We start from the raw sequence: 72,089 nt of genomic DNA on the forward strand, positions 1-72,089 counted from the left end.
GGGTGATTTAAAGTACATGGGAGGATGTGTGTAGGTTACATGCAAATACACCACATGCCACTTTACGTAAGGGATTTGGGAGGTCCTGGAAGCAATCCCCTGTAGATCCTGAGGGGCGACCATATTCTGCAGTTGTAAATCACTTAGAGTGATGCTCCCTGCCATCAGACAGAGGCAGAAAGTCCGCGCACAGAAACCTGCTAGTCAGTCAGGGTAGAATTAAGATTTCTAATCTTCCCCGTCCTCTCTCATTTTCAGTGATTTGAACATTTTATTCCCTCTGCCCAGGGCACTCTCCACTGGCCATTCCTGCCCCCTCCTTTTTCAACGTGAAAGTCCCTGCTCAAAGTTTCGGTGTGAACTTAGAGCCAACTTCCTCTCAAGGACTGTCACAGAACCGTCCTGCGGCGGCCTCTATGTGCTCTATCAGACGGCCCGCCAGGACTGAAGACTGTTCCGCCAGCTGCTGGGACGACTGCGGCCGACCTCCTCAGGAAGAGCACTTGCAGGAGGTCACACCTCTTGTCCCAGCGCTGAAGGGCCACCTAAGGTTCAGCGCTCCCTGTGCCTTTGGCTGAGGCCATTGTTGTGAAAACACCCAGCTTCCCCTCTGCCTATTCCTGCTTCCTTCCCTTCCCTGCAGATGTTGACTCCACAATACATTTCCAGCCAGTCTCCATCTCCCAGGACCTGACCTCAGCGCGTGTCGCTCCCGGGTCTGGCGTCAGGACCCCTCCCGCGCATGTCCGCAGCTCCCTGTCATTGACCCCCGGTGCACTCAAACTTTAACTGCCACTTGACTCCTCTGCCTCCCCTCTCAAAACTATAAGCTTCTTTTTTTTTTAATTGAAGAATAGTCAGTTTACCATGTGTCAATTTCTAGTGTACAGTATAATGTCCCAGTTGCGCATATATATACATAGATTCCTTTTCATATTCTTTTTCATTATAGGTCACTACAAGATATTGAATATAGTTCCCTGTGCTAGACAATAGGACCTTGTTGTTTGTCTATTTTATATACAGTAATTAGTATCTGCAAATCCCAAACTCCCCATTTATCCCTTCCCACCCTCTTCCCGCCCTGGTAACCAGAAGTTTGTTTTCTATGTCTGTGAATCTAGAACTATAAGCTTCTTGAGAGCAGGAGTCATATATCTCCTTCACCTTTGTATCTCCAATACCAAGAACACATTAAATGCTCAAGAAATACCTGTTGAAAGAATGTATCGAGTAATGAAATTAATGCAGAGAGGTATAATATATATGCTTAAGGAGATAGACTAGTTAGGGCAATGTTTGTTGCTATAACAATTAAACCCCAAATTATCATGCTAGACCAGGTGTTGGCAAACTTTTTTGATAAAGGACCAGATTGTAAATATTTTAGTCATTGCTGCAACCACTCTACTGTTACAGCACAAAGTCAGTATAGACAGCATGTTGAAAAAGAATGTGTATAATACACGTATAACTGAGTCGAGGTGCTGTGCACCAGAAACTGACACAACATTGTAAATCAACTCTACTTCAATGAAATTTTTTTTTTCAATCAGCCATAGACAGTAAACAAGTGGGCACAGCTGTGTGTGCCAGTAAAACTTTATTTACAAAAATAGGTGGAGGGCCAGATTTGCATCCCCCACCACCGCAATAACTGACCAATTCTTACTCCTGTAATAGGGTATACGGGTGGCACTGGTTAGAGGCATCTTCCCTCCTCCTTGTGGAATTTGGAGGTTTATGTTGCGCTTGTTCTGCAGCCCCACCATTCCCCACAATGCCAGAGCCCTCGCTTTTTATTTGTTGGCGAGGAGGAAAAAAGACCCAGCTGTTCCTAACATCCTTGACCTGGTGATTAAATGCGTAACTTCCACTCAGACCTCACTGCAAGAACCAATCGTGCAGGCACGGCCGAATATGAAGGGGCTGAGAGATGCAACGTCGAGCCAAGCAACATCCCCTCTGGCGATCACTCCAGATGAGCTGGGGGAAGCATGAGTGTGTGGTGGACAGCTCATTGTCTCTGCTACAGGAGGGGAACCTCTCAATTTTAATGACAGTCCTAAGTAGATGTTTCTCTTCTCTTCTGTCTTTGTCCTTAAAACATGTACAGTTTCCATGATCTGTATTATTCATACATTCAGTATTCTTTCCTCAGTGATGAGCCAGCAAGACACAACCCACACCGCTCTCAGGGCATTAGGTCTGTCTAAATAAATCCAATCGTCATGTAAATGTGAAACCACCGCAGTAATAAAGGCAGGGATAACCATCTTTAGTTTGGGGAGTCCCAAAAGGCTCAGCAAAGTCATATTTGAAGTGATATCTAGAAAGAATCAACTTACAGAGGCAGGAAGGGAAAAGGGCATCTGAGGCAAAGGTAACAGTGTGCTCCTTTAGCCTAAGAGCAACGAAGAGCTTCTGTGTTTCAAGCAAGAGGGTGTCATGTTGAAGCACGTATTTCAGAACGATCAGTTTGGCTCCACTGCTGAGAACAGCGAGGATACTGCATAGGGACCAGTTTGGGGGGACATTGTCAGAATCTCTGCTAGAGATGATGAGATAATAGGGAGGCTGTAGAGATGGAAAAAAGTGGATTAAAGCAAGAGATCTGTGGAAGGTTAAGCCAAAAGTTCATGATGACGCACTCTGTATGAAAGCACAAGGAAGGGAGCAGTAAGGGAAACTGACTACACTAAGAACAAGGACGTTTGGGAGAGAAGCCGGTTTAGGCAAAAGAGAACCAGGCTTGGGGGAGAAGATCTGGGGTTCAGTTTTGAACATGTTAAGTTAGAAGTGCCTTTGAGATATTCAGGTGAAGATGCCAGAAAAGTGGCCACTGGCTTTAGTGATAAAGGTATCACTGGCAACTTCGAGGAAAGCCGGCTCATTGAAGCCATGAGGTTTGTTTGAGGGGTGAGTAGGTGGTGACCAAGTATAAAGGACACCTCAAAGAAACAGGTGAAAAAGAATGTGATGGAGGGAGTTTAACAGGGAAGATTTTGAACCTGGAGAGATGTGAATACAATTCAGTGCTGACAGAAAGATCCTGTTACAGAGGGAGGCACTGGATATACACAGAAAAGAAGGGACCGTCAATAATGTAAGTTTCCCAAGAGGATGGAAGGGGACTGGATGCAGAGCAAGGATGGGGAGATTTGTGTGAGCTGGAAGACAAGCTATTGGACTAGAGGGAAGGAAGGAAGAAAGAATAGGTGTAGGCAGAGGACATTCTCGCGTTCAGACACCAGGAAGACAGAGGAGCTGCCGTCTGGTAGCTTCCATTTTGTCTGTGATATAAAAGTCAAGGTCATTTGTTGGAACAAAAAGGGCAGCATGAGATGGGGCCAGGGGAGGAAGGATGATCAGAGGGTCTGAGAGTGGAGAACATCTGAAATAGTCATTCTGAAGAGCAGGGGAACACACTGACCCAGGAAACACACTGCGATGGTAGAGCTCTGAGAGCCCAGTGGAGGTTCGTGATGTTAATTTGTAGCGTTATCAGTCTGATCCATTATTTTCCTTTCTATGGCAACACTGGAGAACAAGACCTCAAACAAACTGATCAGCAAAGACAAAATCAGAACATCAAATTGCTAGATTTCTCGTCCACATATTTTTACTCATGCCCTATTAAGGTAGAATAATACACTTTGAGCTGTTACAAACATTAATGATTTTAATTCTCACAACGACCTTATACAGTAAATATTCTATCCATCTTACAAAGAGAAGACAGGAGATGAGGTTCGGTAATTATTTGCCTCAACTCAGAGCCAGAGCCCACACTTTCCCCACCATGCTTGTTTCAAAACAAAGTAAAACTGTGTGTGGACTTAATCGTACCTGCAATCCCAAAAAAGCATCAAACCAGCAGCACCCAGAAGCTATCTTAGCTTTCACCTTAATGGCGTGCTAGCAGGCAGGTTCTGCTTAAGACTAAAGAATTAATCAAACTTCACTGTATCCCTTGACAGTATCTAGTTTTCAACAGTCTTGTACATGAAGCGAATTCTGTCCAGTCATTTCCCGAATGCTAACCTGACTCTCTCCAACAGGCAAAACTTTCCATTCACTTTCACAGAGTAACACAGAATTCACTGTGTGATATTTTAATAAGCCAAAACTTCACAAGGACGATGAATGATCATCTTCCCACTCCTGCCTCTGCCTCCTTCCCTCCTCTCCAAATAAAGGTGAACTAGAGCCCTTCTCTGAGGTTTTAAGAAAAACAGATGAGACCATGTTGATAAAGATCAAAAATCATTATCACTTTGAACTCCCATTTTTACCATCCAAGAGTGATGATGGCCTCTGTCAGGCTCAGAAATGATGGAGGAGGGTCTCCGGGTGGATACTGATAATGCAACATGTTTGCGAACACCTTCTTAATTAAGCAAAGGAATCTCAGATGCTCTCTAACACTGTCTGAGGGATTTCCCCATCAACATATTTTGATGTTTAGACACCTCCAGAGCGGAACACAACTGCTGCTTTCCTAAAGTGAAAAGAAAACATAAAATGGAGACGATTTGCCCTAAGTGATGGTGTTAAAAATACGATCTAAAACATGAAGAGTTGATCGATCGAACTATTCTCTGCAGAAATCCATCCATCGTGCCCTTTCCCTACGTTTTTCTCTAGAAAACTTACCCATGGGTTCCAGTTGTTGGAATCAAGATCTCATGATGCTGTGTTCTTGGTACCAGGTTCATCTCACCAAGCAGCTCTGATGAACACCCAGCCCCACAGCATCATAGCAATTCTCAGACTTCAAAGGGACTTCGACCTCGACTTTCTAGCCCAACACCCATAGTTCAGAGATGAGAAAGCAGAGACCCAGGAAAATGGAGTAAGTTGTCCAAAGCCACACAGCTAGTTAGCAGCAGACGTGGAATAGAACCCAGACCAGAAACTGTCGTGTGCTCTCGAGAAGACGTATGTTCCAAACAGAGGGTGGCAGGTGAACAGGAAAGGGTCCAATAGTAATTTATGACTCTGAAAATGACTCTAAGGAAATTAAAGAGAAAACTTACAAGTGGAAAACACCAGTAAAAGTTAAGTGTCTCTTCCTGACACAATACCCATCAGAGGCAGGGACGTAGAAATGATGAATGTTGATGTGATTGTGGCAATGCAGGTGTTTAGGTTAAGGCACATATTCCATTTTTAATCGGTGGAAAGTGGTCTGAGAGGGGAAAACAAAATACCTCTGTTTACTCTCACAAATGGAACTCATACATTTGTCTCTTCAAAGGAAGAGGAGAGGGCAGTGTTTTTCTTTTTAAATAAATTTTTTAAGCCAGGAGAGGAACACACCACTCTTTCATGGGATGATCAAGTTGAGAGCCATTCACCCTTAAAAACGAACGCATTGTGAAAAAAATTTTGCAGATGAAACCTACAAAGGCTTCATCTCCAGAATATATAAGCAGCTCATACGACTTAATAAGAAACAACCAAACAGCCCAATCCAAAAATGGGCAGAAGACCTAAACAAGCAATTCTCCAAGGAAGACATACAAATGATCAATGGGCACATGAAAAAATGCTCCATATCACTAATTAGCAGAGAAATGCAAATCAAAACTACAATGAGGTATCACCTCACACCGGTCAGAATGGCCATAATTCAAAAATCCACAAATGACAAATGCTGGAGAGGCTGTGGAGAAAGGGGAACCCTCCTGCACTGCTGGTGGGAATGCAGTTTGGTGCAGCCATTGTGGAAAACAGTATGGAGATTCCTCAAAAGACTAGGAATAGACTTACCATATGACCCAGGAATCCCGCTCCTGGGTTTATACCCAGAAGGAACCCTACTTCAGGATGACACCTGCACCCCAATGTTCATAGCAGCACTATTTACAGTAGCCAAGACATGGAAGAAGCCTAAATGTCCATCAACGGATGACTGGATAAAGAAAATGTGGCATATTTATACAATGGAACACTACTCAGCCATAAAAACCGACGACATAACGCCTTTTGCAACAACATGGATGTTCCTGGAGAACGTCATTCTAAGTGAAGTAAGCCAGAAAGAGAAAGAAAAATACCATATGAGATCGCTCATATGTGGAATCTAAAACAAAAACAATAACAAAAACAAAAACAAAAAACCAAAGCATAAATACAAAACAGAAATAGACTCATAGACATAGAATACAAACTTGTGGTTGCTAAGGGGGTGGGGGTGGGAAGAGATAGACTGGGATTTCAAAATGTAGAATAGATAAACAAGATTATACTGTATAGCACAGGGAAATATACACAAGATCTTATGGTAGCTCACAGAGAAAAAATATGACAATGAATATATATATGTTCATGTATAACTGAAAAATTGTGCTCTACACTGGAATTTGACACAACATTGTAAAATGATTATAAATCAATAAAAAGTGTTAAAAAAAAAAAAAGAACCCATTGTGAATGATTTTTCACAGATATCGATATAATCTCAGGTGACATCCCTTACACACCCATAGAAGTCCTACTGAAACCCCTGCTGAACGGCACTGAAGGCATTACGAAGTTAGAAAGTTTGATTTCCGGTTCATTTTTCCTTCCTGAGCGCCCATGCCACGATCATTGTCTCTTCATTCTCTGCTCTCTAATTTGGGGAGTTTTCATGTGTTCATGATGAAATAGTACTTTCCCTTTCCATTAAGAGAAAGCCCTCATAAAATGATGTAAAAGGAGTTTGACTTCTAGTCTGAGCCCTGAAACTATGGACCTCCCTGCAAATGGACCCACCAGCTCTGCCCAAGGGTCATTCTAAATCCACTGAACGTGAACACACTTTTTTTCAGAATAACAATCAAGATGTGAAATTACTTGTACCCAGAAGTGGGGTTGCTGGGCCAGATGGTAGTTCTATTTTTAATTTCTTGAGGAATCTCCATAGCGTTCTCCACGAGCAATCTAAAGTAATCAAACCCTCCAAAGCAGAGAGGAGAAGGGTGGTTGCCAGGGCCTGGGGGAGGGGACATGGGGAAATGGGATTCATTGGGTACCAAATCTAAGTTATTCGAGATAAAAATGTGCCAGAGACCTGCTGTACAGCATGGTGCTTAAAATGAATAATACTGTACACTTACAGTGTTATTAAGAGTGTGGATTTCATGTTATGTGTTCTTTCACCACCAAAAAAAAAAAATTAATCACTTGCACTGGCGGTAAGTGCAGGAAATAAAACGATGAAACCTGCTTCAAGGTACTTGTGGGGCTTTCGTGCTTGAGAACGTGGCTCAGGTGAGTTTGAAGAACCCAGAAATAAACCCAAAGTCACCCCGACTCAAGGAGGGCTTTGCTTAGTCCTGTTTATTTTATGTCAAAGGCCACAGCTCTTGATGCTCTGAAGTGCCCCCGAGGGTTCTCTGAGAGGTGTGCCTCCCTGCCGTGAGGTCACGGGTGGAACTCCTCCTCCACGTGCGCGCTCACTGAAGGTCAGCCCTGGTGGCACTCAGTAGAAATCAGAGAATGCAGACACAGCCAGTGAGACCAAAGTTAGATTCTCCCCATGTGCCCCTCAAGTTCAGTCTGGAGGCTGCGTGACGCCCCTGGGGCACTGACACCTGCGAGGAGTGGTCCACGTACTCCCGGATTCCCTCTCCAGATGAGAGGTTGGTGACTTCACATGGGCATTTCTCATACACGGCCAGGTATGAACAGTTCAGTGGCTAAAAAGATGTTCAGATAGCTCACGAATGTGATCTTCATCAATAAAACAGTCAGAAGTCTGTATTTTTTCTCCATGAGACTCAATAAAGCTCCTTTTATTTTGGAATGGGGACAATAGTCAATACTACCAAGCATTTTAACTTTTTTTTCTGAAATGGTCCTGGGGGTTTGGGGTGTGGAAGGAAATAATCAGAAGGAAGGAGGGGGCAAAAAAGAAAGGAACGGAGGAAAAGTTCTTCACAATTCATCTGTATAGACGTGAATAAATATGTTCCCAGGAAGCGATGGCTCCCTAAACTTTGGCAGGAGAGGGTCTTCACAAGAGAATCCACCCCATCATTTTCCTACCACATTCTTCCTATACAGTTGTTTAACGCTGGAAATCACGAACAAGCTCGCATTTGCTCTGTTTTCTAAAACTCTCCAGTTCTGTATCAGAAAGAAGACCAAAGGAATAGAGTCGAACATTACCTGAGAATGCTCTATTTTGTTAACGTTTCACAGTCTGGGTTACTACCGCACAATGAGGAATCTTCCAGCATGTCCAGTGGGGGGCATTCTTAAAAATTATTTGAATGGGAATAAGAAAAAGTGCTGGGAATTATGTCATTAGCCAGCACGGGGCTGGCAAGCCTTACCAGGCATATGTCTGCCAGCCTCCGTCCTGGTCAGGAACACTTGCCTTCATCCAGGAAGGGCCAGGTTATCTCCCTTGGAATTACCTGACCCCCTGGTACCACCAGGAGATATGCTTCCAGCCTGGGGATGGCTTCGCTGGATGTCACAAGCAGGGATAACAGCACTGACTTCAAAGGACAGTGCTGAGGCTCAAGGAAGGTCTAAGAAACTGCTCTGTAAACATTAACGATGCAACTGAGAGCTGGTTTAGCTGTTGTGTGGAAGAAACACAGGACAGATTCCTAATTAAGAAGTGATGATCTTCCAGACAGATTCTTCTTCTCGAGGTACATGTGGTGGTGTCACCTGACATGAAGAGTTTTGGAGGCAACTTCAAGAAGTAGGATCTGGTGGGTAATAAGCTGGATGAGGCCAGGGACAAACGCCTGGTTTTCTGAGCTGGGTAAACAAGGCTGGGACCATTGGCTGAGAGTACAGTGAGTGACCAGGGAACACTGACCACCGGAAGGAGGGAAGATGCCCACAGCATCCTAGTGAGCTCAGCTCTGTCCTTTCCTGGCTGGTGTGGCCACCCTGAGTCTTAGCGACTATTTTTCATCAACTGAAGGAGTTTGGACAAAAGGATGGCTAAGCCCCTCTCAAGGTTCAAAGAGCAAGGCATTTTAACTATTGTTAGAAATCTCTATGCATAAATTTCTAATCCATACACCCTCGAGCTTTGCTGTCTCCTTTCCTATTAAAAAAAAAACAAAACAAAACAGGGAGGGAGGTTAAAGTTCCCCCCACCCCTCCACCCGCACGGTGCCAAGGTGGAAACAGACGCTCTCTTATGGAAACTGCCAGAGCGGTTCCTTTCCCCCGGGGACGCTCCCGGGCCTGATGGAGGCGATCGCAGGGGTGGGGGCCGGGGAGGGGTCCCCACTGCCCATCGGGGAAGGGGCGCAGGACTCCGGGGCCAGGCCTGCGCTGCTTCTGCACGCCCCGCCCCGGGTGCGGCGCCCACTCCCCTCAGGGGCCGCAGAGCGCGGGGCCGCGGAAGGACGGGGCAGGAGCTGCAGCGGCGCCCGGAGCCTGCGGCTTCCAGCAAACTCCAAGGGGGCTGCAGCGGGCGGCGGCTCCGGACTGCAGAGCTCAGCATGTTTCTGCAACTGTTTTGACGATGCTTTTGAGTGTTCCCATCACTACCGAGATGCTGCCGCTCTCCTCATGACCACAATCTATTAGCTCCAGTAGCTTTTGAGCGACTCAGCCTCGCCGCAGCTTCCTGCTTACCCTGCGCGCGCTGGGGCGCTGCCAGCCCCCCGCGGGGACCACGCGGGTTACGGGGGCGATGCCGCCGCGACCCCACCTCCACCTCCACCACCAAGTGGCCTTACTCTAGAGAGGTTTTCCTTTTCATAAAGAGATCACCATAAACTCTGGTCAACAGCTTCTAACAGTGCACCATACGCTCTCCTTGCAGACCTCCTTAAGAAAAGACAGCTTCTGAACTTTTAATGCTAATAAGGGCATTAAAATCCAGTTACCTGGATTCCGAAAGGCTAGGACCCCTGGTGAACTCAGCAAAGGGCTGACTACATCCTTTGCTGCAATTCGATCTTTTTTATAAGGCACGACTCTGCCCTTCTACTGGTTTTGTTTTGTTTGTGGTTCTTTGGTGAAGAATTGCAATTCGGAGAGAGTGTGTGTGTGTGTGTGTGTGTGTGTGTGTGTGTGTGTGTGTGTGTGTGATAGAGAGAGCGAGAGAGGGAGGGAGGGAGGGAGAGTCTTGTACACAAGCCTGGGGGGGGGGATCTTCTGAAAGATAAATGTTTTTAAATAGTGCTTTGATATTAATTGGGATGAATCTGAAAGAGAAAGCTCTTGAATGTAAGAAGAGAGGCCAATCAGTTCTCTTTGTCTCTGCATCTCGCATGGCTAGATAGAGATGCCTTTCTGGACCAGGCAGGGGGAGAAGGCCGGCTGGCTGCTTTCTTCACCTGTTCAAGGGGGATTCAAGAAACGGGGACAACCCAAGTCATCGCTTTTGTGTGTGTCAGTTGAAACTACAAAGGCAACCAAAAGGAGGTCTTATCCGTTTCTTGTCAGCTTCAGTTGGGAACAGCAGGTAGAAGCTGCATTTTGGTTTTACTTTTTCACCACCGGGAGCTATAAATAGATGAACACATGTGGCTTTGTGCTCAGGTACCTACACTGGCCTTGAACCTCGCCATCCAGGCGTTTCTAACTCCCACATGAGCAGTCACAGCTCACGGCCCCCACACGTACATTTTCCACAACACGTGTGCCATGAGAAGAGATGGCGCGTGTGTGTGTGTGTTTTGTTGTTATTTTTGCTTGAGCTTTGAGTTCTAGATGCATTCCACCCACACTGTCAACTCTGGAAGCAAGGCCTACTCTTCAACACCTTGAAGAGATGCTCAGAGTTTGCCAAAGGAAGGAAGGAAGGAAGAAAACATCACTCTTTGTTGCGTTTATGTGTGTCTAAAAATACACCAACTCCTGTGTCTAAAAACTATTCATGAATAGTCTGCACACTGATTTTATAGGATGTATGGTGTTTAGGAAAATGTTAGCAAGACTGCACTTTCTACAAACTGCCTTGATTGCCCACCACCCCCCATTTGGTAAAGAACAGTGTTTTCACTTTTAGTAGATGGCAGCCGGGTTATTAAGAGTCAGAGAAGTTGGTTTCCATTTCTAGCTAAGTCATTAATCCACTGTGGGCAGGAGAGGGACTCCTGAAAGCTTGGTCTCTCCAACAGCAGGATGCAAATATCACCCCAGTCTAGTTCTCGGGGTGCTGAGCATTGAGTCACTATGATTCATGCGGGGTCCTTGGGGTTTTTTGCACATTAGAAGGAAGACAGGTTTCTAGTCCATCTTTTCCTCCAATTTGTCCAAAGGTGGACAAAATAAATGAGACACACACACACACACACACAAACACACCCCCACATATATACTTTTTTCCTTATCCTCCTTCCTGGTTCCACCAAACCTGTCTACAAGTAAAAAAGCAACTGCTCTGGCAGTCCGGTAATTCTATACCCTCCTCCCTGCCCCTAGTAGGTCTCCCTTTTGAGGAACATTTATACGCTCACAACTGAAATACACAGGCCCAACCCAGGCTATCTTCTATGAATGGGATTCTGGAACCATCAGGGCCAGCTGACATTTGGGTCATTTATGTTGAACTTATTGCCAGTTTGTGTGTTTTACATCTTCCTTATCAGTGGCTGCAGTTGGTCAAAACCTGGCACTAATGTGGTCAGGATGGTCCACGGGTTTGACTCCCTAGAGCCAGCTTGGGTCTCTCAAGTCCATGACCACATGTCACGACCCACGGCGATTGTCTTGAAGTCGTGAGCGTTGTTGCCAAGGAAATACACAGAGAGAAGGATCAGGGGCCAGAAACCATCCCCTCATCAGGTTGCTTTCTGGATAAATGAGACACTGTCAGTGAAGTTCTTGAGGCAAAGTAAGTGCTCAGAAAGTGGTACCCTTTACTGTCCCAACTTCTTCAGTTCTTCCAACCCTCACTAGCTTGGCTGGAGGCAGTCAGACTCCCAAAGAAAATGACACTTCATCTTTTCCTTTGCATGAATATTGATCAAATATATCCTTAAAGCTATGGTCAAATGAAGCTCACATTTAGAGGCAAAAGCCCCCCCCAAACATTGCTCTACTTTCCCTGGGTTCAAAGACAATTACTGAACCAGCAGACTCTTACACAGAATCCTATAGAAGGCGGTGAGCTAGAAATAACTCCTCTGACGTCTTGATGTTTTTTTTGAGCAATCAAATTTGGGAACTTTACCTGACAACTGCCCTAGAAACTTGAAGATGTTGAAAAATTAGCAATTATTTCACAATCACTCCTTTTTTCTCTCTTGCCTGGTGTGACCTGTCATTTGACATCCCCTTGACACATCCCCTTTGCAGACTTCTTGACAATTAATTAACTAACCTTCACAAAACTCCTCCAAGGGAGATGGATGAAAAGCACTGCGGCTTTATCTCCACTTTTCAGGAAACTAAAAACAGAAAGGTTATGACTTACCCCAAAGTCACACAGCGAGCTCACAGAAGGGCTGGGATTGGTACCAACAAATTCTGCCTCGAGCCAAACCACTGTAACTCTCATCCTAAGAGGATATTCCTGAGTCACCACAAAATCCAGTCCAGTTGCCCAGACCAAGTTCAGTCCTCGGATACTTCCTAGAGGGGGTGGCCTTGGGCAAGTTTGGCCAGAAAAAAATAGAATTGAATTCAACTTAATAGGCAGAGAAAAAGGATAAAAAATATCATCAATAAAGAATCTTTCTTGCTCAAGAAATGGTTAGGGTTACGGTTCGGGTTAGGGTTAGCCAAGCTGTCAAGCTGTCAACACAACCTGGCGTTGCAGGGACAATGAACACAGAAATAAACCCGACTAGGAAAATATTAGGTTCCTGGTACTGTCCACGGAAAACAAAGACTTCTATAAACAAGGCCAGGCTGTCTGGGGCGTCATTCAAGACGAGTTTACAGTCAGTTTCGAAGTTCCAGGTCTTGCAGTATTTTTGGCTGCAGTTTACTGCCACCAAGTCATGGCGTTTCTTCGTGTGATGATGTGTGACTTCCTGTCCTTTTGTATGTTGAGTTCCATTCTCGGTCTCTTTCCACGTCATTCCCAAATTGCGCGATTGCCCTCCTTCTGTGAGGCCAGAGTACAGAACCGCTCAAAATGCCTTCCACTATGATAGAGTCACCGCAGGAAGTCATGGCTCTGAGGACACAATACAGGAACAGATTCTTGCTTAATGCCATCTAGAAAGATACCTGTTCTGTAAAAGATTATTTTGTTCAACTATGTGTGGTTTAGGAGGATGCATGGTGACAAGAAGTTGATGTCACCTGTGGACCTGAGACTAATTTTCTATTAATAAATAAATAAATAAATAAATAAATAAATAAATAAACAAACAAACAAACAAACAAACAAACAAACAAACACACACATCAAAAACAATTGCTCCAGGATGACACCACGTTGTTATCCCACCTGGCATTTGAAACCACGCTTTGGGTAAGCCTTTTAAAATGTGTAGGTGAGTTCTTAATTTTTTTCAATGTCCTTTATCCCTTGCACAGGCCCCTGAAGTCACATTGCAAGGTGCCTCCAGTGCCAGAAGAGAGGGCATGATTTTTTTTTTTAATGGAGGTACTGAGGATTGAACTTAGGACCTCATGCATGCTAAGTGTGTGCTCTGCCACTGAGCTCTCCCTTCCCTGCTAGCATGATTTTGCTTTTAATGCAAGGACCGCTTGGATGCAGCAGTAAACAAAGAAATCTAATGCACAAACAGGAAGAAGAAGACTTTGAGTCAATCTACACACCGGAGAGCAGACTCATTCCAAGGACTGGCTCCAGCCACGAATCTCACACTGCTCTGTGTAGTTCCATCAAAGGAAGGGAGAAGCATCTTAAAATTAGAATCTTAAGTGCTAAGAAGGTGGAGTTATCACACCAGGTCCCATCAAAAATACACTTTTAAGCACAATTTTTTTCCTAGGTTACCATTTATTGTTGAATTTTTGAGTTTTTAAAAGTCTGAGTCAAGATGTCAAAACAGCTGCAACTTCTCAAACCAAACCCAATAAACTGAATACTCGTGGTTCTATTTTTCTCCATCTAAGAGCTTCTTGGTAAAAGAATGCAGATTTATGATGAAAAAAACCAGGCCAGAGTAGGCAGCAGCCCCCAGAATGGTGCCTACCTGGGCTTTGAAAACTTTGTTCTCCCTGTTCGAAGGGCAACTACCTTCACTGCTTTCATGACCAACTGGGATGAAACCAAGAAGAATAAAGGTGGCCACAAGAGACTGCCTTTAGAAAGACTGGAAGTTAGTGGGGATAGACTGGGGTCTCTTGGCTTGTAAACAGGCTTGTGGTGGCCAACGTGAGATGTTGATATGGGCAGATAATAAATTATATATCGTTTTTTATTTATAATGATAAGTCATCATCACCCTTTATAATAAATCATTATAATCATAAACTTTATAACTTTTATAGGATGACAGTGCTTTTTATATGGCACAGCATCGAAGGGACACCCTTTGGTGATACTGCCCTTAATCATTTCCTGCCTGGCTTATTTATGATGCAACCTTCTGATGAAGCAAGTAGTTACATTTCCTATTATTTTTTCTGGCCACCGTTATGCTTTCATGTAACACTGTTACAACCTCTGATTGTAATTCTGTGCCGCTCACCCCAACTGCTGGCCAACCTACTTTCCCCGCATCTATGCAAACAGCTTTCAAGGTGGGAAGATTCCGTTGTAAATTCACTTGTTTGATTGCTTTTTTAAATGACACGGAAGAACAAAGCTGCTTTTCATAGAAGAGGTATTGTCTGTTGTGCGTTTTTTTTTTCTTAATCACAATACCCACCCCCCTTTTCAGCTCCACACCCCAGGTCCCCTCCTGAATATGGAAAAATGGGGGACATCTGAGCGGTGTCTGTTTCGTCTTCTCTCTCCCTCCTCTCTCCTCACTAAGGCATTGGGTTCTCATCTAGCAGTTTCTGATTCTCGGTTTTCAAGACAGGCACCAATAGAAAAGGAGCTTATGCACTCTAGGCTAGATTCTTATCCTCCATGGGTTTCCTCTAAGGGTGGGGCAGGGTGCGTGGCGCAGGGGACAAAGTGAAACACAAAGGAGACAGGAAGATGCACACGGGAAGGGAGGCACAGGTGAATCACGGAGCCATGGTTCCACCTGAAGGCATATTTAAGACCAGGTAGCAATGGCAATTAAGTCAGACTTAGAAGAAAGTAGGGTACACACCCTTTGTCACACCTGGGAGGGAGGACAGCACGCTCGCTCCAGAGGTCGCCTGTGTTCGCTTTTGGCAATCAATCCATTTGATAACTGTCTACACTTTGGAATGATTCAGGGACCCCTTGAAGCTACAGTTTCACAGGACAGATTCCAGCCTCCCACTGTTCCGCATACCCAAACAGACCATGGAAAATTGCTCCTCGGCCCCTTGGTAGCTGTGCCCCACCTCTTCCCTGACTGGCCTGAAAACCTACTGCCTCCTGCTCTTAAACCCCAATCAACAAAACCCTGTGGGAGTCTCCTCTCCCCTGAAGCAGATCCAAGTGGGTGAAGCAAGCCGCCTCTTCCTAGTCTAGAACAGCGAGTGTCAGGTGAAAACCAAGAAGTGGGTCAGGGAGAGACAACCCCATTCCCCGGGGAAACCTTAAACATTCAAAGGATATTTTCTGAAGCAGATGGAAACTCTACCCCTGTCACGTTTGTTTCCAGCTGGAGATAGATCACTGTTTTTGTGAGATTATAAAAAGGTCAGTTTTGTTTTTTTTTTTAGTAGACACTTCAACATTTCCTTTCCTGATGACATCAAAAAGGGGTTATAATTTCATGGAAGAACCATACCCAGCCACACGTATATGGCCATTTGTTAATATCTACATGGCTACCGCTTTGCAAGGCGTGCGCTATTGGAAGTTTTTCCAATTTAAGTTTGCAAGTGTTCAAAATGTCACCAAGCACATTTCAGGGTTTTTCACAGATAGTGTATGAATTTTTTTGACCCATCTTACTGATTTTTAATTAATTTGATGGTTCCTCCAAAAGCCATAAAATATAGTCGAAGTTATGCATTCACCTCAACTGTGCAAAAGTTTAGGGTTGCTTTGGAGCATGGAACACCCACGATTTCCAAGGAGGGCGTGAAGTTAGTGGCTACATTTTAGGACACCCCTCTTGTGGGGGATGGAGAGACCTCTTAGTTTCTTTCATTCTAGGATATCTTACAATTTTTATAAACATTCAGAAATTGAAGAACTCCAATTCAAGCCGGAAACGCGGAGTGGATGTGACAAGTAAGGTATTTTTGAGGGCATATACAAAAGAAAGGTAACTTGAGTGAAAGATTCGAGAGTCTTACTCATTTTGAAAATAATACATTGTCTTTCCTCAGAAGAGCTCAGTTTGACTTTTGCCTAAGAGGGCACTGACTCACTCATTTTTCCCATTCAAAGCAGCAACCTCAAAGCAGTGAAAAAAAAGCAGAATTCTTTCATAAAGAGAGAAATGATGGGAGAAAGTGAGCAAATCAAATAGATTTCTTTCAGCAGGTGAAACAGTAGTGCCAATTGAGTTTTCCGGGGTCTACCATCAAATTAATGGTGTTTCTTTTAGTGTCTATAAATCAGTACCCTATGCGTGTACACACACACATCCATAACACACGTGCCAACTGCTTGCCATCTGTTACCCTCACATCGGCACTTCATGTACGTACGTCGTTCAAAATATTGGTATAAATGGTCTCCGTGGAGCTCTTGAACATTTAAAAAATTCAATTGCTTAAGATTCAATTAGGATGCCAAGTCTGCAAATGACATCAGTGAATTTTTAAAAAACTCGTTACAAAATAATCTGCAGGGCATTCTTCTTAGTTTTGATTCGTGGTGAATGAAATACTATACAGTTTACCCAAGAAAGCCTCAATGGATTGTAAGAAAAGAATTCATCATTCATTTCCAGGAAGAGCTGGTACAAGGTAGACAGCTAAGGATAGCTTCCTGTATATTTTCCTACCTCTTAGGAGGTTAACATTGTTAAACTGCGCAGGGATTCAAGGCAAGTTCTGTACATGTTTTATGTGTGCATATATGGCGTATCTTAATGTGTGAATATTATGATCAGCTGGTACATTATTCAGCAAACATTATTCACTCCAAAACTAGGTGCTTAAGTGAATATAAAGGCAGTATTAGCATACAATGCCTATTTCCAGATGGTTAATTTAATTACGGGTCAAAGAAATATCAGGTCTTGTTTATATTCCTCCTATTAGCTCACCCCGTAAAGCAATAAAACCCCTGTTGAAACACGGAAACCAAATTAGTCCCTCTGTTGGTTATGCACTGTGGATGGGAGGAAAGCGAGATGAAAAGTAAAACCTAGAAAAATCAGGATTGGAGTTATTCTTTGAACACCCTTGAATTTGGCTTTGTCGATTAGAATACAACCTGAGATCAATTACACTGGAAAATAACAAATTGCCACCAACGGCTGAAAGATCTTCACACACGGTCTTGTTCTGGTCTGTCATCAAGTTCCAGGAGCAGACGCCTTCCAAGGCAATATGTTACTTTCTTAAGATCAGTTAGCCTTTATCTGCCTGTCTGTGTGCTTTTAGGTGACAGGACTTCTACTCTGCTTTATCGCCAAGCTCTGGTTTTATTGTTCTTAGTGACCAAATGCCAAAATGTAAATTTATCCCTTTTGGAATTTGTGCCAAGACCCAAACAGAACTTTTACAAGCTCAAAAATATTTTTTTTCTTTTTAACTAATCAAGCAGAGAAACAATAGCTTGTCACCATTCTTCCATCCCTGGGTCCCTTTCCTATGCAGGGTTTTCTCAAACGTTCCCGACTAGATGTCTCCCTGGCAGAGGCTATAAATCATACCTGTATCCTTCGCAGCCAGACAGACTCATTGACTGCATGGATGCTTTATGGCTTTACCATTCGAGCAGGACCTGCAAAATAGTCCTTCACAAACTTATCACCAGGAACGGCTGGCCACACAAACTCATGCACCACCCAAGTGGGAATCTGTCTGTTTTTCTTTCTCTGGGGCATTTCGAGTTATTAGGCAATACAGTCGACTTCCTTCCTTCCACCCAAGAGGTATTGTGAGCAAACAATGAAAATCCAGCTCTCCATTCATGTTTGAATTCTGCCATTGTGTGTCCTGCTGGAGATTTGTCTGCCTGGCACCACCAAAGTGCAAGATCTAATGTGTTTCTGGACACCGTTCAGCTCTGGTTACCTGATGACACAGAAACGCTGTGGGTAGAGATGGAATCCATTTGTAAGTCTATTGAAGGACAGTTTGCTCTGCGAATTGTAGCAACTCCTCTTTATGTAGCGAAGCTAATCTCTCTCTATTCACATCCTTAATTGTTCACCCAGAAAACATTTTGCCTCTCAATACACTCAGGTTTTGCATCCATCTCTGTGACCTCAGCGTTTTCTAAGCACAGCCCGTGCAGCTAATGTGTGACGTCCTTCACTGCAGCAAATCCATCAGGGAAAAATATATATATATTATGTATTGTATTTATTGTAACTTTTAGACATATGGAAAGGAGTTCAATAAATTGATTTAATGCTTACTCAAAATTTAAGAATCCATTAGGAAGTTCAGTTTTACTATGTCAGTGCGATACATTTCATACCGTAATCATACCCTTTCCAAATCCCATTTAAAGTAAACCATTTATTTTTTCTGCTTTTCCCACAAGTGCCTTAATGTAGAATTTGGATACCTTTCAGGAGAGACCTGTGAGGTAATGCATTGGAGAGACATAACAATATTTATAAAGTTTGGAAAATCTTTTGCTCAGATGAACAGGGGAAATAATCTCCAGCTTTGGCAGGATGGATAATAATATTGACACTGAATTTGGTTGTTTCCTATGACTTTAATAACAGATGTGGGGAGAGAGTTCCCCTTCTGCTTATTCTTCAGTGGTTTCTAAAGCAAGACTGGAATTTGAAGGGTTCAGGGCACATTATTACAGTGCTAAAAAAAAAAAAAGTCACATTGTTATCATTTTCCCAATATTGCTTTTTTCCCTTTGGTACCACAGAATGCCTTTTAATTAAATAGACAAATGGGAAATGCCTAAGGTTTGTTGTTGTTTTACAAATAACTTTTACACTCATGGGAAAAAGAGCTTGATTAGACGTTCATAGTCACATTCTCTGCTCATCTATTGAAAAGTTGAAGGCAGAAGCCAGAAGTCTCCTGGTGTCACACACGGACGGGCATCCAACCTCCAATGAGAGAGAAGGGACTTTTGGGCTGTCTGACTCACTCAGTCCCAGGGCTGCTGTCACTGAAGGTGGAAACTGCAATACGAACACCTGTCCATGAGGAACTAGACTTGAGATAACCAGCTCGCTTCACACAGACCATTGTCCAGCCATCAGATGGTAATTACTTTTAGTCTCCATCAGCCTTGCCTGGATTCCAGCCAATGCGTTGTGGGTGGAAGGGCCTGTATCACATTTCCATTCATCTGAGCCATCCAGTCTCTTTCTTGCTTGTTTTCAATTACATGGACATGGTGGCTTTGGCACATAGTAAGTAAATAGCAACGTCTTCAAAAAGAAAGGTTTGAAAGCCAATATCTGAAAGATACTCTTGAGGTTTCAATGAGCACAGTGAAACTGGCACAGAAATTCTGGCATTCTGACCCAGCGTCATAAAGTACAATGAGTTAAGTTGATTGTGTTTGAATTTGTAGAATATTTCACGAAAGCCAAATGCAGGAGCTGAAAGTCTAGAGGGCAGGGGAAAGGTTACTTGCTGGGCATCCCACAAAGTAAATAATTCGTAAATTAACTAAAATATTGATGAGCTCAGGAAAGGGGCTGTTGGAAGTGTTGTCAGAAGCTTTACTTTCATTTTATTTTTTAAACAACTTCCTAGAAAGAAGAAAATCCCTGGACGATCTTGATGTTCTAAAACCTTCCAGAACGAATTCCAAGAAGATTGCTCATGGCATCCTTCTCTCATGTTTCTCCTCTTTAGCATTCGTGCCCCTTGCCCCTCCCAGTCCACACTCTGAGGTGCCCCACATCAGGACCAATGTTTTGCATCCTCTTGTTATACAGTAGAAAAAATCAAAACTAAAATAAAGTAATGTAAATTGGTACAGCCACTATGGAGACCAGCATAGAGGTTTCTTAAAAAACTAAAAATAGTTACCATATGATCTAGCAATCCTACTCCTAGGCATATAGCCAGGGGAAATTCTAATTTGAAAAGATACATGTACCCCAATGTTCACAACAGCACTATTTACAATAGTTAAGACATTAAAACAATTTATTCATCCAACAGATGATGGATAAAGATGTGGTATCTATATATAATGGAGTATTACTTGGCCATAAAAAAGAATGAAATAATGCCATCTGCAGCAACATAGGTGGACCTAGAGATTGTCATACTAAGTGAAGTAAGACAGACAGAGAAAGACAAATATTATATGATATCCCTTATATGTGAAATCTAAAAAATGATACAAAGGAACTTACTTACAAAACAGAAACAGACTCACAGACATAGAAAACTAACTGATGGTTACCCAAGGGGAAAGGAGGGCAGGGAGAATTAAATTAGGATTTTGGGATTGGCAGATACACAGTACTGTATATAAAGTAGATAAACAACAGGGTTCTGCTGGATGGCACAAGGAACTATATTCGGTATCTTGTAATAAGCTATAATGAACAGGCAGGGTGCTGGGAAGTAACAGAAGCAACTGATTGGCCGAGTTGAGAAGCAGCCATAGATGATGAAGTGGCTATTTAGAGCCCAGGCATCGTGCATAAGACAAACACAGCAGTGTCTCTGTGTTCTTTGGTCAACCACAAACCAAGGGCAGGTTCTCACATGGGCACAGGGTGAAAACAACAGCAGGGAACTACACAGGGCTTTTCAGTGTCATCTGCATAAAAGCCTCACACCCACTGAGTGATAACTTCAAAATGAGCAGGATGCTCCATAGAGACACTGTATGAATGAGTAAAAATTCTAATTTAATCAACTTGAGACTGACTTCAAGGACATTTTTCACTTAACAAATAAAGGTCTTATTTTGATCCAGAAGGATCCTTGGACACTCATTGTGTATAAAAACACAAGAGTGATTTGAGAAGCTATTGTTTACAAACTTCTACTTGCATGTTTGTACATAAACAGCTTTCATGATATATGGCAACTAAATGAATGTAAATTGATCAGTCTGTTAGGGTGAAACCATAAAAGGGTTAGTACTTATGAATGTACTTGCTAGGAATCAATTAAATGGTTGATCTTTATGAGAATATAACTTATTTTCCTGCCTAGGCAGTTAATCAATCAACAAATATTTATTGAATTCACTGGAAGCAAAATGCTATGTCATTGAGGATACAATGGTGTGCAAGGGATAATTATAACCCACATGGAGCCTTTGATCTGAAATGTAAAAATGTCACCCAAGAAGTGACAAATTATCATTTGAGCCAAAGGCAGTAAATGCTAAGTACTAGCATATACTAGTATACTAGTTAGCCAAAGTGCTGTAGAAATTCAAAGTATATGTCTTTCACTTCCTTGGTTAAATTTATTCCTGGGTATTTGATTCTTTTTGATGCAATTATACCTGTTATTGTTTTCTTGCTTTCTCTTTCTAGTCATTTATTAGTAGTGTATAGAAAAGCAATAGATGTCTGTATATTAATCTTGTATCCTGCAGTTTTACTGAATTTGTCTTATTAGTTTTAATAGTTTTTTGGTGGAGACTTTAGGATTTTCTTTATGCAGTATCATATCATCTGCAAATAGTGACAGTTTTACTTTTTTATTTCCAATTTGGATGCCTTTAATTTCCTTTTCAGGTCTGATTGTTGTGGCTAGGACCTCCAATACTATGTTAAATAGAAATAAGAATGAGCATCTTTGTCTTGTTCCTAATCTCAAAGGAAAAGCTTTCAGCTTTTCACCATTGAGTATGTTGGCTTTAAGTTTGTCATAAGCGGCGTTTATTACATTGGGATATGTTCCCTTTATACCAACTTTTTGACAGTTTTTGTCATGAATGAATGTTGAACTTTGTCAAATGCTTTTTCTGCACCTTGAGCTGATCATGTGATTTTGACCCTTTGTTTTGTTAATGTGGTGTAGCACATTGATTTATTTATAGATATTGAACCATCCTTGCATCTCTGGGATAAATTCCATTTGATTGTGGAATGATCCTTTTTCTGGTTTGTTGAATTAAGTTTGCTAATATTTCCATGGATTCTAAATAATAGCAATAAAAAAATCCCTACAAGATGTTTCATGACCCTGATGACATGTTTTTTAAATGCATATGAAAATGCTGAAAAGGTAAACATGTTAAATCATCCTTTCAGTTCTGCATTTCCCTTTTCTATCCCATCCATTGTTTTTCCTTTCACTTTAAAATTTTTCCTAGATGCCATAAAAATAACAAAGGTTCTGCTTGTTACCCAACTAGTACCCTAAGTTCAAATGTGGGGGACTCAAAAGAAAAATAAAGTCCAAAAGATTGGCTGTCTGATGTATAATTTCCAACTGAGTGGCATTCCAGGGGAGGGCTCCCACACGTACTTTCCATGGCACCTGGGGTGTGATTTAGAGGCTGTGATGGCCACTGCCCTCCAAAAAGCCATTTCCACTTATCTGCCTGAGTCCTGAATCTTCACATTCTGGAGATGTGAAGGCAGAGCCAGCCTGATTCAAGTGCTGTCATAGGCATTATGGTAGAAGTACTCCCGTCCTGAAGATAGAAGGATGCAAAAAGGGAAAGTCTAATAAAACTAAATGGGTCCACAGCCCTCACTGTGGACCTTCACACAGTCTGTGCCTGCCACCCATACGAAAAGAGAGAGAACTGGGCTGACTACTGCATGCTTTAATAGTTGTTTCTGACAACTGTGAGATGAGCCATCTCTGAACAAACCCAAACCTTACAGGAGACATGACTTTTCCCTTGGCTATTCATATCACAACCCCTTGTAATGCCTAGACAGGGCACTTCTAATTATTTTGTTTCTGGTTTGTTAATTTGAGGCTTTCAGTCAATTAGTAATACCACCACCTTCACTCCACAGGACAACAGGGTCAAGAGAGTTGACCCCAAGCCCTGTCTATTCTCACCTCTCCCCACGTGGGCACTTGTACATGAACCCAAGTCAGCTAGGAAGAACCTGGGAGAAAACATTGTTCAAAAAAAAGGATACATGCGGAGAGGCATTTGGGTGATGTCTTCCTGGCGATTTGTGGCTGGGTGTGGGGACTTCTCCTTTGCTGTCCTCAGATGCCTTTAACCTCTGCTTGGCAATGCAAGAGGCAATAGGAGGGGCTCTGGATTTCTGGTAAAGGGAAAAGGCTGAACTGACAATTACTGGAAGAGGTGATAGATATTTGGGAAAATTCTAATTCAGTTCAGTATTATTTTGAATCTGCAAATCCTTCATCGATCGCCAAACTGGACAACGCCTAAACCATCACAAAAACCAAGGCTTTGTTCCAACCCTATGAAACCAGCATCATAAGGGTGTAGGATTTAAACCATGCACTATTCATATAGCTCTTTGAAGAAGTCACACAGCACAATTTGAAAGAGTCCATAACAGTCATTCAAACATTTCCCTAGTGACAATAAAAGGATTTCAAAGTTAAGTAAACTGCCTATTCCATAATTATGTTTAGGAAACAGAGCTTCTTTTTCCCTTCATTTACAACTATAAAGATGAATTCAGCATTTCTGACTACCGACTGTACTCATATTATTAGTTGTTCAAAAATGAAAACATTTTCTTAAAAGAATGTGATATGGTCATGGCTGTGGCCTGAAATGAAAGCTGTTTCACAACACTCCCTTTAATTTTACACATACAGACACCAAAAGTTTCTCTGTGCATCCTAATCACTAATGGTTTTATCATCTTCACTGGCTAATTTATGCAGCAAATTGTCAAACTCTACTTTAGTTTCGGCAAAGTAACTCATTTTAATGTTACTAAGGGGAAAATTAAATATATATTACTTGAAACAAATAAACAGAAAAAGTGTTTGAACCATAGGTCCCAATTTCTCTCAGTCTACACTGGCTCACCATTGATATTCTCTGGCAAAAGAAAGCAATAGGGAATATGTCTTCACAAAATGATATAGTATTTATGAAGTGGATTTATTGTCAAGGTCCTTGAATGAATCACTTTTTTCCCTCCCAAAATGTCAGTCACCTCTTGGGTAGGTAGTTGGCAAACACGTTTTCAAGATGTAAGGAAATCGCCTGTTTTTCTTGTCAAAGGAGTAGTACTGAGTTGCCATGCTGTGTAACTGGGGAGGTGGTTGGGTAACATGTAATGCTATGAAATTTCATAATACATCTAAGAAAAAGGCACGTTTGAATCTGGGGTCTGGGGAGACTCCAAACAAAGCCCCAACCAACCAAGGCTGGACATCTAAAACTAAAGCAGAGAAGGCTTTAAAGAACTGTTCAGAAAGTCTCCTAAATTGCATGAAACTCTATTTTTTTCAGCCTCAGAAGATTAAGTGTTGTGTCAGTTCCTATCTGAAAGTAGAATCTTTGCTTCCAAGAAGTCAGGTTATTTCAAGCCTGCTGCCACTGTCTTGTCGTTTGTCTAACCCTGAAAGCAAACTTTTCTCCAAGAATTATCTTGTAAAGACCCCTGTACTTTTGTTATTCTTTGCAGACTATTTCATTATTTTATTTTGGTCGTCACTCCACTGACGACCACAGTGTAGCCCCAACGGCACCATGAGGCATCTGCTAAACTCCTCATCTACCACTCGATTGATAATAAGAGTACAGTTTCTCCTTTGAATTCAGTTATTGGCTCAAGATGAAATTCAGATCTGTCCTTTGCTTAGTTTACAAAAAAATATCCTAAGTCTTTGTACGCAAAATAGAATAAAATTGACTGTAATTATTCAAGGATTGTATGTCGGTTCCTAGATTAACCTGACCCTTTGGGGTTGTTTTTTGTTTGTTTTTGTTTTTGTTTTTGTTTTGGTGTCATTTACTTTTTTTTAAACATCTCTTATTTTGATGATTTTATGAACCCTTTAGAAATGGACAAAAACTCTAACTTGGAAGTATTTGATTTCCACGCAGAATACCTAATCCAAGGGTCTCCTAAAAAAGCAATGCCTGTAATTCAGGCATTAATAGGATTACAGTAAATTGGCCAAATTCCACTGTGCTCCTCAGAGAAAATCTACCATATTGACAAGCTGACAAAACTCAACTCCATGCACACAAGAACCATGACCATCACATCCACCACTGTGGCCTTAATGCCTGACTTAGCTCAACACGTGGCACATAGCAGGGCCTAACATTACCCTAGGGACAAATTGTATCATTTCAGAGGCTCGGCTAAAAATGGGTTCCTATCAACAGGGGCTGGGGCTGCACAGGAAGTAGGAACACATCAATCAATTCAAAACGGAAGTTCTCCCCTGAAATTACTTGGTAAGAATAATTCCATCTTGGGACAAGCATGTGGCCGTGTGAATACATATCCTAAAAGAAGGGATATGATTGGAACAACTAACAGTGCATCACCCCGGCAGGACCAATAGCATTCTTTCCTTCATGTTTCGGCTGTGTGTGTGTGTGTGTGTGTGTGTGCACTTTCTCCCTGCAAGAGTTTAGAACTCTCTCATTGCCATCTCACCAGTGGATCAGGTTGTTTCTCACTTGAGATAATAACAAATGATGGTGTTACAGTATTTGATAAACAAACCATAATACAACCATGTAAATCCCAAGGACGGGACCAAACACCGTGATGTTCCTCCGACACTTAACTGGGATTTGCTCCACGGCTAAATATGAAGCACCTAAGCCAGCTAAGTGGTTTGCCGGGGCTGCTCTGCCCAGATGACATCATCACTTGGCTTTCCAAAAGCAGCTCTTGGCTCTGGCTGTTTTGGCTTCTTTCCATGTAAACATGGCTTGATTAATGCTGCAGAAGGGCTGTGAATCACGTATTCCACTCTCATGTGGGAAGTCAGAATGTCAGTTTTTCCCCATTTCAAGCACAGAGCATCGGGATGTTCAGTGCAGCATCCCTAGCAACAACATAGAAACTGCCTGGGTGCCCAGCTGCCGGCCTCCTGCCTCTCTCCACGTAACAGCAGCTGAGGCATCGCCCGCTGCAGGACCCGCACCTCCACCCCGGCTGCATCCATGGGTCTGACCATTACGGCGGGACCACAAGCACATCACAAGGCTGCCCTCTGATGCAGAGACAAGAAGAAAACCAGAGAAGCCCTTGCCACGCTTCCAAGAAAGGCAATGGGATCTCACCGATGCAGTCACAAATGTCTGGGGCTGATCCATGCCTCGGTGGGGACTTCGTAGTCCGGGCATACCTCTCACCACCGCTGCCTCCAGCTGGCAACCCCACTGAACGTATCCGATCATTCAGTCAAGGAGGCCAAGGAAAGCGGAAAGCAAAATCTCTCCCAGCAGAAAGACGAATGCCATAGATGTCAATCTTTATAGCCCTTTCACAGAAATGCTTTGACTGCTGCAAATCGTCAAGAAACAACCTAGAAGAATGAGGGCTGGTGGCTATCCGGAGCATCTCAGGACCATGCCGGCCTGGATTGCAACAGTTGGAATGCTTTATTCCACCAGCCCCCAGTGGTTAATTTGAGGGTGTGGTGGGTCAGTTACGCAGACGCGATCGTTGGGTAACCAGCACTCCTGTACGCGAGTTGCTTCTCTGGGGTGACAGCACCGCTTCTGAAGGCAGAGCACAACAGCATTAAAACACTGCAGCAAACTGGCGTGGCTTTACTAGAATTTCCTCCTCACTTCGCAAAATTAGGAAACTCTAAAGCAGCCAGAGCCTTTCTCCTTCAGTCCCCCTTCATTCCATCCAAAGAAATATTTGATCACTTCAAGCCTCCACCATGATTTATGAACTTTTTCCAGAATACCACGTTGTTTTCCATTTTGGTAAGCCCAGAAAGGAAGTGTGGTTTTCACCTTGACTCTGAAGGTCGATGAAACTAAAAGTCCTCACATCGGTCCAAGGGAGGAAGTGAATCGCAAGGTCCGTTCCAAGGTTAATGTCTTTTTGATGAGATCTACCAAAAGCCTGAGCTGGTATACACAATAATACAGGGTCACAAGCAAATGTCAGAAGTGAAATCTTCCCAATTCTTTGAAAGGGCTTCAAGATTTTATAGTTGTCAGCCACGTACCCTCCACAAAGAGTCTAGGAATAGTTCCTTCAGAGGAAGGATTTAATTGATCAGGTCAGACATCAACTTAGAGTTCACAGACTTCTAAATAATTCATAAAACAGACTTGGATAACTAAGTCACCAATCGAGCGAGATATAATTTGCTTAGAAGTTCATGGGTCAAGCCGAGATGGTCGTGATCACCACCATACCCACTTGAGAGGTGACTGGCGCCCTGGGGTCCAGGTATCTTCAGGAATCCACAGTTACACTCTTAGAATTATTTGTGGTCCTTTGATTTTTTTTTTTTTTTTTCAGGAGCACCCGCTGCCCCAGGCTCTGCCTTACAGGTAAAGAGGCTGTAAGATGCCCTCATCTTGCACAAGACCACAGAAGTACTAACACCCAGTTGCATAACATCTACTTTCATTGCCTCAGTGCAGCATAATTATGGTGATTTCATGGATGCAACCAAAGTATTTTCCCACACCGAATTCCAAAGTCAGAGTAAAAATGTAATAACTTTTTTTTAAGATTTGATATCAGTAAGTAGAATTTCTAAGGCTTAGAGGAGAAGTGTCAATGAGGATCCCTTGTCTCTTGTCTCCATGGGCAATTTTTTTTTTTTTGAACAAAGAAAGGTTTATTACAGGGTCGACTTGTGCTCAAAAGATCCGAATTCTCAACTGACAATTTTTAAGGAACTGCTAATGTAGAGAAACAAAATATTAAGCTAGAAATAATTGAGATGTGAATTCAATTAGAACATAAAAATATTAAGGTCATTCTAACCAGTTGTTATTTCAATGTAAATGCCAGCTGCCTGTTCCTAGGTTACCGTGACAATATTCATCAATTATGTTACAAAAGAATGAAGAGGCCCTCACTCCCGCTCAGTACTACAGTCTAGTCTTACCTGAAAGTCCCAAAAAGGACCCAAGGACAAGAGCATAATTTTAGTTTCCTCTAAAAGGTTCTTTCTTGGGGGAGGGTACAGCTCAGTGGTAGAGCGCATGTTTAGCCTGCATGAGGTCCTGGGTTCCATCCCCAGCACCTCCAATGGAAAAAAAAAATCCTAATAATAAATAAATAAATAGACCTAATGATCTTTCCAATGGAAAAAAAGTTTTTAAAAAAAGATACTTTCTTCGGGAAATAAAATGAAAGCAAATTAGAATATTTTCCACATTTGATTTGAAGCATTTTGTCTTTTGTTTATTCACTAAAGCCAGTATCCACAATCAACAGTGTCCCAAACTCCTGCTTTTGCCACCCTACCCATCTTAGTATGTTGCCAGATGGTCTAAAATGGCTGCCAAGCACCAGCCTTTACATCTGCATTTCATCCCCCACCAAAAAAAAAAAAAAAAAGAGGCGGGAGGAGCCGGGTCTCTGACACTTCCTATCAGAGCTCATTAGCTAGAACTCAGACATACAGCCACACTAAATTGCAAAGAAAGCTGGAAAACATAATCTTTACACTGCATGGCCATATACACAGGTGAAACTGGGCATTCTGATTCAGGGAAATAAAAAAAAATTGAAAAGCCAGCAGCAGCCTCTGCCACCAATATAAAATCCTTGAAGAGTTAATAGCGGAGAGTTTTTTCCCTTACAATATTAAAGGTATATTTATTTCAAAGGTAAGGTCAGGGAAAATTAGTCTATAAATCATATAAATATCTAAATGGTTAATAATGTACATATATAAGTGGTTAATAGTCACATATAGATAAATTAGTGTATACAATGGCATCACTGCACTGTATTCATACTTCTCCCATTATTCCAACTAAGGATTTAAATTCAAATACAATTCTTCCTTCTGTATTGTTTTATATTAAGAGCTGAGACTAATCAGAAGAGAATGCAACTGTAAAATAGAGTAAGAGAGAGTCATTAGGGAAGTGGATTATAGACTTGAGTCCACTCTGAGTCCTGGCCTTGGCCTTGCTCTGCAACTTTAGGCAAGTCACTCAACCTCTCTGATTTGATTTCATTGTCTATAAAATGGAAATCCGTGCTGGATTTGGGGGCACCATGTCCATGATTAAAAGGCTGGATAAAGTGTGCCCAAGAGAGGAATGAACCCAGGCTGCCGAACAGCAGGGGAGGGGACAAAGAGGGGCAACGGTGACAAGGTGAGGGATAGCCACAGAAGGTAAGTGAAGCTGAGGAGAGAAGTCTGTCAAATTGCCTCAGGCTCCAGCATGTGACCCGGATGAGATTTCTCAAATGTGCTGAAGTTTCTCTTTAAAAAAGAGAGGTTCAAATCAATTCCTTTTTTTAAATATCAAAGGTCATGAATTTTAATACATGTGCTCCGAGGAAAGTAACTTTCCATGTGGCCTAGAGAATAGCCCAGTGACTGCCATCGCCACACTTTCAACTCAAACTGAAAACAATCACAGGGTCAGAGGTCCCTCTACTTACTGGACTAGAGGCAAACGCCCAGGTTTGTGCCGCTTCTTAAATGTTAATGGCTCTTTTACGTCCCTGAGTGAAGGCTTCAAGGACAGGTGAATATCCAAGAATTTGGGAATGAGTTGAGGCAGAACCTGATTCTCAAATGCAGGTGAATTGAAGCCCGTCAGCCAATCAACCCCACGACGCTCCTGGCACGGCCATGGCGACCAGGTGAGAGTTCGTCCCCAAAGCAACAAAGAGGAAACAGGGTGTGTTGGTTTGTTTGTTTTTAAGATTTTCAAGACTTTCTCTGCTACCACTGTTCCTTGAGTCACGGCTCAGTCTCTCCAGTGTTATCACCTTCTTGACACTTTCTATACACAGATGACAGCCAAGGAGGGCAGAGTAAAAGCATCTCTTCGAAGACGGAAGAAAGCAGAGTCCATTTTAAAGGGAATCAGTGATCGACTGACCTCATCATTCCTTTCTAGCACTTTTGTTTATTCACTCATCAAACATTAATTAGGCACCTGTTCTGTGCTGGATGCTGAGCTAAGATCGGAGGTACAGAGAGGAATTAGACCCACTTCCTGCCCATAAGATGCTCATCTCTGGACAAGAGAGGTTTCATGTGGGCCAACAATGAGACAAACATGGGATTGACCCTAACTGTCCAGAGGAATGAATTGACCCTAACTGTCCAGAGTAGAAGGACAGTTCTCCTTGGTTGGAAGGGTGAGGAGCAGTAGTGAGATGGTTGGGATGGCTCCAAATGGTATCCTGAAGTTGGAGGGGTTGGAGTCCCACCTTCTCGTCTTACTTACAGGTTGTATAAGCTTGCTAAGCCTCATTTTCCTCTTCTCTAAAAAGGCAGAAGAAGATCATCTTCTTTATAGGTTTGCCCCGCTGTCTGAAGTAGGGCAAGAACTCAGTATTCATTGGCCCTGATTATTTTTATCATTGTCACTGATGATATTATTAATATTATTAACCAAGAATGATCCAGAAGGAAAGACTTGAAATGACAGGGCACCCCAAGGAAAGACTGCTGCTGTTGCTGAAGGGAGCAGCAGCCCTTTAACTATGACTATTTGACCACAGAGGATGAACCCAAAAAAAGCTTGAAGGTCTTGGGGCAGCCGAGGTGAAGCTTCCCGCATCAGCAGAAGCATGGCATGAAGGGAAAAGAGTGCATACTTTGAAGATGCTCCTTAGACAACGGTCTCCCAGTTTGTTTTGTCCTGGGGAAAAGAGGAGGTGGGGGTTGCCATGACATGCTCTGGTTCTGCATCCAAACCCCTAAGCCAGTTGAATCTCTGGATTTCTAAATATAACTCTGAGAAAACGAATCACACATTTTCGACACGGATGAATTACTGAGTTTCCGTATTAATCACATTGAGCTAGTTAACATTTGAGCATACATCTGGACCACAAACAGGATGAGAAGCCATGCCATAGAAAACAGTTTTACTCTGAAAATTGTGAGGGGGGAGTTTCTGCCCAATGGCAAGGAATAGGACAGGTCTCTGTTTATGGACAAGCCCCATCAATGACTTGACTTCTCAGTGACTGCTGTTCCTTCTTACAAGGAAGTCAGAGGCTGCTTCTGCAGCTGCCCGGATGGATTGGCTTCTTGTAATGTTGAAAGTATGAGTCAGTATTTTACCCACAACAGCCACATTTCAAAACTAGCACGCAGCTTTTAAGGAGCAGTGAAGGATTCCATAGTCCAAGACCCCAAACTTTCAAAACAAGACACCTTTGTACGTTTAAGGCTTCTTTTCTCAAGAACTTGAAATATGCATTGAAATATTTGAACATTTCAGAGGCTTTGGGAGTGTCTGATACTAGGTCTCTCCGCCACATCTTCCCTTTCTCCCCACCCACACTCACACCCCCACCAACCTACTCTGGCAAATTTCTACTCATCAGTATTCACAAAAAAACTGATTTTTGACAGGGGTGCTTGAAGTGGTGGGCTCCTGAATCATCAGCAGTGCCACAGGTGGCACGGGGAGCTTCAGAATGTGTGTGTGTGTTATTTGTGTAAGCACACACCTCGAGATGCTTGTACTAGGAGGTGACTCAGAGAGGCAAAGAAGGAAAACAGCCGGTGACCAGCTTGTTCTAAAAACATCTAAGTATTCTGTACACATAATTAGCCCACAAACCACCACCACCACCATTATCAGCAATTGCAGACAGCCTCCAATTTTGGTCCCGTCTCTAAGGATGCACATGGTCCTTTTCCTTTCCTCTTTCATTCATTATCCAGCCACTACCTGAGGTCAGGTGCTGGGCGAGTGGGTGGAGATTCTTGTTCATTCATGGTTCCTGCCCTCCAGGCGCTTATATCCCACTGGGGGAGACAGATACTGGCCGCATTACCACACATACCAGTATCACACTGCAATTGTAACTGGACAACACAGAGGAACAGGCTGCTATGGAAACTTAAAAAGAAGACTTTGTCTGAGAAAGGTCAGTGGTGCTTCCTCTGAGGATTTGATGCTTACCTGAAGGATGAGGAGTTCAATGTGGGAGAAGGGGAGGTGATTTCAAGCAGAGAGAAGACTACAGCAAGGTTCTGTGGCTGGAGCAAGGTGTGAGCATGAGGGTCAGAGAAAAAGGAGAGAGTGATAGGAGATGAAATTGGTGAGGTGGGTGCAGACCACACCCAGCCCAATGGTCACGTGATGCAATTTGTTCTTTATAGAAGAGCGATGGAAAACCATTCAAAGTCGTAGGCAAAAGGGTAGCCTGATCAGAGTTATGCTTGGAAAAGATTCTGGCTCCAGTACAGAAAAGGATAAGAAAGAGAAGATGCTTGCTGCTTCTTCATGTGTCCTTGATTCTTTTTTTTTTTATGCTACAGATTTTTATTGAGCACTTACTACGTGCCAGATATTGTACCAGGCCTGTGAACAAAGCACAAGCTCAACCGGAAGGAGTTTAACTTTAAAGAATGCTCCATTTACCTCAGTTTTACATCTGCAAAATTACTGGGACAGGAAAAGGAAGAGCTGGCTGGGTTTCTCAGGTCTAACATCCCTTTAGGAAGGCTAGGTTCATAGGCCTATGACTTCAAGAGGGAAAGTAAAGTTACGATTCCAGGAAAGAATCCTAAATGTGTCACTGATGGGCTGCGTTATCCTCCAAGAGATGGACCTTGACAACTGAAGTTGACGATAGTCCTCAAACCTCTGGGTTCTCCAAGGCATCACGCAGCATCCGAGGACCACTCTCCCTATGGATTCACAGTTGCCAAAACCAAATTATCATTTCCTTAGAGTATTAGCCTTCCATCCAATAGATTTAAAACATTCTCCAATGCTTCCCCAAAGTAGTATATACACCTCGCTTCAAAAGTTAAATATTACTACAAGCTCTAGAAAAATAAATAGCTCCCTGTGCCCCAACCCTTCAGAGGCTGAGTTCCTTTTCCTGGAGCCAATCAGTTAAAATTTTGCAATTCTTTTGCTGTTATTTCTAGTATTTACCTTCATGTTCATAAACAGTACCTCATTATAGCTTGGTTTTTCTCTTTTTGTCATTACCTGCTTTGCCTTTTTATTCTGAAAAGACTTTCCCTCCCAGGTTCATCCTACTTTCCCTCCCTTACCCTTCCAAGGCTTGGGAGTCACATTATAATTCTGGTGACATCAGAATTTAGCATTCACTTTATTCCTCTGCAAAATTTTTCAAAACAGTCATAGGATGCAGCACACTTGCATTTCCTTTCTTATTCCAGCTTTCCTTTTTTCCTAGAGTTAATGATTGCATTGTTTTTCAGTTGCACTGTTTCTCAGTTTTCTATGTGGGGGGAGGGAGGTCTGTGGTGAAAGACTGGATCTCATGCATGTAAATATGTTCACGGTCCAACAGTGTTGAGTCAGAACTGTTTCAGGAAAGGCAGTTTTGTGAGTCAGCTATGAAATCATCACTGACATAGACGTAGTCTTTGCCAACATTCTTTCCCACTGCCCCCTACCCAGTAAGAACCCCCTCATCTGTCCCACTCTCCGATTCACCATCTCTCAATCACTGCTCTGGTTTAGAATGTCTTTAAAGCAGATGTCCTAAGCATAGGTACCAAGGGGAAGAAATGTCCCACAGTGGCTGTACAAAAGCACATCTCTGAAGGGACGAACAGATGGCACCGAGGGTCCCTTGACTCCATGGTGAGGACGCTTGGCAACGACAAGCATGCTGACAAAATTGGAGTCAGTTTCGCTGCTCACTCCTTTGACAACAACAAAACCAAGATCTCCATTGTGTATCTCTTTGTGCCTTGGTTACAGGAATTTCAACAACTGCTTCCTTTGGAAAGTGGAAACTTTCTTCCCTAACTCACACCAATTGCTCGTTTAGCTTTCTTGGGAAACACAGAAATGTCAACCCCAGTTGCGGCTGACGGTAGGAGCCCCCTTTCCCTCACTTTAAAGCAGGAGTCACGGAGTCCTAACCCGTCAGAGCCCCACGTGCACCTCCAACTTCTATGCAAAGGGGAGCGGGAACCGGAGGCGCAGGTCTTGCCGGGACTGCGCGCCCGAGAGGGGCGGTGTCGGCCAGAACTCAGCTCACAGTTCTTTCTCTGAGTCTTTAGTTGTTGGAGTGGCCTTTTCCTCTCTACAAACAACTGAAATGGAGCAATATAACAACTTTTGGTAAAAATGAATGAATGCTATTCGGATGTGTGGTCAAGGAGCCAAGGCCGTGCTGGAACAACTTGGAGAGATGCGACTCTCCGGATGCAGCCAGGACTCTCCCGTCCGACATCTGCTGTCCTGCTGAGCCCTGCGTTAGCGCGTCGGCTGGAGAAGCGGGCTGTGGGCTGTAGGTGCTTCACATGGTGAGTCTCTACATCGGAGGGCTAGCCTCTCCTCCCAGCCTCTCCCCCGTCCTCCCTCCACAACACCCTGCAGGAAAACAAAACACACTCTTGGCTGTTTCATTTTCCTCTTTGAATTTCCCAAACCACGCCTCTCTGCTCTTCCTTCCCCCTCACCTATGCTGGCCCGCCCCTCTCTGTTTGAGGGTAGACCCCCGATGCTCTCCTCTCTCCTACCACACCAACACCGCTCCCGCAAAAGCAATTTCGGTTTCCGTAAAGAAGGGGCCAGGTCTTTTGTGGATGGGTTGTCGGAGCACACAGCACGCACCTGCTGAAGCTCCAGAAACAATTTAATTCCCAGTAAAGGAGAGTCTTGCAGCAGAACCAGTCCCCAAACAAGAAGAGGCATGTGGAACATTGCTGTTTCACAATTTCCTCTGGTCTGATACCAAATCTCATGGCTCCTCTAGACCCCGGGCCCAAGACCCCTTAAGGGATGTTGCCATGGCTACAATGTTTGAAAATACCAAATAAATGACGATTGGAGTATATGTCAAGCTCTGTCACCAAAACAAAAGTGTTTGTGTGTGCTTTGTCGTGTGTGGCTCCACTACTGGCCTCTTTCTGTCTATTTAAATGTGGATCGCATGTTTTGCAATGGGTTTACTTGAATATGATTTATTTAACTTTTGCAATGAAAAGAAACCATAACTCAAGAGAAGCCCAAAATGATGCCAGCCAGGATTACTCTCCTTAAACTGGTTTATTTCTTTTTAAAAATCACAAAAGCTCAAAGAACCCAGAGTCTCTGATAATGAACGTAATATACGATTGCCGTAAAAAGTTCACTCTCCCTTCAATTTCAATCTACCCCACTATAAATCAGTCAGCCGCTTAATCAAATATTCTCCCACTTTAATTGTTTTATCTTGCTTTTATGTTAAATCTCACTGAGTTTCTGCTGGCACCAGTCTTCACATTATAGAAGAAATGTCAGTGGTTGGCCCATAATTAGTCTAAAACTCAAATATTGGTTCTGAACATTAACCAGATTGGAGGAAGCCCTCACAATCTCCCTGGACCAGGGAGACAAATCCAAGTCAGAAAGTAAGCCGGGAGGAGTCGAGCCAGCCAGCCATCTGCTGTCAAAAGACGGAGGGTGGGCCCTGGCCTTCGAACTAACTGGAATTTTTTTTTTCATAAATGTCTTTCATTATTATCTCACAGGGCATTAAAACTCTATTTGGTTGTCTCTTAAACTCTCCAACCTGAAACTGTCCGTGTAAGAGCTACAGATGCTTGCCTGGACTAGCCCACGGCTCCCATGAGAAAATAGATCGGCACAATGTACTGTGTAAGGCCACAGCTGAACTTCAGTGTTTGTGATGAAGGACACTTCCCGGGCATTTATTGTACAAGACAAGCTCTGTCCCTGGCGGGTAATCTGGTTCTGTAAACAAGAAAGGAAAAAAAAAAAAAAAAGAATTCCGTGTTATTGATTGATAAACCCCTTTCTGACAAGGTGTGTAGGGACCGTCGGAGAGACATACTGTTGAATTCATGTTATTTGAATGTAATCTTTGACCTGCAAACAAATACCCAATATGAATTTCTTAAGTTAAAATTTGAAAATCTTTTTAAATAAATGGAGGGTGAATCTTTATCCAAACCAGACAGTCTGCTTTCCCCAATAAATATAAATATTTCCAAAGCAAAGACACCTCCTCTGGGGTTGGATGCACTTGTGAATTTCACAGATGAGCATTTGGGGCTTAATGAAGCCACAAACTGTTTATGAACTTCCTTGAAAATATCTGTACTTTAGTATTCTTTTATGTCTCTTGGGTTTTTTTACAAAGGACTTGAGTAAATTTTAATATTTTAACTATTCTCGCTTAAACTAGCTCAAAGCCAAAATATTTTTCATCTTAACCAAAAGCTAAACAATTTTTCTTAAAAACCTGAGAATGAAAAATAGCATAAACTACCCAAGAAATGATAACTTTATTTCAGGTGTAACTATAAGCATTAATTGGTGTCAAAAGATATTTCTTTTTGAAGGCTTTTTTACAAAGGCTTAAAAAAATCTATTGTTTAAATGATATCAGAGTTCTGAGATACCAAAAACATTTAGAAAGAACTTGAAGAATCATGAAAAACTCATTCACCAATAGACCTCATTGATGCAACTGTTTCTAAAGTATTGGGACACGTTTTTGGGGTGAGTATTTTTATTTTCAAACTTATCACATCAAACAGGTGCAGTGAAATAATACATATTAAAAATATAGATATAATTATCACAACAGAGTGAATCTAGGGGAAAAAAAGACATGAAAAACATCCCATTAAAAGAAAAAGCCTTTATACGAGACATTATTCACATTTCTGCAAATGGAATTTTCTGATTAACTGCCATATATTATATTATTTGAATAACTTTAGGAAAGATTCATTCCCAAGCTCTGTCCCCAGCAATATTTTTCCCCGGCTGAAATTGGGCTTTAAAACAAAACATCAGCAAAGCAAGCAGCGTATTCAAGTTACAGGTTCAGAAACTTCCAGCGCAGGCAGTTAAAAGTGATTTAAGAAATGCAAAATCATTCTTTCACAAATGTGTGTCTTAAACTAGGAAATTGATATATCAAAACCACAACCGGAATATAGCAATTTGTCTCTCTTTGCCCGCTGCGGTGTATTCCACAGCTGCCTGCCAGATAATACACTGATTGTAACTTTCCTAATTTACGGAGCCTTTAAATCTAATCTCCTGGGCCAGCCTAAAGGGCTGCTTCATCCATTGAAATGCCAGAATAATTGAAATTGTCTTCGGCAGACAGTCAGGCAATAATGAATATTTTCTCCACTGACTGCGTGCCAAGGTTACACATAGTGCAGCAAACAGCGGCGATCCCCAGCCAAGCCTCCCAGGGGAGGGGCGGCCACTAACCTGTGGCAGGAGGCACAATGCCCATGGCGTCCCCTTCCCACAGGCTCCCGCACTCAGTGACGCCCACCACGCTTCTGCACACTCAAGGACAGCACAGTTGCCCAGCGAACAAAGGTCCCGCTGGCTTCTCTGAATCTCCAGGGGCAGATGAAAGGCTGGGAAAGGTTGTGGGTATGGATTTTCCGATGGGGACAGCAGGGGTGGTGAGCAGACGGAGCTGTGTGGGGAGTCAGAGGAAGCAGACAAGCGGTTCATCAAAGGAAACCCGGCAAGGATGGTGCCTGAGAAAACGCTTGCTTGTCAGCCCTGCACCGTCTTTCCCACACCTCGGGATGGTTTCTGTGAATGCCCGGAGCTCTGATTTAGGGTCAGTTTTGCTTCAACCGAGAGTCCACAAGCCTTGTTGAAATTAAAGCGTTCGGTAGCGGAAGTGAATCATGAATATCTTTGAAAAAAATCTAAAGGCAAGTCTAACCTTCAGCTATGATCTTTCATTTAAGCAACTCATCTCAGATTGTTGGTACTCCCGTGACTTGCTTTAGAGAAGGAAATTTGGGCAATGAGAAAGGAACTACGCCCAGTCACTGTGAATTTAAACCACACAGAGAAAAGTGGATTTTTTTTTTTAAGGCATCACAAGGGACAGCAGGGAAATGAATATAAAATCTGCTGTTTATGTGACACCTGAGTTGCAATATCTGAATTACTTAGGTGTGTGTCAAAATACATGGAACACATATTAGCTGTGCATTGCTGATTACCAAGTCAGCCCAAAACAGTAGCTTAAATCAGCCATGAACATTTACTGTCTCCCAGGTGGTTCTGACTCAGGGTCTCACAGGTAGCAAACTGTTGGTCGTGGTGGCATCATCTGAAGGCTGGGATGGGGCAGGAAGATACCCCAGTGGCTCCCTCACATCCATGGCCAGTTAGGTCTCTGTTTCTTGCCACATGGATCTCTTTACAGGGCTGCTTACATGACAGTGGTCCACAGCAAGTAATCTCAGAGCGAGCAAGGCAGACGCCACAGTATCTTTCAGACCTGGCCTCAGAAGTCACACTGACATTTCCTTAACATCTTCCAGGCCTCACAGTCAGCCCTCTTCAGTGTGGACACATAAGGACATGAGTACCAGGGGCCACCATCCTGGAGGCTGGCCACCATGTGTACATATTATACAATACACAGATTGACCTGCCTCCTGAGCTCCAAGACCACAACCATCACTCTCATTTCCCACCACATTCTTGCATGCGTCCTTTATCCCAGATGAGGAACAGGGGATGCAGGTCATTAAATATGTTTCCCTCTTTCCCAGCTCCAGAGCCCAGAGTGGTCTCCCTCCACCACCATCACGAAATCCTAATCCCGCTGCGCCCTCACTCCCCCAAGGGATGGTCCTCCACTCTGCAACTTTGCCATCTCAGAAGCCTTTCCCAAAGAGCCCTGCCAGACTCCAAGCCACAGGTATATTTCTCAGAGCCAAACAGAAGAGAGAGGCAGGAAAGAAGGAAAAAGGGAGGAAGGAGGGAAGGAAAGCACTCATACCTATTCAAAATAGAGCGAAAATAATACAGGGAATTGGTGACTCAAATGATAGCAGAGCTGAAAAGACAAACAGAAGACCTCGAGGCAATTGCTTGCATCCTTCGGTTGGAAAAATAAGGCAGGAGGCGATGTTAGCAGAGGGAGTGGCCGTGGTCCCCCAGCAGAAGCTGAACCACGGTGGGTGGGTCCGTGGGTGGGAGGAGGAGCTAGAGAGAAAGGGGAAGAGAAACCCCTAGCTGCTCCCTGCCTCCCACCCGCTAGGCTCCTGCCAGGCCTGCATTGATGGAGTCCAGCTGGAAATCAGCTGATAGGGGAACCTGTGGGGTCAGTACCCACGCCACTCAGCAAAGAGCAGGGGAAAGGCCAGAGCAAACAGACGGAGGACCAACACGTATACCTTGCCCCAGGCCAAGGCATTGTGCTGCATTCTGTTTTCTCAATCAACGCGTACATAAACGTGTGTGTTCGGCGCAGTTTTTATCATCTGAAGTCGCTATGCCTCATCCCAAGCTGTGTACAAACTCTGCTTGACTTAATCATTTCCGTAGACTTCTAGCTTAGGTTGTCTCCATTTCTTTATTATTATTATTTTCAAGTGACAATTCAATAAATATCTTCATTGTTTAGGTTTTTTTTTTTCTTCTTTTCAGATATGTTCTTTGGGTAAATTCCTAGAAATGATAATTATCAAATAAAAAAAATCAACATTTTTATGTCAACTGGTATGCATTTTGGGGTACCTGCTTTTCACCCTGAGTCTTCCTGCACTCCTTTCTACTAACAAAAGAAGATGATCCAAATTTCTAAAAACAAAGAGAAATTCCAGTGCTGCTATAAAATTTATCTTTGATATTGCAGCAAAAGCAATAGCAAAATCTTCCCTGAGAGCTATGAGATGCCAGAGGAAGACTGATTAACTTCGCAAAGGATGGCTGACTTCTCTTGTATATGACTAGAATAATATTTAGTCTAGTCTTTTCTTAAAGGAAAATGAACCCTCATCCTTGTTTATCAGAAACAATTGAGAGTCTGAAGCAAATTATAGATGAAGAGCATCTTCCCTGGAGTAAAAGTCCTGTTCTTGACTGTCAAATAACCCAGATGTCTGGGAATACCCAAACAGGGAAAACAAACAAACAAACTATATATATATATATATAGTGATGAGGCCTTTGTCACTCTTTTATAAGACAATTGTAAAACAAAAGCCAAAAGCCCATGTGCATAACTTAAAAAGAGGCTGGGAGATCGTCTGGTTAGTGCTTCTCAAAGTGTGGCCTATTTGCGAACTGTTTACAGTCAACAGCGAGCAAAGTTAAAAAAAAAAAACTGAGAGCAAGCATTTAGAATCTTTTATAGCAATTTGACATTGCAGCGACTCTTCTGTTGTATTTGCAAAAGCGTCTACAGTGGATGGAGGAGAAAATCAAATAATCCTTCACCAGGGATAGTTGAGGACGTATTGTTAGTCTCTCAAAGCCCAAGTTGGACGAGAGTCTTGAATTCGCCCATAGCATTGACTGGAGTTATTTTATATATGCCAAGAATTCAAACAAAGTAGACAGCTAACAATGAACAATGTACCCTAGAGGAATAGTCTACAGTAATCGATATCTTATGAGCAGTGAAGTCTCTCTTTCTGAGATTATTTTATATTCCAAGACTACCATAAATATAAATATCAAGTGATTCACCTTAATTAATTAGGAAAAGTTATGCTTTTAGCTGACATAAGTAGGGTTAGGAATTGAGTGGTAATAAAAGGGACTAAAATCTCCTTATTTAATGCTATTCGTTGCTCAGTAACATCAGCTCCATATTGAGTATGTCTCCTGACTTGGTGGCTGGGGACCAAAGCTGGCCATCAGGGCAGATTTAAATGTTAGAGATGAGAAGTGTCACATTTAGTGCAGAGTGACCAGTTTCCTAAGGAGCCCATGATCAGAGCTTTGTATTCATAAGGGTTTACTTGGATCAAGATGAGTTTGCACAAGTTAACAGCAAAGAGCAGACAGATAAAAATCACTCCAAATGGCACTCTCCTCCTGGTTTAAAATTATCTTTGCTTTGTATCCACACTCCATAGAGAAATGGCAATTTGGGCACAACTGTGGGAAGTGAAGGTTGTTTTCAGATCTCAGGTGGAAACCAGTCCTCGCAAGCTCTTCCAAACTGATGTCATTTGCATCTCACATCCTGCATGTCACATCTGCACAATGCAGACATACAGGGAAGCACACCGGGTTTTAAGTCCTACCGACCTGTGTTTAAATTCCAGCCGCACTATTTACTAGGCTGGGTGACCTGGGGCAAAGTACTATGCCTCAGTTTCCTCATCTGTAAAACGGGGCTACTAATAATAACTCTAGCTGAAGGGGATCAAGATTATCTTCCAGCTCTAAGAAAAATAAGTCACAGGGATGTAATGTACAGCGTAAGGAATAGAATCAACAATATTGTTAACAACTCTGTACTGTGACACGATAGCAATGGATGGTAACCAGTTTTATTGTGGTGATTGCATCATAATGTATAAAAATATTGAATCACTATGCTGTAGTGAAGCTACCATATTGCATGTTAATTATAACTCAAAAAATAATGATAGTAATAACTATAACCCCAGTCCTAGGATTGGCAGGCATATTAAATACAACAGCACATTGCACAGCTCACCAACATTCAATTGGTTTAATATTTACCCCCTCCTGGGATTCAACCTTCTTGCACTTCTCATCAGCTGAGAGTTGACTGTTTTTTACCAAGGTGTTGCCACATTCTCTGAGATGAAGAGTACTGGGGGAATGATTTGGAATTTAGGAGACCTGATTCCTGCTTTGCAGGGATTATAATGTAACCAGAGAATGTAATAACTATAAGTAGTTCCTAGCAGAATAGGAACTATCGATAAAGAGTTAAAAACTTGAGAAACATATTTTAAAATCTACTCATGAAGAATTTCAGCCTAATACCGTGCATATGTAGGTGGTGAAGTTAAAAGCAGTGAGCCCAGAAAAGAGCATGGAAGAGATCGCAGAAAAGTAAAACACAGAATGTCAGGGTATTAGTAGGATGGTGGGGGGTGATTCGCTTTTAAATCTCCACTCATGTTGCTATAACTAGTTTAGTGCATTGGAAAGAGTGTGGATTATGAAGCCAGACTGCTTGCGTTTGAATCCTAGCTCCTTCACTCAACAATTGTATGACCTCGGACATGTTCCCTGAACTTTGAGTGCCTCCATATCCTTTTCTGTTAAAGAGGGACAATAATACAACAGCCTCATTTGGCAGTTGGAAGAATTCAATGAACGAATGCACGTAAAACATGTAACGAGTATTCAATGAATACTAGCTATGATCATATGGGTATAAAATTTGTAAATAATAAAAGGAAAATGCTAATAAGGAAGGCATTAAAAATCGCATATGTCAGTGTTGGGGGGGGACTTTTTTTACTTATCTAATCCTTTTTAAAGGAAATGAGCCACTTTGGAATCATTTTTGTTCACGTTTAGTAGATATTATCTACCTAATAATGCTTCCTAAATTATAGAAAGCCCTTCAGAGTGACTCTTATTTACTCAATTAATACCAAATGGTAATTCATACATGGAAAATCTCAAGCACTCAAAAATAAGGAACTCCCTGAGGTTGCAGATTATTATTAAAATAATCATTTGGTTTCTTTTATGCCTTTGAAGTCGCTCTCTTTCTACCCACTGGAAAGGCCAATCCATACAAACACATGAACACGTGCATGCACGCACTCTACCTCTAGGGCACTAAGAATGCATCTCCTTGAGTTCCTAACCCCAACTAAATCTGCTCCTCTTCTGGGATGCTGTTTGCTGGGGAATGTTAGGTATCTCCATCGAGGCAGTTACCCCAGCCAGAAACTTGGGAATTCCTCTCTGTCTCCCCATATTCTTCACCCCCACTCTTCTGATTAACAACAAAGTCTTGTCAATTCCTTCTTTCTATCATCAGTCCTCTTTTCTTTGTCCCCACTATCAACACCGACATCTCTCACATGAATTATCAGAACAGCCCTGGAATTTGTCCATCTTCCATCTCGCTCTTTCCAAACCAGTTTCTACCTTGCTATCAGAATGATCTTCCCAAAGTATGTACATTTATCTCATCGCATTCACTTGTTTCAAAGGTTCCCCTTGCCCTTAGGATAACGTGAGTTAGCCCGCCAGCGAGAACCCTCCTCAACATGCCTCCTGCTTAGCTCCCTCATCTTCTGATTTATCCTTCCTTCACCTGCCTCACACACCTGACCCTCCACCTCTCCATGGTGACCGCCCCAGGACTGAAACCTTCCTCACCTTTGGCCTTTGCCTGTGTTTTCTTCTTCTGTCAGCCATTGCTGCCTCTCCCTCAGGATTCCCTCCCAAAGACAAGAAACTTCTCCTATATGCTCATAGCAACTAGAGTTTACTTCTCTCTCTCTCCCCAAATAAATATTACATCTTATTCCTAGGGATCTCCCAGAACCAGGTCTATGACACATAGTTCACCTTTAATGTTTATTGATTGGATGGATGGATGGAAAAATGAATGAAAAAGGTAATTGCAACTCTTTTCTGTAACTTGGTCTGACATAAAGTCCCAGCAAGAGAAAAGATTGTGGAAACCCAAGTGGGTAACATCGTAGATTACTAATTACCAAACTTTTTTTCAGCCAATCAAGGACTGTATTACATTTTTCCTTCAGGTTTCAGCACAATGCTTTCACATTAATGCTGCTACCATTTTTGCACTGAAGATCCGACTTCACATTATTTTTTTTACAATAAATTCTAAACCTCTGACAAGTAAATGGCAAAAGACAACACTTATCACACAGATCTTCCTGATGTGGAAACAGGGTAAGCCGAATGATTTAGAAGGGCCTTTTTTTTCCCATTTGTTTTTTCCCAATTGTTTGATGCAGGCATCCTCACTCAGAAAGTTTCCAGATTAAAAGCTAATTTGCTTAAGGCCCTCCTGCCGTGGAGCCTGTCTCTCGCTGGAGCTTTGTTGTTCGCCAGGGTAAAGTGTAATTTTCTGACTCTTCCCAACTCTTTAGTTTGAGACAATAATCCACTCTGTCTCCTCTTAATTAAAGCAAATAGCCCCAGCTCACAATGGCAGTTCAGAAGGCCCTGGTCTTCTGGTTCCCTCCGTGCAAGGAGCTAATTGATTTCCAAATGATAATGGTGTTTACATTAGAAAGCCAAACCCCTTGTATTCAGCCCTTAGCTCACCCTAAACCGTCCCAGTCTCATGAATATCAAATGGCCAAAATACCTCCACTGTGGTTGGTGCCTCTTAAGGGGTCAAGCCTCAGTCCCAAAATGCTTAACGAGCTAATTGGTTCATTTCTGGTTTTACACGCCGGGCTCTGACATTCTTGTTCTGTCTGAAGGAGGAGCCATCCTTGGAATTTCCAAGGATTTGCCTTTGCCATTTTGTAACCTCATCGGTTTTACAGTAAAGCTCCCCAAGGCCACACTGGAACAGTGGGTGGATCTGAATTTTAAGGATGACTTTGGAAGCTCCTCCGTATGACAGTTTATGGGAAGAAGCGGTCAAGAAGGAAAAAATACATAAGCCACCAGGCAGATGAGCAACAGCTCATGGCATGGGAGTTAAGATGCTGTGCATTACCATGTGTTTGAAGTAACTTGTCTACATGGCACATGCATATATGTCTACAGGGCTGACTGCTCTGTCCTTGTTTTAAAGTCACGGGAACAATGCTTCATAACACACATTCTCTAGTTCTCTGATCGCCGATAATTTTCTAGCATCTTGGGCTTCAGTTAAGTTAGTAGATGTCTCAAACCCCCTGCATAGAAAGTCAAACAGGAGCCCAAACAAATCACAGTTACGTTACTGACCAGATTTCTGGCCTTCTACAGAGCTTTGCGCAAATATTAAATTCACTTTTCATCACAACATTTAAGATGAGGTTCAAACGAGGCTCTCACTGATGGGAGATATTTGTCAGGCAAGAGAGGAGCAGGAGTTTTCTAGAAACTGAGTTCTGTTTTTAAAGAAACGACTCTCATACGTGAATATGTTCTTGATCACAGCAAACTGTTCCAACAACTCAAGGTGGCGGGGCAGGGGGCGGAGGGGAGGGGGACAATGCTTCAATATAATCACTTTCTAAGTAATTGAAACAGTAACTAACTTCTCGCATAATTAAAAACAGTTTGTTCATTGGCACACACATCCATCCTAATGCCATATTTAGCAAAGGCTTTCATTTTTTTAAAATATCACCTCTAAGGCGCCAGCCTCTCTCCTATCAAGAAAGGCATTGCTGCAATTCACAGAACACTTTCTTCCCTTTAATTCTTCGCTCAACCTTCTGTTTTCTCTTTGAGTCACTGCCTTTCAGTCAATCCTGAGACATTTCCCTTTCATTCATTCTTCTTTTTGTAGCTACAATGTTATTGCAAAAGTCCCCAAGACATGCCACCTTGATATTTTTTATGTATAAACTTATACTATAAATTTTATATATGTCACCTTGAAAAATTTTATATAGTCTCCCAAACTATAAATATCTATATTATATGTCTATCTCTGTACCTGCATATCTATATGATTATATATAATCATACATAGATATAGTTTGGGAGGCTAGTGCAGTAACTGGTAAAATATATATACTCACTAGCTCTTCAAGGGTGAGATTTTTACAGATTAGGAAGAATTAAATCTATCCAAGATCCAATACTTTACCCAAGATCTCCCAACTTGTTAACAGCAGAGCAAGAACCTAAAAGAGCTCATTATCTACTTCATACCCTGTTGTTTTAAAGACTTCAGTAAAAGTCAACTGTCATCCACCGTTTTGAACCATAGGGCATCCTGGTGAGCCTTAAAACCAAACAAACGTTTTAAAATGTACAATTCTTGATCTTGACTTCTAGCTTCAGGGACAGGAATGCATAATACCTGATTCTGCAGGTAAAATCCTACACTGGAAGCTCTGAAGATTTCTAAATTCTTTGGTGGGAGAATTCTGCATTGTCAAATATTGTTTTAATAAATGAGTCATTGGCTGGGGCTGGAGATTGTTTGGGCTTTTTTCTTTAATTAGAAAGATTGTTCACTTTAATTATATTCTTTCACAGGATTTGTCATGTGGGTGTTCAAATAATAGCCTGTGTCCCAGTGTGAAAGACGGAGGCGCTGAGGGCTTGGCATGGTGTCCTGGAAATAAAAACGGGTAGTGATCACCTGCCTCTGATGAGTGAGGCTGACCGCCACCTTGCAGAACAGAAACGCGTCCCTGATCATAAGGGACTTTCCAATCCTACTTAAATGAAGAGGGGACACTGGTAGGAGCCCGGAATGACATACCTGATGATCTTCTAAGGTAGCAGGACCGAAAAAAAAAAAAGAGAGAAAGAACACAAGTGAGACGGAAAGAAAAGCTTAGATTCACAGCAAGTCACATCAGCAAGGAAATTCATTCACAAGAAGGAAACATCAGTATTGATGCTTTAAGAGTCTGGGAGACTAAAAAGCAATTTTCGTAAACTCTCAAATATAGCTTTAAATAATAAAAAGCTGAAACCGTCTCTTACAAAGCCAAGTCTCCTTTGAAAGGATTCCAGAAAACCATGAAATGCTGTTGATAAGACCGTGCCAATTTGTAAAGCTTGCCACAATCTCCAGCTCACGCTTTTCCCCCTTTCTTCCTCCTTTCTTTAAAAAAAAAAAAAAAAAAAATTTGTTTTCCCTGAGCTTTGTTAGTCCTACAGAGGCTCCGATGACAACAAGAAAAACACAGTGTTTTCTAAAGCTGAAACCTCTTTTCCCCCACAACAAGCAGGGGTGGGGAGGGCTGCGGGCTGGGAGGTGGACGTGTTGGACTTGTTCCACGGAGATGATGTTAAAATGGCATTTGCAAAGCCAGAGGAAAGACTTTTGATGGAAAGCTCCGGTTGGGATGTGCAAGCTAACTCACCACGTTCCTCGCCCTTATCAACCTCTGTATTCAGGATTAATTAAGGGTTTGCTCCAGTCCCTCACTTCCCTAGAATGTTTATCCACCCGGGGAAGAGGAGGCCGAGTGGCTTTTTTTCCACTAAAGTAAACTTCTAGCTGGTGGAGTCTTAACTTTCTGAAAGTTTGGCTTACCAGGTGTCTCAAGGTATTTTTCGTCCCCCTTGCTGGCCAATTATTTTTAATTAGACTTATAATTGCATTGTATGGTTAAAATGCCTAATAAATATCTTTAAAGCAATGCTGTGAAGTGGCACTTAGTGGAAATTTTGTATTCAGCTGTCAAGAAACACTCATGGCTTACATATACGGAGTACCGTTCACTCGGAAGGGTACCCAGGTGCTATGACAAATTTCACATGCCCCATTACTAATTAAAGGTCAGAAGCACAGCACCCAGCAGCGTGGCATCCTGCTGGAGGTGGAAAATGAAAGACGAATATGGTAGCATTTAAGAAAAATGTGAAAAGTCTCTTGTTTAACTGGAATAGGGAAGGCAGTTGAGCCCCCCGAAGGCAGCTGTCCTGGGGAATGACTGGAAGCTGGGTTGCCCCACCACCACCCCCGCCTGAAGCAAGGTACAGCAAGTTGCATAGAGGATTTACATGGGAACACTGAACCCCCTTTTCAGGGATGGAGAAGGGCAGACCCATGATACCACGGCAAGTATGCAATGGCTTGCTTTCCAACAACTGCAGCAAATTCATCACAGCAAATCAGAGTCAGCCAGCTTCTTCCGGGCTTTCTGATGGGCCATCTGTCATCCGCGGGCATCACTCCATCCTCAGGAATCTGTGGCCGCCTGGCTTCAGCACTACCTGGGATGCCAAGCAAGTACACTAGGAGGTGAAATCTTGACTGTTCCCTGGACAGACCTTAAAACGTACTTGTACTGGGGACAGAGGGTTGGGAATGTGGGAAGACCCACAACTTCTCCACAGTGACCCATCCGATAGTGGAGCTAAAGGCTAAAATATAAATATGGGTCTGACAGATGCTCAGATTCCTCCTAAGAAAAGTGAATAGGACCCCCAGGGCCAGCCCCTGAGGTCTAAAGACCTGGTTTCAGAAATAGGTTGCTCATGTATTCATTCAACAAACACTTGAGAGCCTAGTATGTGTCAGGTACTAATTCAGGCCCTGGGAATAGAAGAGGGAACAAAACAGACAGAAATCATTGCTCTCAGATCTAACAGGGTAAGCAGAGTTGGGGAAGGAGGGTATGAAAAAAACATTCTTCCACTCAAAAATTATAAATTGAGCCGTGACTTTGGACTTGACCCAGGTGGGATGGAGAAACAGCAGAGACCCTAAGGAAAACTTTTCCCTTCCATCACAGAGGGTTCAGTCCAGTTCAGAATACCCGGTGGTCACAGATTCCCCACAAGCTCATGCTTCCTTCAATCTGATGAAATGCAGTGAAGGAACAATAGCCAGACTGGGGAGCTCCTGACTCAGCGAGAGGAGAACACAGATGATCTGATAGGGATTGTGGAATTGCAGGAGCAGCCAAAAGGAATGTAAAAGGGACCAAAAGCAAGTCAGAAAAGAGCAAACAGCACCTCAGGGAGAATTTTTTTCCAACAACAAGAAGAGCCTGCAGAGGAGAGATTTGATAAAGACTTGTTGAGCATGAACCCCAGGGAAGAAGCCACCACTCATTCTTGGGTCAGGTGATTGCTTCTATCTGGAACCCGATTGGGAGGGGAGGATGAGGGCTGATAAGCCAGGAATGACTCGGAATACCAGGACCAGGTCAACGGGAGCAGGCGAAGCAACCTGGGAGTCAACCGTGCCCTTGTGCCTACTGAATCCCCACTCAGGAGACTGCCTGTAGGGTCGGCACGCAGGCGTTCCCCCCTGCAACCAGATTCAAGCACCTTAAACAGCTGGCTGAGCCTGTTGTGTTGAAGTGACACCCAAGAGAAGCAAGAGAATGATCACAAAGGAAGATTCTTTTTTCTTTCTTTTTTTTAATTTTCAGGTTTGCGGGAAGGAGGTGCTTCCAAAAAGCACCCAAGGTGCCTCCTGTTAGGGGTGGGATGGTAAGGAATGAGTCCGTTTCATCTACATAGTAGAGAAGAGAACCTGTCGGGTGGAGAGCAGGATGGAATCCCAGACAGAAAACCAATCAACACTCGGTGAATCCCTGTCGTATTTCTCCGCACCTGTGTGATAGCACACCTTTCCCCCACAGCATCAGCGAACACCGTCTCCAACAGACCTCCGGCAGTCGTGGTGGTTACGATGCTATTCGGTTGCAAAAAGTGCCAGGAATGCTTACTGCTCGAAAACTGCAGTAGGAATCTAAGTATCGAAATTTTATCTACTCTTCATCTTTGGTAATAACCGAACTATTCTACTTGACGACAGCATACCTCTCCCCCCTAACCTTTTACCCTTTTTGGTGTCCATTAATATAAACTTTTAGCCATGGTTACTCTTACAGGCTGAAGGTGCTCTTTCCTACTCCCACTAATTTGATCCCCAAATGTCATATTCATCTCCCAATGTACCTGAGCGGACAGACAAAGCCAGGCATGGAATGACTTACGGAAAACGGAGGCTGGGTATGAGGTTCATGCCTCTCTGGGCAATCTCTATGGTCGTATTACTTTCAGGGTTCCATTTTCACCCCCTCTTTCCAACTACGATGCTAGTGGAAGAAACTCTCCACTCCACATAAAAGTGACTCTAACTCTACAATATTTTCAACATTTGACTCCTAACTCAATTGCATTGGACCTTCCAAAGATTCAGAGTTTCAAGAAATATGGAGTCAAGTATTCTGACAGCATCACTGCAAAGTGGAAAAGAAATGGGGATTGTAGTTTCTATTTTAGAGAGAGAAAAATTGGAGTCAAAAATATTAAGGTATTTAGCCACAGGTAGATCTGGGAATGGAACACTCCCCCATACTCCAAGTCCAAGGCTCTGACATAATGTGATTAATAATAATAATAATAATAATAATAATAATAATAATAATAATAATAATAATAATAATATGCAGCAGGCATCCTGCCAAGTGCGTTATGCAGACTATCTCACTGAATCATCAGGAGGACCATGGGAAAGAAACACCGTCTTTGGTGCCCTTGGCTGAAGCTGAAACAGCTGAGACCAGGGAGGGTAGGAGTCAAGGACAGAACTCAAGCCACCTGCTCCAGCCTCTGATCTCTTCACTCATGTGTTAGACAAGCATTTATTTAACAATAGAATGCACTGACCCAATTTAGTTTGGATGATGAGTTCAAAAGAGCCACACGACTGTCCTTTCACCTCCTCATTCTCTGGAGAATAACACCCCCGACAAATAAGGCAACTTCTAGAGAAGTGGCGGGCAAGATGGCTACATTGCGGAAGAGGAAACCGAGTTTGACTTTGACCCAGGAGAAGAAGAGAAGGATGTGAAATAAGAAAGTGGATGAGGCATGCTGGAGCGCTGAAACCGGTTCCAGAGCAGAGGTGCAGACAGGGGTGGGGAGGCGTGCGGTGGGGGTGGAGATGGCGCCACAGTCACCCCGAGATGGTAGGACATCGGGGGATGAGGACAGCAGATGTTGCCCCAGTGTCTGGAAGACAGCAGCATCCTTCCTCATCTTGAGACTTAATCTTTAAGTTTGCTTATTCTCATCTTCTCAACGCTTCTGCCGACAGCACCCTCCACTGAACCGTTCAACCCTGTGGGCATCGCCCGCCAGGTGAGACGTTACTGTATTTGCCAAAATTTCCCATGCCACAATTTCAGGCTCTGTCTCTGAATTTATACTTGACTTCCTATCAGCATCAAGCACCTAGACAGCCCTCATTTTAAATTTTTAAGGCTCTTCTCTCCTGACCATATTCCTCACCGCCCCTTCAACCATCATTCCCCTCCAGACCATTCTGCCTGACCCCTTATTTCTCTTTTTCCCCTTGAAACATCTCTCCTCACCTCCAAATGCATGTCTCCTAGGTAAGTTACAACCTAACCTAGTCTCATAATTCCAGTTTCTAATCAGATCGGTTGCCCAACAAATGCCTATTGCATAATCCTAAGCTTTGTACTCTGGGGAATATGAGGGGGAGAAGGCAAAGCAGGTTCCCCAGAAGCATTTAGGTGGAGATAAAACACAGAGATTCACTCTGGAATTTTAGGAGAAAAACACCACTGAGCTTCCTGGTTCCTCAGTAACCACATGTGATGCTCTAATTGCGCCTACTCGTTCCTTCCGATGTAACCCTCCTAAACGTACGTAAATTGAATGCCCGAGAAATACTCGGACACCCCCCGCTTGCCCTACAGCAGACCCTGCCCCGCCCCCACCCCCGCCCCATCCATCATCAAAGATTCTGCCTGATTCTCCCTGATCCTCCCTTTCTCTCTGCGCTGACATAGCTGAAATCTAAAGTAATCCTCATTTCGGTGCCCATCCAACTTGAAAACCTTCTTCCTCACAGAGAAATTTGCCGACTAATTAGGGAATGTTGTTAAAACAATTCAAAATCCTTAAATTGTATAATCTCTGGTTCCTTTTTTTTAATCTCCTTAAATTACTCTAATTTTATGTTCCTCCCTAATGCATTCAATTACCCAGAATTTATCATGGTTAGTCTCCTAAATCACCTCCGATGGTGTTTTCCATTTAAAACTCACAGTAGCCTATCATTTAAGTGAGTGCCAGGGGGATTTTTTTCCCCCTTCCCTGAAACAAGTTCCCAGAATGTGTTCCTTCCTGTCCTCACGGGATCTTAGTGACAGCCAAGGTTAGTTTAAGGTTGCTACATCTCTCCCAAAAGTTTACTTTTGTTGTTTTTCAATACTGAATGGAAGGCTGCAAAAAGCTATCACCACATCTCTGCACGCAGGTTGTGGAAAGCGATCTTTCATCCTGGAGATTACATCGAGAAGCCTCTATTCCTCCTTTTTTTTTAATCTATGGTCTATCACCGCTCAGGTGAGCGATGGCACACAGAGATGCAGGGGAAAGACCATCAACTGTTTGGCAAGATCGCCAACCAGAAGATTTCTAGGTAAGCTTTACCTGAGAATCACAGAATAAGTATTATGGAGCCCTGAGGGGGGGCCTGTCAAAATCAGTGTTCTGGGATTGTTCCAAGAAGCCCAGGAAATTCTGGACTAGGGAGGGCGGGTTGAGTTTGGCTCCAGCACCCAGAGCTGAGCAACCTTGGGTGAGTTACTTGATTCCCTGGGCTTTCCTTATTGACAACGCAAGCGTTAATGTAGACGATCACAGATCTTTCCTGGCTCTACAAGAAGTAAATGAATAATGTTCATACAGAACAAGAGATTCGTAAGTGGGACATGGGTCATTCATTTCGGAGAGACTTTAGTTCCCTCTAGGCAAGTTTTTAAAGCTTGAGCTACGATATCAAATCATTTTGAAATGAATTTGTAAAGTCCAAGTTGCTAGATCATAACTCTGGGACAAGGTTCTTTTTAATAAAATCCAAACGAGGCTGAGGACTTGGGTTGGGTGAGTTCTATGTGGACCAGAACATGTATAACATAATGTCAGTAAATACAGCTTTGGAGTCCACATTTGAAGAGCTCCAAATACAGAACCCAATCAGGTGACCCCAACAGACCAAAGCACTGATGCTCAAAGCAAGTCACCTTCCTCCTTCCCTCCTTCCCTCCTTCCTTCTTTCCTTCCTCTTTCCTTCTCTTTCTATCTCTTTCTTTCTTTATGTTTCTTTTCTTCTTGCTTTAACTTTAGTGTCTTTGAGCTCATAAGCTCATGTAGGCAAACAATCAGAGATTAAAGACACCATCCCGAACCAACATGAGATTCTCCCTGTCTGCGGTGCTATTCGATATGGTAGCTACTAGTCACATGTGGATATGTATATTTAAATTAGGTTAATTAGAATTAGGTAAAAATTTGAAAAATCCAGTTTCTCAGTTCTATTAGCCACATTTAAAGTGCTTATATTCAAAGACCAGAACTGGCTCCTAGCTAACATCTTGGACACACACACAGATGCAGAACATTTTCATCACTGCAGAGAGTTCTGTTGAACAGCCCTGGATGGCTGCCACTGAGAAAGTTTAAGAAACTTCTCTTGGAAAAGTTGTTTTCTTTGAGACAGGCTCCAAAGTCAGGCTGCCTGAGCTCAAACCCAAACACCCACCACCTGCTCACTAGAGTGCCCTGGACCCCTCATTGAAGAGCTAAGAGCCTGTCTTCTCCTTGGTAGGATGGAAATGCTCCCTGTATGTGGGGTACGTGTGCACTGTCACTCTGGGGATTAAATGAGCTAACACTCTATGTAAGATGCAGTGCCTGAGAGCCAGCGAGCGCCCGGTAAACGTCAGGTACTGTTCTCGATGCTGATCCTTAGGACAGAAAAGCGAAGAGCAAATAAGTGGCCCTTGCTCCTTGCGGTGCCAACGCAAGGGCCTGTCCTCTGTCCAAACGCTCTGGTTTCTTTTTTCTTTTTAATTTTTTTATTATTGTAGTATAGTCAGTTTACATTGTGTTTTCTGGTGTGCAGCATAATGATTTTGTTATATATATACATATATATATTCCTTTCCATATTCTTTTTTGTCATAAGCTAATACAAGAGATTGAATACAGTGCCCTGTGCTGTACAGGAGGATCTTGCCATTGATCTGTTTTATATGTAGTAGTTAGACTCTGCAAATCCCGAACTCCCAATGTATCACCCCCCCCTTGCCCTCCTGGTAACCGTAAGTTTGTTTTCTATGTCTGTGAGTCTGTTATTTGTAAATAAGCTCATCTGTGTCATTTTTTAGATTCTACATATAAGTGATGTCATATGGTATTTTTCTTTCTCTTTCTGGCTTACTTCATTTAGTATGATAATCTCCAGGTCCATCCACGTTGCTGCAAATGGCATCAACTCATTCTTTTTTATGGCTGAGTAGTATTCCACTATGTGTCTTCTTTATCCAGTCATCTGTTGGTGGATTTTAGGTTGCTTTCATGTCTTGGCTATTGTAAATAGTAAAAGGCTCTGTTTTTGAGCAGAGGCTGCTTGAGAATATTCTTCTTATAGAGAAAACCCTACCTTATTACACATCCTTTGCCAAACCCTCTGACTCACAATTCGACTCCTTGTGCAGGATCTTAAAATTCCTGGTATTGGTTTTATAATAACTTTTGATATAAAGAACTAGGACTGATGGAAGAAGGTCCACACATAATCACATCTTAATCATCAACTCATGGGCTAGCTTTTTACAGGGGCAAGCTGCAAAACTTGCTTGAAAAGCATTATCAGATACATAACAGATACAAAGATTTTAATTGGAGGACAATCCATTTTTGGAATTTTTTTTCAGAAATATCCCCTCCACTGAAACAAATTGAAGGTGACGGTGAATGTTTCCAGAGAATTTTGAGTTATGCATTTTTTTTTTAACTACACACCGATATAGCCTCCTCTGCTGCTACGCCCACCCTGAAACCACGCTAAACCGCACCTGTCCTAAATGCCCCCTGGCTCTTGGCCACCTTCTCTGCTGGCCAACCAGTGGAGCTAGCTTCTCAGAGGACGGGAGAAGCAGTGAGACTCCTGGCCAAGCACGAACCCTGTCCCCAGGTTCCTGTGTCCCCTGGAAGATGCTGTCCCTTAAAAGTCCCCTCAGAGCAACCTGTTGCCTCACTCTCAGGGACATCGGGAGAGCCCACAACTGCTCGAGGCGGGTGCAGCTGCAGATAGAAGGCAGGCCTGGGGGGCAGGAGGCCTGCGCTCCTCATTCAGCCTCAGCTGCAATCATTCTGATCTTGAGCACATCGTTTTCTTCCCTGTAAAGTCAAGGTGTTTAAGAGATGCTCTTAGAGGCTCTCTCACGTCCCTTGGAGAATCTATTGTTTCTATGGCAAGATTCAGCTCAAACAGCATCTCAGATTGGTGCCTTTCTTTGGTGGAGAATTTTGGGTGAAGAGAGAAATCAAATGAAGCCCAGCATCCCAACACCAAATGGCGTTAGAGCATCGGATGGAAGACACAGTCCTCTTCTGCTTGGGTCTCCCCACCTCACACCTCCACCATTGGAAGGGCCCTGCCCCTCCTGTGATGGGGCAGTGGTCCCCATGTAACCATCTCAGAATCCTCAGTTGGACCATTTATTGTGCTTTAAGTAGGAAAATATTAAGAAGTAAAGGAGCCTTTTTGTTTTTTCACATTTAAGAAAAGAACCAAGTCAAATTCTTACACTGAAAGAGTTGTAAACACCATCCAAAGCCGTTAGCAAGAAGAGCTCAAGCAGCGATGTGCCTTTCCCTGCGAAATCTTACCCACTAAGCAGACATGCTACTCGGTCCAATCCGGCTTTCCCTTTACTTTACCTTCACAGGAAAATCACAGGTGAAATCTTTTTTTTTTTTTCTGTTTTGACTGTTTTTCATTAAAATATTCTTCTCTTTATTGTTCTACACTTGGAGGGGCAGTATCTCCTCACACTCCCATCCCTGGAGGATTGAAGGCAGGGTCTGACTGTCTCTGAGAAGCCACAGGCAGGCAGAGGGGTAGGATGGGCCAGGTTCATGCACTAATTGTCACCTATGCCAATGTAAATAGTTTCCTTGATGACAGACGTAATTTTCAGGTTCCTTTACCACCCACCCACTCAACATAGGATAAAAACAAGATAAGCGGTGATTAAAAGAAACTCTTCAAAAACCTGCCAAATGGTTCCTTGGTTGACCATCACGTACTGGAGCCAATGGTCCTTGGCCTCAGTACTTCCCAGAAGCCAGAGGGCTCCCCATTGACTTAGGAAGGAGAGGGAAGCAACTGTCAGAAACTACGAGCCCCAGAATACAGTGGTCCACGGAGATCAAAGAGACATAACTGGAGATGATCATATCTTCATTTTAATTAAGAGAGTTCTCTTATCTTCAAAGGGCTTTCCAAACACTCCCAGCACTTTATAAGTCCCACAGCCACTGTAAATCCAATTTAAAGATGAATAAGAAGAGGCAAGAAGGTCGATGCCATTGGACTTGACAATAAAAGTTGCCCATCGTAGGAAAACCCTGGACCCCGCAGGTGTTCACTTGGTTAAAGTTCTGAGATGTTAGTTGCCAAATGAAACCAAAGAGCTCTTTCCAGATTGCTTTACCATGTAGTTAGTTACATTTTAAGGAAAACAATCTAAATAGAAGGAAACCCTGACTGTCAAATGTGATTCTTTAGAGCCCAGAGTCTCAAATATTTTCCCTGGAAGAGTGAGAGTTTTGCTGGCTAGAAACAAGCAAAAAACTTTCCAGGTAAAACTGTGGTTGAGCAGCCCAACTCTAGGGAAACAGAAAAAATCAAGAAAGCCACAGAACTAGAAAGATAAATTGCTAATCCCCAGAGAGCACAAGGTGGGGCTGCCAGAAGTTGGCCGTCAAAACTTACCCCTCACCAGTCATTACTGGAACCAAAGCATCTCCTGACATAAATTATTCCCTTTGGAAAGTGTGAAGAGATGAAACCAGGTTTACCCTTCCATGGGCGATTGGTGGTTTTTAACATATGGGGTTAATGACAGACGGCCACCCAGAAGACACCCACCAGAACCTGGGTATAAACATCAACACACCACTTCTTCCCTAACAGATCCGCAGTGGGTGCACCACCGTAATTCCCCTACACTCTTCCTCCTGTTTCCTCTGTACTTTTTTTTTTTCTGGTTCAGTTATCACTAAAATACACATTTTAATTGAATTATGCAAGATTCAAACTTCTCTGGCTTTGAACATTTCTGTAAACACTCTACACACTTACCTACAGCAATGCTGCAAATCCTTGCAGGAAATTGAGGGCAGCTCTGACAGCTTTTGAGGAAGAATTTTTTAAAACTTCCAAATGAATTTTTACTACAAGCTGCTCAGCCATAGTTCAGTATTTCTCTTCTTTTGGCTCTTCCGGGTCAACTTCCTAAACCGTTTTCTGTCCCTCCGTCCTATCCCTTGTGCTTCTAGACCCACTAGCTGTACAGCCTTGACCTTGGTGTGGGTCTCTTCTTTTTACTGAAGAAGCATCAAGATTAACTCTGTCTTCTTGGCTCCTGCTATCAAATATATTGACCAATTGACAACACAGAGCCAAGAGACTGAAACCATGAAGAGGTTGCCTTTTTAAACAGAAAGGCTTTCAGTTCTGCACCTACAAATTGAATTGTCATTCCAGAAAACATTACAGAAGTGTGAGTCCTTTGGTTACGAGTAGAGGATAAATGAAAAGATCACTGGAGGCCTTACACCCATCACCATTATCGGGGGGGTGGCCATTGCAGAACACATGACCTTCAGGATGCTTTATCTTTCATAAGTCAAAGCTCACATATGAAGTTATTTCAGAGAATAAACCACAACTGAGCATGGTGGCTCTAATTACCAGGAGTCCATCCAAAGCTCCATTGATTAAAAAGCTGGAGAGAGAGCACCTGAGAAGTCCTTACAGCTGCTCACCAACTTGAAAAGTGACGTCTGCTCTCAGTTCTCTGGAAATATGATACAATCGTGATCAACAATTATGCACAACAGACTCCGTGCTACATGTATGTATTCTTTCATTTAATCTTCATAATTAAACGAGCATTCAGGGAAACCACTATGGAAAACAGAATGGAGATTCCTTAAAAAACTAAAAATAGACATACCACTTGATCCAGCCATCCCACTCCTCGGCATATATCTGGAGGAAACTCTAATTTGAAAAGATACATGCACCCCAATGTTCATAGCAGCATTATTTACAATAGCCAAGACATGGAAACAACCTAAATGTCCATCGACAGATGACTGGATAAAGAAGTTGTGGTGTGTATATATACAATGGAATACTACTCAGCCATAAAAAAGAGTAAAATCATGCCATTTCCAGCAACATGGACGGACCTAGAGATGATCACACTAAGTGAAGCAAGTCAGACAGAGAAAGAAAAATAACATATGATATCATTTATATGTAAAATCTGAAAAAAAATGATACAAATGAACTCATTTACAAAACAGAAACAGACTCACAGACATAGAAAATAAGCTGATGGTTACCGGGGGGAAGGGAGGGTGGAGGGATAAATTGGGAGTTCGGGGGGACACCACAGAGGGTCACCACTCCCAGCCTGAAGTTAAAGGATGGAAGGAGGGGGTGGGAAATGATGGAGGGCTTCTGGAGGAGGTGGTGCCTGAGCTGCATCTCAGGGGGTGAGGAGGAGTGAGTCAGATGGTGAAGGTGAGAGGGACATTCCAGGCTGATAATAGGATAATCAAACCTCGAGAGACAGAGATAGGACAGGACTGATTCAGAGAGAAGAAGAGTGGTTGGACTGGTTGGCATTTGACCTCCAGTTTGGATTCCACCACTTCTAAAACCGACCAAGAAAAGCATCACCAGTGGCAGAACTGATTCACACAGAGATGGCTCACCCTTATCTCCGAATGAGGAAGAGGCTCGCTTAGGGAAGCTGGGAGATGGCCCAGGACCGACGTCAAACTCCCCGTCCTGCCGGGACGCAGAAGAGGGAGACTAGGAGGTGGGGCACAATGAAGGTGCTCAGAAGGAGACGTGGAGTGAGGTCCTTAGAGCCCCACACTCCAAAGCTGGGCCCGGCAGCAGGGCTGAGTGAGGCCATTCACATGAGAGAAGGGGGGACGCCTGGGAAGCAGGTACCAAAACCACATCATACGACGCCGAGGCATAAGACATCAGCTGCTCTCACCCTCGGGGCCAGAAAAGTAAGGTGCCTTGCCCTACGCTCTCTGGGCTTTTTGTAAAGAGGGCACTTAATTCTAAACATGGGGATTTCTATTGTGCCACGTGGTTTTCTTTAGTTTTTCACCCAAATAAATTGCTACTTATGCTTCTTTCGGCTTTCTTGCCTAGAGATCAGGATGGCGATTATTAATTTTGATTTAAAATACTTTCCTTTCACAGTGCCTCCTGGTGTGGGAGGCTACCTGCAGGGGACAGAGTAAACAGAGGTGGGGATAAATACATGATAACATCAACCCGGCTTTTAAAACAGATTTTCACATGGCAAATCTTTGAAGAGCACAACCCAAAACTGACCACATTACCACAATTAAGTTGAGCCCCATGGCCTGAAGGGGGTTAGATCATAAAGAGTATAATAAGCTTTATGGTTCTCTCCAGGTTCGACTTTATTTAAAGGGAGTAAATATTTTTCTTTTGGAAGCCACACTCAGCAAAAAGATGATGGATTCCCATGATGACAATTTTTTCCAGTTACTAGTTTCTATTCATTGTCAGTTCAAAAAACATAATTGATTTGCATTAACTCACCAGCGAGTTAGAAACTGGTAAGTAACATTGAAGATTATAGTCAATAAAATTTTTACAGATTTGGAAGTCAATTGGATATGCCTCAATAAGTAAGGAAGTCGGTGGTTTTCTGGCATAAAACCACCTTGGGCAGTTCAACACAGGAACAGTCTACCTGATGGACAGACAAAATTAGTGATCTAAAACTTCCAAATTGGCACCCACTATCCCAGGAACAAGCATCAGGAAAGAAGAGGAGTGAGGGACTAATGGCATCTTAAGTCACAACGAGAATTCCTATACAAAATCATCTGTTTCACTCCACTGAACATGCTATGTATCACAGCGCCCTGAAAGTAGAGATTCCATAGGTGTGTGGTACCTAAAATATTTTTTGGACCAAAGCATGATATAAACACACATGCGCACACTAAATATAAATGTACCAAATAAACAAATATACCAAATAACACCATTATGCTAACATTTAAGTGTAGACTTAATCTTTGGCAAATCCACATCAAAAGTTTTCTTTTTTTTTTTTAATAAAAAGGAGCATTTTCAATTTGTAAACTGCCTGTCTCCTTTAGGAACAACTTTACTTTAAAACTCTTTCTTAAAGGTGGATCAAATCTCCCAAGCATTAAAAGTCAAAACACAAGTTCTCATATTTTTTCAAATGCAATGTTTTCCCTTTTTGCAGCTTTAATGAATATAATTGGCATAAAACATCATGTGACTATAAGGTGCAGAACGTGATGATTTGATGCACGTACACACTGAAATCATGACCATAAGGGTTAATCAACACCTCCCCCATCTCATATAATTACTACGCTTTGTGTTTGGTGAGTACATTTAAGATATTCTCTCTTAACCACTGTCAAGTATACAACACAGAACAGTATTTTTAACTGCAGTCACCATGCTGTACATTAGGTTCCCAGAACTTATTTATCTTAAATCTAGAATTCTTACCCTTTGACAAACATCTCCACTTCCCCCCATCCCCTAGTCCCTAGCAACCCCCATTCTACTCCCTGCTTCTGTGAGTTCAGCATTTTTTAGGTGAAATAAAGTATTTCCAAAATGATTTGAAGACAGAAAATAAAACCACCACTGAAACATTAGGAAGCAAGATGTGCAAATTCCCAGCTCAGTTCTGAAGGTCCAGAATATTCATTTCATTATCGGTCTAACCCATTCATTCCATATTATCAAACTGCCTATTTTGGTGTTTATTTTTATCTAAAAATGGAAGAGCAAATCACATTGGAATAGTCATACCAACAACAGTGTTGGAACTTTCTGGTCTCAGCACAACATCGTAAACTGACTATACTTCAGTAAAAAATAATGCAAAAAAAAAAAAAAGACCGTTTTGGTCTTAGGACCCCTTTAGACCCTTAAACAAGTATTGAAGACCCCAGTGCACCTGTGCACCTTTGATTATATGGGTGACACATATCAACATTTACCAACCTTACTGTGTTAGAGATTAATAACTGGGGAATCTTTAAAACACAAGAATACACAAACACTCGTTGCCTTAGCCACCAGGGAGACGGCACTGTCACACATTTTATAGTTTCTGGAAATGTCCACTCTGCACTGTGAGAGGAAAAAAAAAGAATGAATGAAAGGTGAAAATATTTTAGCTTCATTAAGAAGTAATTTTGGCCTCACAGATCCCCCTGAAAGCATCTCAGAGATCCCAAAGGACCTGGGCTCCTTTTGCAAACTGCTAACGGGCATGATCAGAAAGCACAAGATAGACGATGATGGTTAGCTGTGAGACGGTGTCTGTGGACATTTTCTCCTGGTTCAGTTTTTTTCCGTGAAGGATTGAATGCAGTCATTCGCTGAGAGCCAGGATGGAGAAGGAATGATGGGGATGGGCAGGGGGAGGGGGGTTGGAAATAAAGAGAGATGGGAAATTGTCCAGGAGAACAGGAGGTTGGACCGTGGACCATTGTTAGCATTCAGAGCTACTTTTTGTTGTTAGGTTTTTGTTGTATGTGTGATTAAGAGACATCAAGAAAGAGAGAAATCACTCAAGCCTTTTATGCGGTGTTCAGTACGTATTTGTCGATGACAAGAACGTGTCTCAGTCAGATTATTAAACTTTGCTTCTATGAGTCAAAAAGCAAATCATAAGACTTTAGTTATCAATTCATTTCTTCTTTAAATATTTATACAACACCCACCATATACCAAGTCTGATTTCGAGGCTCTGGGAACGCAAGGTCGAATAGGCAACATACTGATTCAATTGGCTGAGATCATGTTCCTACTCAAACTGCATATGCTAAGACCTCAGTTGCTCCAAAAACTTTCCAATATCTAGAAAACATAGTAAATCGCCATCAAAATGATAATCACATCACTGGTGACCTACTAAATGTCTGCTAATAATGCAAGACCCCCGGGGACCACCTGCCTGCACGTTTAGAATCTGGTCTATAGAAAACCTGTTTTCTGTGCCGCCCCTGAAATGTGGGGAAATGCAAACTCTCGCAGCGTTAATAAAACAAACAAACTGGGCATCGACGTGAATTTTGTTCCTGTCCTTTCCCAAACTCAGACCCATTACATGACATCGGGGTAAGGACAGAATTCCTGCCGTTCTGTCCAGGTCATGGAGAGTGAGATTTTACTGTTCAGTCTCTAAGTTTAGTGCTTGTAATAAAATATCAAAGTCTTCAGAAGAGAAATTAGTTTAAAATGTTTCAATGAAATTTAAACTTACTGAAAGTTGTATTTCAATGCACTTTTCATCCTTTTGCAGTCTTTAAAGACCTCTCTGCTTGGGTGTTTTGTTTGTGCAGTAAATTTAGAAACATCTTGACTTATTAAGGGAAAAGACGTGGGGTTTTTTTTAGATATAATAATTGACAGCAGAATATAGGAGTTGAGATCTATTTGTATTGACGCCTAAATACACTTCTGAGTTTGCAGGGGTTTGGGTCAAAAATGTATTTAAGGAAGCCCCCAGCCAGTCCCTTAAAAAGCTAGGAACCAAGAAAATGATCTTTCCCTTTTAAGATAAGTGGTTTTGTTTGTTTGTTTCCTTAATAAACTGTGACCCAGTATTCTGGGTTCTAGAGACAAAACAGGATCACTAACACAGGTCACATTTTAGAATTCCTGAAGTAGTAAAGGTTAGGGAAGAAAAAGGCCCCTGGGGTAGACATTTAGAGGAAAGACAGAGAAAAACTGGGCAGTAATAGCTGAAAGAGAAATTTTCACTTTAATTAGCTGTGAAATGCTCTTTATTTGGTGGGATTTGAAGTGGGTTTTACAATCAATTACACTGAGTAAGGCAGCACGCTCTGTCCTCTGCACTGCAGCACACGAGCTACGGGCACCCGTTTTATTAGTAGGATGGTAAACCCAAACAAATGGATTTATAATGGCTTGTAGACAATTCCCATGCAATAACTGTATTATTAAATCTAAGGCATTATTAAAGGTTAATTATATTTTAAATTATTGAGGTTTAACAATGATGTAATACATGGAGAAGATACGTATCTTCTTCTGTTTGGACTATAATTACTAAACCTCCCTGAACTTCTCTCTTTAATTCTGCCATTCTCCTTGCTAAACAGCTTCTCGGACGGAGTCCTACGCCCACAGCCCAAGCTGGCTCTTCCTGCCGTAGACCTTTCATGCCGTCCCTCTCCGCCTCCCTCCTTTTCCATCTTCACCTGAGATCTTGTCAATATCTTCAAAGGGAAAATTGTCGCTTTGTAGCGCGAGTTCTCAGCCTCCCTTGCTTTTCTCCTGACCAGTATCCTTCTCCTCCTTGCCCTGTCACTCCCTCATGCTGCTTACAGCACATCGAAAACACCAGCTGGACCATTTCATTCCCATCAAGGTCGTTCAGCAGTGACCTCTGTTATTTTTCCTTTTTTAAATCTGTATTTCCCTGCTGTTCGTATGCCTCCATTCCCAGCTTTCAGATGAGTTCTTTATCCAGTCCCCCATTAAACTCCTCTTATTCCAGTTTGTGTTCTCAACATTTTGTATCTTCCTTTTAGCCTCACCTACAAGCTCCTACAAATACCCTATGCCTCACTACTTTTATTTGCTTCCCTTAAAATGGGATCGAATGCCCGCCTTCTGAAGCTAATCATAAGGTATGATTAGGTCCTGGACTTGCCTCTGCTCTTGCTTTCCTACCAGGCTGGGGCTTTTTGTCCTATCTGCAAATACTCACGGATACCTTTGGGGATCTCTCTCCCAGTTCTTCATCTCCCTGTGCCTTCCCTTCCTTCAAATACAACACTTTTCACTGAGCACCTGCTACGTGTCAGACACTGTCCTAGACTCGGAGGCCAGAGCAACACAGCCAAGAGCCCCACACTCGTGGACCCGGCAAGTGGGAAGAGACAGATGATTAAAAAGTATCTAAGTACAATCGGATTCATAATAAGTAAAGGATGTTACACATTCTGAGACGGAGATCCAACTGGGTAATGCCACAGGAAGTGACCAGAGGAGAGGACAGCCACTTCTGAGAGTGTGACACTGTGTGCAAGGGTGACTTATCTGAAGAAGTGACATGAAAGCCAAGACCTGAAAAGAGTCGGCCACGTGAGCAGAAAGCCAGGAGACGACTCGGAGGAAGACTATTCAGAAAGCAGGAATGGCAAATTCCCAATCCCACGGCAGGAACAAGCTGAGTTTATTCAAGGGACAAAGGGAAGGCCAGACCTGCTGGAGCAGAGTAAGCCCCGGGGAGGAAAGCAGGAGATGCTGGCCAGGAGGCGGGCAGCGCCAGGCTGCGCACCGCACACGGGCTTGGGCGGACTGGCAGCTCCACGGCCACGAGCTCACTGAGGTCAGCCCTCCTCCCTGCTCTAAACCTGTATATTCCAGGTTTCAACGCTGAGTACCCCGACCTCCATGAACACATCCTACGTTTTACCCAATTCTGGAAACCCAAGAACAAGGCTTGTCCTTCTCCATGTCATCACCGACCCCTGCAACCAAACGTCTTCTGCCGTCATCTGCTTTAACATCAAAAGCATAAAAGGAAATACAACGGAATGGTACAATATTCTCACTACTGGATTGACAGGTGACTTCAACTTTTTTTCCTTCTACTTTCCAACATTTTCTGAATTTCCTATCACACACACCACTTAGGTAATAATAAAACATGTGTACAATTTACAAATACATAAAATAGATAAAAAACAAATTTCTTCTGTATAGCCCAGGGAACTATATTCGATATCTTAAAGTAACCCATAATGAAAAAGAATAATGAAAACAAGTATCTGTATGTCTATGTGTGACTGAAACATTGTGCTGCACAGCAGACATTGACACATTGTAACTGACTATACTTCAGTTTTACATTTTTATACATATATATATGGAAGATAACGAAACTCTGTTTGGCAGCACGTCTCAGCTGTTTTTCGCTATTAAAATAACCAGGTACTCTTTCTCCGAAGCCTCTCCTTTCCCTTGTGACTGTTCCAGAACTCCGAGGTGAGCTGGTTCCGCAAGCACAGGGCACAGGTAGGTCTGCACCTGTGGGAGAGACGCGGGACTTGTACCCACATGCAGAGGATGCTGCCAATTGTACTGAGGCCTCTCCTGCTTGGTGTGCAGGACACTGTTCTAATTTAAATGGTATCAGAGTCAACAGGATGTGACATGTAGAATGAAACTTCTCAAGCTCTTACTTGAAGAGATAAGGCTGAAAACACAAACATCGCACGGAGTTTAAAACTGAAATCTGTGGTCAGCTGCAGGGACCTAGGTTGGGACCCCGCTACAAGCCACCTCACCTTTCCAACACTGTCAAGAAAAAAGCAAAGGGCACTACTGTGGACTGGAAATACTTCCCATCCATCTCTTCCCGGGGCCCCACGAATTTAAAAATTCCATATGTATTTAGTAAGTCAGAAGGAGTAAGAAAAGAAAGAGAGAGAGAGAGAACCTTTTGCCAAAAGTCTAGGGTCTCTATTAAAAAAAAAAAATTCCCGAAGTACCCCAGTTCAGCCCAGCACATCTGGGAATTGTTTCAGATAATGACAGTAATAATTATGATTACTTACACTTAATTCACCCTCACAGGGGCGCTGTGAAGATTAATGAGTTAATGCTTGTAATGTGTTTTTTGTTCCTTGATGAAAGCTCCCATAAAAGCCCAGATTATTATTATGGCTATTGTTGTTTATATTAGACCATTCCTAGGGAGGGCTTCCTGCACTGCCGGTCCACTGCACTCCCATCACAGAGGACAAGCACTTCTCGGATGAACAGCCCACCAGCTCCAGGAGTCGTCTGGATGGACAGGAGTCCCCGCCTTTCAGAAAGTGCTAGCAGACTCACTGCCAGCGATTGTCCAAGGCCCCCAGGCCTGTGTGACTGTCCTCTACTCTTAGCTAAACCGTGAGGACACAGGAAGAAAGGTAACTAGTGTCCTGCCCCAAATGGAAAATATATCGATAGTGTAAATATCTTTCAAAATGGAGAGCCTGCAGACAAATCCGTAGATAGAATCACAACACAAATAGAGAAAACTTTAAGACATAATGTTTAAATAAGTCTCATAGAATAGCTTGTTCAAAATTAAAGGCACCAATCCAGAGAAAACTCTAATTCGATAAGATACATGCACCCCAATGTTCACAGCAGCACTATATACAATAGCCAAGACATGGAAACAGCCTAAATGTCCACTGACAAATGACTGGATAAATAAGATGTGGTATGTATACACAATGGAATACTACTCAGCTATAAAAAAGAATGAAATCATGCCATTTGCAGCAAAATGGATGGACCTAGAGATGATCATACTGAGTGAAGTAAGTCAGGCAGAGAAAGACAAATATAATACCACTTATATGTGGAATCTAAAAAAAATGACACAAGTGAACTTATCTACAAAACAGAAACAGAGTCACAAGACACAGAAAACAAATTTATAGTTACCAAAGGGGAAAGGAGGAAGGAAGGGATAAATTAAAGTCTGGGATTAGCAGATACAAACTACTATATGTAAAACAGACAACAACAAGGTCCTACTGGATAGCATAGGGAGCTATATTCAATTTCTTGTCATAACCTACAATGAACAAGAATATGATAAAGAATATATATATATATATGTATGCATAACTTAATCCCTGTGCTGTACACCAGAAACAAACACAACATTGTAAATCAACTATACTTCAAAAAAAAAAAAAAACAAAGTCACACAAAGATAGCAGATCAATGGATTGCTACTTAACATTCATTAATTCATTTTTTAAACAAAAGGATTGCAAGCCTGCTTATCTCCTATGCATAGGCTTGTATCAAACCACATTTGCTGAACAAGACAGGGTCCCTATCCTTGAGAAGATGGTTATTGAAGGACAGCCTGTCAGTCACATACATGTGGTCAGTATGGCGGGACACTGCTCCAAATGCAGCTCTTCCTCTAGAGGGGCAGGGATAATATATGCCCTGTGATGCTCTCTAGTCCTCACCTTCAGCTGCAGTTAGACCTGGGAATTTATTTGTTCAATAATAAAGACATTGTTTGTAGGGCTAACAAAGGCATGAGCCACCGTAAACGTCCTCTTTGCACGGTGCGCATGTAAGGACAAATACACGGAATATGGCTGGTTCCTTTAAGACACTCAATAGTGTACAAACGAAGGAGATCGCCCCTGAAGAACAGAAAGAAGTGGGACGTATAGAATCCCTTCTTCCTTCTGCGTCTCATATCTCATTTCTCAACTTAGAACTGTCACTCCTTCATTCCGGAGGGTCTCAGGATTATCAGACGGAGGAGCAGATGAGAAAAATCAAGACCCCCTCCCTCGCCTGTGCAAGGCAGAAGCTGCTGGTTACCTACCCAGTAGCCCTTCTCCCTTTGTTCATAGAAACAGACTTCATTTCAGTGGAGCACTTTGCCACGAGGGGAAAAAGACCACATTTCCCAGTCTCCCTCCAAGACTAAACTCTGGCCAAGAAGAGGCTGGCAGAGATGTTGCGTGGGAGCTGGTTTGGCTGGCAGGTGTGTTTTTTCATCCTTCCCAACTTCCTCTTTCCTGCTGCCTGGAAATCTCACACGACAGTAGAAACTGCAGCAGCTGGGAAGGACCAGGAGTTGGCCTTGAGGACGGGAGGGAGAAGAATGCCACCGACATCAGCACCCCCATCTGCCAGAGGTGTCCACATCTGAATCCCTGGAATCTGGATGACGTGGCCAAGGGAAACTAAGGTCACAGAGGAAGTCAGTGTCACTGATCAGCTGACCTTACGACAGGGAAGTTATCCTGGGTTACCCAGTGGGTCTAGGGTCATCTTAAGAGTCCTTAAAACAAGAAGAGGGAGACAGGAGAAAAGGAGAGAAGGCCAAGGGAGAAGACCCAGCCTGACGCTGCTGGTTCTGAAGATGGAGGACGGGGCCACAAGCCAAGGACTGCAGGCCGCTTCTCAGAGGCTGCAAAAGGCAAGAAAACAGGAGCTCCCTTAGAGCTTTTACAAGCAACGCAGCCTTGCCAAACTCTTCCCTGTAGCCCAGTGAGACAGCTTTCCGAATTCTGACCTCCAGGACTATAAGATGAGTAACTGTGTGTTGTTTTAAGCTACTGAGTTTCTAGTCACCTGTACACCAGCACCGAGGGTGGCAGAGCAAAAAGAAGGAAGGGACCTGTGTCCCCAGTGACTCTGTGGCGCTGTCCTGCTGGCCCTGGGTGACCTAACTCCACACTCCTCTTACGGGAAAGAGCAGTGCCTTTGGTATTTCCCTCTGTGGGGCGGGGTTTTCTCCTACATACAGCAAAACACACCGCATAACCGATGGCGCTACACTGCAGAGGTACGAGACTAAGATCCTTAAGGCATGTAGTATTAAATGCCATCAGCTACTTCTTCAGAATCAGCAGAGAACCCATGGTCTCCCCACCCCCGTGTTTAGGACCTGTCTGCTCAGTAGTAACCGACAGTGGTTCTCCAACTTTAGCTTGGAATGGAATCATCTGGAGGGCTTGTTAAAACAGATTGCTGTGCCCCACACAAGAGTTTCAGAGTCAGCAGGTCCAGGGTGGGGCCAAGGGACCCCACTTTGAGAATGCTAGTCTACACCATTTGCTGGATGAACCCTTGATAATGACCTCTCCTCTTCCTCTGCCAAACTCATAACCGAAGTCCAGCCCTCATGACCCCACTCTCCACCTACCTCCTGCCCTAACTTACTGGTCTCCCCCCACCCCGACTTCCCACCTGATTGATTTCACTTCTGCCATATTCTGTTTCTGCTTTGAAAACATCAGTGCTTCCTGGTGCTGAGTAGATTAATTCCAGATCCCTCTGGGACTCTCCATAGTCACCTGCCCTCCTTCCTACCCACCTCAAGACGTCATTCCTCCAGTCATGCCTGGGAAGCGAGTTAGAGGAACCAAAACTTCTTTTATTTTATAGCCAAGAGGACTGAGAGCACCCAGAGAGAGCTGGCCTGGTCAAAGCCTTTGGCAAATCCCAGCTGGAAACAAACAGCCGTTCCCATCCTCCACGAGCTCCCCCAGACAGCCCAGCACTGCCCTTGGGGGACAGGGAACCAGGTCCCTTGCACAGAGCAGCCCACAGCAGGTTCTGCTTACGGGAAGCAGCAGTGAATCCATGGAAACTCGGAATGAGGTGAGAACATAATGTGCATTTCAGCTAATTACTCCAGAAAGGGAACGCAGCCAGGGGGACCTGAGACTGTTTGTGTGCTGTTATTCTGAATTTTGAAAGAGAGGGCAAACTTGGAAGAAATTGGCAGCAACTTCATCTGTCCCCAGCCAAAGTGGCAGCTGTCCCTCCCCGGAGCAGCTGTGCGCGGTGTGGCCGCGGGCAGCAGCCCCTGCCTTCCTTTGTGTGCGGAGAAGGACTGGCATGTGCACGTGGAGAGGCTGCCTCGCCGCGGGAGGCAGCCTCAAACTCCCAGGAGGATAGAGGGTCCAGCTCTGGGCAAGAGGACCCCAAAATGATCCACCAACTCTAAGCTTGACCTGTTGTAGGGTCTCTGTCCATCCCGCTCATCACAATCAGTCTTCAAATAAATATTAGTTGTGCTCTTGCCAGGAAACCTGGTCCCTGTGTCGCTGAGAGCTTTTCTTTAAGAAGGAGAGCTTTTCATCTGTTTATGGTCCTTGTTTCTCCAGCTCCATTAAAATAGAATTAATCCTCTTGTGCCTTTGTTCTCAGGCTAGTCTGCTTTTCTTCACTTTTTCTTCCCATTATTTATTCATGTCAGCCTTTCCTCACTCTCAGAATGACTTGCTACAGCTTCATTTTGCATGGTCCTACCATGGTCTCCGACCGCCTCCGGCCCTAACATCCCAGGGCGATGTATCTGAGCCTCTCTGGGCTTCCACATGGGCAAAGCCCAGCTTCTTCCTCCTAAGCATTCACAAACCCATGGCTTTGAATGACAACTCTTCCAACGGATACTTATTTGACGTTCCTGTCTTTTGTGGGTCGTCCTGTTCGCCTCTCTTAGAGATCAGTGTTCGTGTTTTGTCACAAGCATCCCACAAGATTCTCGCTTGCACAGCTTCTGATTAAGGGTCAAACAGATAAACAAAAACCTCCCTTCCAGAAGGAGCTATCGGGATGGCCAGGTTGTTGCAAAGAGATTTCCTTCTCAAGTCCCTCCTTTGGTGATCCCATCAGAACAGTTTGGAAGAAAGAGACATTACTGAAAAGTTGAACAGAAATCTAAGGATACAAAACATTCTGTTTTTATTAAGCCTCTTTTTTCATTTTCACTGAAGCTTCTTACTTCTTTTTCCCCCCGGTTTTATTCAGCTTATTTATGGACTTACAGCTCTGTGTCAGTGGAAGGCGTACAGCACGATGACTGGACATACGTACACTGCAAAATGATTACTGTAAGTTTAGTTAAGATCCATCTCCTCATGTAGTTACAAATTTTTTTCCATGTGTTGAGAACTTTTAGGATCCATTCTCTTAGCAACTTTCCTATACACCATACAGCAGGGTTAACTGTAGTTATATGGCTCCATACATCCCCAGTACTTACTTATCTTTAAGGAAAAAAATTTAATTGAAGCGTAGTCAGTTACAGTGTGTCAATTTCTGTGCACAGCATAATGTCCCAGTTATGCATATGTACATATATTCATTTTCATATTCTTTTTTATTACAAGATATTGAATATAGTTCCCAGTGCTCTACAGAAGAAATTTATTTTTTATCTGTTTTTATATATAGTGGTTAACATTGAAGTTCCTTACTTCTAAACTCTCCATTTCTTCTTCTCCTCACCCAGAGACCTACAGTTTTTACCTTCTCAGGGTGACTAATCTCTATACAATTTAAGTGGGAGGAAGGTGCAACTCTAGCCTTGAGTAATTTTGGTGAACGTTCTAGTCTCCGATCTGGATTTAATTGTGAGCCGGTAAATGGAAGAGAGAAGGAAATATCAGTTCTAAACAGGAACACAGACTCAGGGCGAGAACTGGAAGCCAGGCAGACCCATGACAGCCATTCCCAGGCAATTCTTCAGCTCCGTAGGCTGTGGGACAGCACATCCTGTGAGCGCTAGTAATTACTTTGTAGTTTTTTAGGTTTTCTTTGTGTTGGGTGCTGAAGGAAGAGGAGGAAGAGAGTTGCTGACTTTTAAGTGAATGGAGGATGGAAATTCCTGATGAGTTTAAAGCACCCGGCAAACTGGCCTCTCTCCTCCCTGTCTCCTTGGTTTTGCCCCCGACCTGGAAGCCATCACCTTCCTGGCTCCTTCATGGAATTTCTGTGTGGTCTCGGTCTTACTCAATTAACCTCTCCCCTTCTGCATTTCATCATGTGTATGTGGTACAGGATCAACTTCAAAGAGGTCCAGAGCCTAATTAATGTCTCTCGGGTGCCTGAAGATTCTTGGGTGGAAAAAAAAATAAAAATAAAATAAAACCACCACCTGTATGCAGATTCTGAGATGACACGACAGCAGGTGGAAATTATTACTATTAAATATGACTCCATCTCAACATATTTGGCAAACTCCTCCTCGGGGGCATGAGAAATGTCAAGTTGGTGAGAGTGCACTTCCTCTATGACCAAAGCTTCCTCTGTTTCTCCTCTTTCTCCCTCCTTGTCAGCCCCCAACTCTCTCTCTCTCTGTCTGTCTCTCTATATATATGTATATTCATGATGCTACAGTAGATGACAACACAATTAATAAATAATGAAAAGTGTGATGTAGTTAATGACTCTAGGAGAAGAGAAGGTAGCTAAGCCAACACCTGGCAACTCTTCTGTATCAGCTTCTTCTTCCATCCCTCTCCTCTATCCCCCGTCAGCGGATTTACCCAGGACCGGAATGATCCTGAAACTCAATGGGAACACTGATGTAATGATGCTTCTGAGGTCAGAAAAATAACCCTTTATCATAAGTTCTTAAAAATAATCATTCAAAATCTTTACTCATCCCCATCATCCTTCCTTCAGTTAATTCATAAAGAGTCAACTAGAGGCAGCCAGCGGTTTATCTGAAGCTCTCCAAATGTCACCCATCTTGAGTAAATGGACAACACTACCATATTTGCAAAGGGCTTCTGATGCGACCATAAGATAGATGTTGGAGGATTTCCTTCAGAACATCCTCAAACTGGAAGATGGCTTGGTAAGGTCAAAACCTATTTTTGTTTATTCATTTATTTCCTGCATATTTATTGAGCCCCCACTAAGCACTGTGCTTCAGGGAACTGGAGCAGGGGGCGGTCACCAGGACCAAGCAGACAGGTAATCTTTGTCTTGTAAGTGCTGAGGATGGGCACCTAAACTACTTTCAACGTAGAAGGGCGGAGAATGTCTTCAAGTCTTATATTGTGAAGATACTCTTGGTAGGAGATTTTTTTTAACTCAACAAAATAACAAGAGGGGGAA

This window comes from Camelus bactrianus, chromosome 35 (genome assembly GCF_048773025.1).
Source record: "Camelus bactrianus isolate YW-2024 breed Bactrian camel chromosome 35, ASM4877302v1, whole genome shotgun sequence".
Taxonomy (NCBI): Eukaryota; Metazoa; Chordata; class Mammalia; order Artiodactyla; family Camelidae; genus Camelus; species Camelus bactrianus.